General features: G+C 30.1%; 8 protein-coding genes and 1 long non-coding RNA gene across 16 annotated transcripts; 6 read left to right on the top strand and 3 right to left on the bottom strand.

Annotated features, from left to right (window-relative positions):
• Positions 1-14,156: 14,156 nt before the first annotated feature.
• Positions 14,157-15,041, bottom strand: LOC126552675 (zinc finger SWIM domain-containing protein 3-like). The gene is given in 3 exon segments (XM_050207385.1): positions 14,157-14,474; positions 14,554-14,692; positions 14,746-15,041. Coding segments are annotated over 3 exon segments (753 nt in total).
• A 154-nt stretch (positions 15,042-15,195) lies between these two features.
• Positions 15,196-16,284, bottom strand: LOC126552674 (uncharacterized). Its single transcript, XM_050207384.1, has one exon. The coding sequence runs from the start codon at positions 16,282-16,284 to the stop codon at positions 15,196-15,198; it is 1,089 nt and encodes a 362-aa protein (XP_050063341.1).
• An 8,662-nt stretch (positions 16,285-24,946) lies between these two features.
• On the top strand, positions 24,947-26,594 carry LOC126552673 (uncharacterized). Its single transcript, XM_050207383.1, has 4 exons — positions 24,947-25,198; positions 25,483-25,594; positions 25,660-25,980; positions 26,083-26,594. The coding sequence occupies exons 1-4, from the start codon at positions 24,947-24,949 to the stop codon at positions 26,592-26,594; spliced, it is 1,197 nt and encodes a 398-aa protein (XP_050063340.1).
• A 499-nt stretch (positions 26,595-27,093) lies between these two features.
• LOC126552672 (ATP-dependent DNA helicase PIF1-like) lies at positions 27,094-29,415 on the top strand. Its single transcript, XM_050207382.1, has one exon. The coding sequence runs from the start codon at positions 27,094-27,096 to the stop codon at positions 29,413-29,415; it is 2,322 nt and encodes a 773-aa protein (XP_050063339.1).
• Positions 29,416-34,955: 5,540 nt separating this feature from the next.
• On the top strand, positions 34,956-35,732 carry LOC126552671 (uncharacterized). The gene is made up of 4 exons (XM_050207381.1): positions 34,956-34,986; positions 35,197-35,225; positions 35,294-35,496; positions 35,599-35,732. The coding sequence occupies exons 1-4, from the start codon at positions 34,956-34,958 to the stop codon at positions 35,714-35,716; spliced, it is 381 nt and encodes a 126-aa protein (XP_050063338.1). The 3' UTR covers positions 35,717-35,732.
• A 248-nt stretch (positions 35,733-35,980) lies between these two features.
• LOC126551936 (death-associated inhibitor of apoptosis 1-like) lies at positions 35,981-38,399 on the bottom strand. Of its 8 annotated transcripts, none has more exons than XR_007605794.1 (4): positions 38,016-38,399; positions 37,616-37,909; positions 37,380-37,398; positions 35,981-36,264 (listed from the first exon to the last, which is right to left on the bottom strand). XR_007605794.1 is itself a non-coding variant. In XM_050206328.1 (3 exons), exons 1-3 carry the CDS (start codon positions 37,956-37,958, stop codon positions 36,216-36,218), a joined length of 411 nt encoding a protein of 136 aa, XP_050062285.1. In that variant the 5' UTR covers positions 37,959-38,399; the 3' UTR covers positions 35,981-36,215. The 8 variants fall into 8 exon arrangements, 5 of the variants coding, with proteins under 5 accessions (XP_050062285.1, XP_050062282.1, XP_050062283.1 ...); XR_007605795.1 differs by having other exon boundaries at positions 37,616-37,932; positions 38,021-38,399; XR_007605793.1 differs by having other exon boundaries at positions 38,021-38,398.
• Positions 38,400-40,364: 1,965 nt separating this feature from the next.
• Positions 40,365-42,705, top strand: LOC126552670 (uncharacterized). Its single transcript, XM_050207380.1, has 3 exons — positions 40,365-41,134; positions 41,266-41,767; positions 41,849-42,705. The coding sequence occupies exons 1-3, from the start codon at positions 40,655-40,657 to the stop codon at positions 42,703-42,705; spliced, it is 1,839 nt and encodes a 612-aa protein (XP_050063337.1). The 5' UTR covers positions 40,365-40,654.
• An 8,290-nt stretch (positions 42,706-50,995) lies between these two features.
• Positions 50,996-51,638, top strand: LOC126551945 (uncharacterized). Its single transcript, XR_007605798.1, has 3 exons — positions 50,996-51,090; positions 51,173-51,358; positions 51,619-51,638. It is a non-coding gene; the product is annotated as an uncharacterized LOC126551945 (long non-coding RNA).
• Positions 51,639-51,760: 122 nt separating this feature from the next.
• LOC126552669 (uncharacterized) lies at positions 51,761-52,759 on the top strand (the record flags this gene model as incomplete). Its single annotated transcript, XM_050207379.1, has 3 exons — positions 51,761-52,008; positions 52,089-52,540; positions 52,626-52,759. Coding segments are annotated over 3 exons (834 nt in total), but the record flags the coding sequence as incomplete, so codon positions are not given.
• Positions 52,760-72,089: the final 19,330 nt, after the last annotated feature.

Raw genomic sequence — 72,089 nt, 5'->3', positions numbered from 1 at the left:
AAACAAATTTGGGAACTATTAATAGGTATATTAATAATTATTGATCGCTGATAGCTATATTGCAATAAATACATTGATTGTTTAAATAATAAATTTCAAACGGCATAATTATACTATATAATATATACAATAATTATACCAGATTATATTATATAATACTGTTATAAAATATTTAAAGTATAAAATTTTAAAATTCATAAGTAAAGATATTTCTGACCACAATATTTTAACGCCCGGGCTGTTGTAACCCATGCCCCCCTCTAAATGCGGCCTGCTAATTATTCAATAATATAACAAACTCATCAACTCAAAATTAAACACATATATCCTTTTTTTTTTTAACTCGTTAGGCTTATAATTAATTTTTTAATACAATTATAGAAGTCAAATGATTAAAATTTCTGTTGAGTATTGAGATTTATAATCATAAGAAAATACTATTAATAAATAATAATTATTATTTATAAAAAAAAAATATATTAAAATTTATTTTTTATAATAATAATACATTATTATTATTATTACATAATAAATTATATTAAAATCAGTGTTGTCTATCTATAGATCCTACATAATTTGGTAAATTCCATAATCTGTAATACTGATTTTCTATACTCATCTATTTATCTTCAGTTGGTATTGGCATGTATTTGTAGTAAGCCCAATACATTTGTATTGGGTTATTTTATTATTTAGTGTAGAAAATACGTTAATTTAATTTACTTCTTTCTCATACATTTTAAGCAATAGGCCAAAGGGCAGAAAAACATGTTCTTTCCGCTGAATGATAGTTTTTTACTACACTCAGTGGAAACATCGTGTTATATTTACATAGGCCAAAAATATGCTATTTCCATGAATAAGGATTTTGACCACATTCAGCAGAAACAATATGTTATATTTTCATAAGTATGTAGATTATTATAATTAGATAACGCCACTCTAAATTAAGCCTAAATTATGATTATTAATAATACTAGTCCCCTGTGCGACGTTGAAAACTCATATAAATACGAGTAAAGGACCTAGTATTATTCAGAAGGTACTCTAATGTAAGACTATTGCTCGTCGTGGACTTCGTCACAGCCACATTGCCGTGAGTTTACGGTCAATCACCAGTACTCTAATTATACATAGAAGTAAGCAATTTTAATTTACTTATTTTTTTATTGTTTAACCTCATAAAAGTAACTGTTTATCTTTATTAAAACATTAAGTGTTTTAATTTACATCACCTACCTTTCTCATCAAATAACTCAAGTTCAACCAAGGAACCTGCTACGTCGTTTAAATAATAATTAGTACGTGGTCGCAGTGTCTTGCACAGCAATCACTACATATTCGTTAACTAAAAATTCCCATATTTTTTTGTAGTTTCCAAAATTATTTGACTTATTGTGTTAGCACCTCAAGCACAATAAATGCTTGGCTGGAAAAAGTTGCCAGGTACCTAATATAAAAAAATTGTTCATTAATTTTAGTTTGTACATTTCTTCTTTAGTATAAAGACTGGTCATGTATTAAAATACACTGCACTCTGGCGGACAGTCTCTGAAATTCTTCCGGGAGACAAAATACATTGTAGTATACAAAATAAAACATAATATTGTATAATATTATATGGTATTATTATATCTATAGTAAATGGTAAAAATGGAATATAATATAAAATTATCTGCAAAATAATATATTATCATTCCTAATTAAATATTACTATATAAATAGGATTGAATAATTAATTTAGCTACTCATACTATTTTGATCATATAACTAAATATCTTTAAAAAACTTAGTTAATAAATCTATAAAAATGACCTCTATACTCCTAATATTATAATTAATAATGGTTTTCACAGAAATATATCTTAATTTTAGTATTCCAAACAATAAAGGACAAAAACTATGTGAGAGTAAACATGTATTAACGCTGATGAAAATAAATCTATAGGCTATTCAACTTTGGAAAATAACACTTGATGTATGTTTTGTAGTCTTATTTTTAAACTTTCCTGTAAATATGTTACCTATTGTATTTTTATTTTTAGTTGAATGAAAATAGGATAGTTACCCATACTAGCTGTAATTGTCCTGCTAGTGCAGGAGGGATGTGTAAACACACTTGTGCTGTAGCTTATTTTATAAATAATGATGATGGTTTTTTCAAAAACAAATTTGCCTCAACAATGGGGTAAACCCTCTAAGTCTGGCCAAAAAAAATATAAAAAGGTAAAACAATAAATTGAATCCTTATTTTTCAACAAAAGGTTAAAATCTGAAAAACAAAACTGGATATTGCAGTGGATCATCAAATTCTTATTGAAGAATGCAACATATTAGACATTCATTGAAGTTTGAGTACTGTGTTGAAAGAAAAATATAAAAGACAGAGAATGTAGAAAATGCTTTTCATTTATAATAAACCAATTAGCATTTGATTTTAAAGTAGAGTTAAATCAAATTCATTCAATTTTGTATGCACGAAAATTAAACATGATCACTTTAAATCTGAACATATTTCCTTTAGATTGAAAAGTTCAATTTTATGTAGCACATTATTAAAGGAAAACAAGGTAAAATAAATGTAACTAATGGTCAACAAAATGAATCAATAGCTTTAGAAGCATTCAAGCAGATATACATTAAAGGTGTACTAAATTGTGGTTTAATAGTAGATGTTAAACTACCATGGCTATGTGTAAGTCCCGATGGACTTATTTTAAATGAAAGTGGTACCATAGCAAAGGTATTGGAAACAGGGATGTGTAGCTCGCGAGCTACTTGACTCAATGAGTCGACTCTTTGAAATTAATTGACTGAGTCGAATCAGTGTTTCAAAATTCGGCAACTCAGTGACTCAGTTCAACCAACATTTCAAATACAATTCACAAACGTCGAATCTTTGATAAAGTAATAATTGATGAATTGTATCACGGCTATAGATATTGTGGTATCTTAAGCTTAAACCATGAATCTCTTGTCTTCATGGCTTAAACAATAAACATCGACTCATTCAACCATAGACTTATAATATTACTTATAAGTCTATGCATTCAACTCACTTAATACCACGACTTTCCAATTAATAATAAACTATATTATAGTAAACAAACTATTTACTACGTTGTTGATAACATATTTTTAATTTTACTATGTGTTCATTCATTATTAATTTTTCATTAATATTGGTTATACTAAAGTGTGGTTATGATTTGATGTCCGCTCTTTAAAGGTAAGGTATTACAAACATTTTTTTTTATACAATTCAGTTTAAATACAAATAAAAACGTTTATATATTAATTTAGGAAGATAATTTTTGATGTACTTCATTATTAAAATCATTCCAAATTGAATCACTTGTTGGTGGTACCATTGATTATAAAATATACAGATAAGCCAAGCTATAGGAATATTTGGAAACCGTATTTTTAGATTTATTTTATTCCAATAGACATCGCTGTTGTATTGATTGTACATTGTTATTTATAAACAAGTTATTTTCTGGCTATTCTCGGAATTCCGGCAATATCGGCACCACGGACCAAGATAATATTATTTAGGTAACTAGGTCAGGGATCGGTAAGACGGATTGAATTCACGATAGGCACTGATTACGATTACGATTACGATTTATAGATTTTATATATTTATAACTATAAAAATATATTAAATAATAAAAATACACAGAGGCGTTTTTGAAAAAGTTAAGTCCCAAGACAACAGAATTTGGATGCCCGCACCTCAATCCAAAAAAAAAAATATTTATAATATAAGTACACGTAAACAATAAAGTCAATAAAAAAATTCAATAATTTTCTAAAATAACAAACGTAGGTAAACTTAAATTATTAATATTATGCGATGTATAAAAATAATATTAAAAAATAATAATATATACATGTAAACCAAATAGTCGATAATTTTCAAAAATAACACGCGTAAACAATTAGGTACTAATATTAAGCGATGTAAAAAAGTAAAAATTAATAATATAATATACGTAAATCAAATAGTCAATAATTTTCAAAAATAACACGCGTGAACAATTAGGTAATTATATTTGGGGATGTATAAAAAATAAAAAAATAATAATATAAGTACACGTAAACAATAAAGTCAATAAAAAATTCAATAATTTTCAAAAATAATAATATTTATAGATATTTTAAATGTGACTTAAAATTTTTAATTTTTCAATTTTTGCTAATTTTGATGTTGTTGCATAAAGTTTAGTTTTTTTAAATATTTTACAAATTAAAAGCTGTTCTATAATGTATAATTTATGTTCAACACAATCGGCATTAATTTCAACCCATGCTTTTATTTTTTCATTAGTTTGTAATTTGTTGATTAAATTATGTCTGATTTTTTTTTTATGTTTCACGTTGTCAAAATTTTTTTCAAAAATATTTAAAATAGTATCGATTATAGAATTGAGCATTTTCGTTGGTGCCTTAAGGCCTGTGTTAAATGAAGAATAATTTTTATTTATAATTAGCATTTGATTCTTATCATTTAAATCTTTCTCTATAATCAATTCACCCTTACAATATTCACAATTAAATTTTTTTATACATTTAAATGCTAGATAGCCGGCGAAATATGTCACTGAGCAATCTTCTAATGTAACTGATATTGTATTTAAATCATCTGGAACCGATATATCTGTATCATTTACACTGCATTCCGAATTTGTATCCGAAGATTGATCATTTTCATTATATTCAATATTATTTATCTGTTTTCCCTCCAATAAAATTGACACTTCTTAGGTTGTTTGGTAATCAGTATTTTCTATATCATTTTCACAATTTCCTCCTTTAGAAGTACATAATGAAAATATACAAGTACTTCTAAATGACGTTCTAATCGTTCTTGCTGTAGAATTCTTATTGTAGCCACCCTTTTGTCGCATAATACTAAATAAATTTTCTAGTGCGTCCTGATTTAACCGATTAGTTAATATAAAACTGACTTCGTTGTTAATTGATTTTGCTTCCTCGAAAAAACCCAGAATGCCGGTTATTGTTTGAATAATACCTTTGAAACAAGGAGGTTTAGTAATTTTGCCTTTTTTGTTTTTTTGTAGATTTATAAAATATGTTGCAGCATTATTTAAAAATGGTTTTACAGTACCGGAATCAGATAGTCCACAATATTGTATGGATTTGAACTATACAATGTTTTGCTGTTTAAGCAGTCAAACAATTTATTTATAAAATCTACAAAATCGGCTGTGTTTTTTGCTGTCTGACTTTTTAATTCGTCGGTTTCAATGCACGTACGAATAGTAGACGCCATAGTATGACTAAAAAATTGCACGGCTAATTTGACTCTCATTTTTTGAAACGAACTTGGATAGATATGAGCTTCAGTAATTTTTAGGAGAGATTTACTTTTTATATTATTTTTATCTATTTCGTACGTTTTTGTAATATCACTAAACGCTGCTACTGTCATATTATCCTTTTCAAAACTACAACCTATTAAATTATTTCTTAAACTTTTTATTAAGTGCGGGGAATCAAAAATTGAAAATATTTTATTATTTTCAACAAAAAAATAAGGTTTATTTTCATCTACGCCTAACGATTTTAATGCACTCTGATTATTTGTACCTTGGTCACACACTAATACTTTAGGATACAATCCGTTTTTAAATAATTTAGTTAAGACATCAATAATCAAATCTTTAAGTAATGTATGTTTTACTCCTGAATGAGCCAAAAAGTACGCGACTGGAAATTTCCATGGTAAAAACAATCCTCCAGCCATAAACACCATAACGCAATTAGCACTTTTATTTGTCCGGCCATAATGTCCAAAATCTTCAAAACCTTCAATAAAATCATAATTTTTTGAATACTCTAAAAATTCTTTAATGTACATTTCATCGAAACTTATACTGCACGTTTTTTCTTTATTTGTCTTGTGTTCGAATTTTTTTTTAATATGATTAAAAAAAACGCCACTTAAGCCGGGTAAAAATTTTGACTGTCCGATCCAACGGCGAATAGTCGATGGGGCTGGTAAGTTAATATTTTGTTGCCTTAAAAAATTGTAGGCTGTTGGAGATTTATAGAACAAAGTTAAAGCTAGATTTTTTTCTTCTAGTGTCCAAGGTATTTGCTTATATCTAAGTTGCATTGTTATGATTGCTCTAGCATTATTTGATTTAAATCGATGTGAATACAAAAGATTTCGTAAAGTGTTACGAGTCTTAAACCATACTACACGTTGTTTTAATTTATTAACTTGGATATTTTTATTGCGTAATTTAATTTTTTGTTGATCTATTTTCAATTTCAATTTTTTTTTCCTTGGTGTATCATCCTCATCTGCATAAATCAACCTTTTTGAATTTGGAGTGGGCATATCTATTAAGTCATTTATATTTTTTCTTTTCGGAGTATCTATAATAGACGATGGGCTTGAAAAAATAAGCTCAGTCATTTCATTTCTCGATCTTTCATATGTTTTAATCGGAGTTAATGGTTCGTCAATATTGTCTACATCTTTATCAACTATACCTATATATAAATAACGAAGACATATTTTATTTTACAGTCACATTCTTTCTTACCCCTAAATGAGACACCGTGAAGATAAAGAAATTTTTAAAATAAACATGCTTGAAAAATGACGATATTTTTTATCACAGTATCTCATTTTTTAAAAAGTAGGTACGGTTCAAGATTATAGCCTATAATATCGAAAAAAAAGCGAAACCAAAATAGCGAAAAAAAATATTATAATAATTAATAAGTATAATAATATATTAAAAAAATATTCACGAAATCATAGTATACCTATTACAAAATTTTTCTTATAAGTTGTTCTTATTGCAGTTAAAAAAAAAATAAAAAATCGTTAGTCAAATTTGTTTTGTATAAGCGTTTAAAGATCAAATTTTCACGAAATTTGTCATAATCGCGAAAATTTGCATGTAATTTTGTAGTTGAAATTCATAAAATTTTTAGTATTTATATATCTAAGGTTAAAAATTCAACACAAAGTCTGAATTGTATAGGCATTTTAAGTACCTTATATAGGTATACCTATTCGGATTTTTTAGTTTTTTTTTTTTAAATTATTTACTATAAAAATAAGAGTTTTCTCCTAAACATTCGATGAATTATTTTTCGCTTTATTTAAGTTTCGTTTTTTATTTGCGATTTTTTAATTCGCTCTTTTGACCGGTTACCACGGTTCAAAATTGTTTTCATGTATTTGAATAATATTTTTAAATTTATTAACAATAAAATAATAAAATGTAGTGCCTGAAGATGTAGATGGACATTCGTTAGAATTGTATTTATGAGGAATTGCATTCGATTTCAATTTGTTGTTTTTATAATTTAAAAAATAGTCTGGAGAAAAATGCTCCTGGCATATATAACGGTTATACAGCTGCTTTTCATTTAGTGACAATAAACTTAAATTTCCTGTAGAATATTATTTCAATATACTTCAAACACATTTGTCAACTAATTAAAATATAATTTATATTTTACCGGAATTAATTATCCAAGTTTCACGTCTTGTGTCTTTTGGGATTCGAAACATAGATAAATTAGGGAATTGTGCAGTTGTCTTGAAACAATTATAGTACTGACATTTAGTGCCCGGCATTTTTAAAAACTGCACAATTCTATTAAGATAAAATAGTAGTTCTTAAAAATTATAATCAAAATTTTTAAAAATACTTGAAATATATGGAAAAATAAACTGCACTTCACTGGACAAATAACACAGTCACACAGACGATATAATAACATTTTAACTCAGATATTAGTACAGATATGTCTTATTTTGTGTAGATTGTCGAGTATTGTAATAAATATAAATATGATAAGATTATATTTATATTATGAAACTTGAAACCTGAAAGTTTAAAATTGGTATCCAAAATAATGAAAATTATGGCATTCATGACGCATAGTTTATTATTGGTTATTTGGTCACACTACTCAGGGATGGTTCCAACCCACCTCCTCCCTCTTTACCAAGCTAAGACGGGGTTAACACCTCGGCTGCCAGCGGTCGCTGATAGCGCACCATAGCGGCTGCCAGCAATTAACTGTTGCCGATTTTTTTTCCTAGCGTGGCTTATCCGTATATTTTATAATCAATGGTGGTACTAAGGTTTGGGTATGATTTGATGTCCGCTGTATAAAAGTAAGGTATTACAAACATTTAAAAAAAATATTATATTTATTGAAGATGAATATTATGAAACACGTTAAATAAACACGCGCAATCATTGTAAAATCAATACATTCATCGCGATTCAATGAATCAAAAATATAAAGTATACAATCTGTTTTGATGAATATTGAAAAAGTCAAACATTAAAAAGGGCAACAATATAAAATAAATGATTAAATAATTAAATTGTCAAAATACAATAATATAAAATAAATAATTAAACAATTAAAGAGTCAAAAAGTGTAAATAAATAAATAATTTAACTGTCCAAAAATATAAAAATTAATTAAAATAATAAAAAGGTACAATATATATATCCATACAATTCAGTTATTAACAAATACAAATTACTACATATTAAAATTTAAAAAGATCATTTTTTCAAAATCATTGCATTTAACCTATTTCGTTTCTCAGTGATTGTTTGGCCAGCTTTTGAAAATATTCTGTCGCGTAGCACTGACGTAGCCATTATGCATAATCTTTTTTTCATAATTTAAAAAAGTCTGAGGTATATATTTTTATTTTCTTTCTACCACATTAACCTATCTGCCGTTAGTGGAATTAACGGTTCTAATAAATATTAGTCAATTTCTATTATAGCCGCCGACTTGGAATTGGTAGTTTGCACAAGACTCTGCACTTCGCTATCGAAATCATTCCATATAGAATCACTGCTTGTAGGTGGTGGTATTACAATTTGGGAATTCAAAATTATATTAGTGGCTTTATTAATTAATGTGTTTTTACCTTCTGTGTATGAATTAATATTAAAAAAACATTCTTTTTTAAATCGTGGGTCTAATATTACCGCCTCAGCATATATTACAGATTGATAAGTGATCTTATCCAATCTTAAAAAATAAAATAGATTATTTTGGTCCCTTTTATGGAAACAATTTGTTAGTTACCTATTATAATTCAAGGATTTTACAAAAATTCTCAATAACTTGTAATAATTCAAAAGATAATACCTTTTTATTACATACAAATGATGTTATTTCAGTAAAAAAAAATATTCGATATCCCAACTAAAGTATAATGTTGGAAGTTGTTAAATTGTATGAATGTTATTCTATGTTTAATTCACCAATTAAGTCAACTGGAGTACCTTTGTTTTTATGTAAATATTTTAAATGTATCATCTTCTTATTTAATACCATTTGATAGCATAAGTTTGAAATGTTTTTTTTTTCTATATCAAATAATAAACTATAATGTTTACTTTATTGCATTCACTGTAAAGTGTAAACTATATTTTATTTTATTTTATTTTTATACATGATAGGTATGTATAAAATATAAATTATTATTATATTGATTTTTAATGAACGATATTGTTATTTGTTATAAAAAATACTTAAAAATTTTTGTAACTTTATACTCATAATCTATATACACAAATGATATTATAATATATACATATGTATAAATAAACTTTAATTGGCAATAAAATCTGAAATAATATTAATTAACTTTTTCTAAAATATTTTATCCTTTTGTTCCTATTATTAATTTTAATTCAAAATATTTATGCGTTATTGACAATACAACCAAATTCCAAAGGATTTGAACTTAAAATTTCGCAAGAATAATAACTTTAAATGTTGAATAGTAGGTATGCAAAACATAATATGAAAAAGTTAAATGGAAATCCATATTGTGATGTATAATAGTAGTTACAAAATACTACAATATTAACTTCGCATTTTAAACTTAACATAGATCGAATTTGATAATATAAAATGCGAGTTACATTTGTAACAGCCTATGGTTGGGCGTAGGTAAATTGAGTCCCAAACTAAAATACTGTTTTTCAAAAGTGGTGAATTGAGTCCCTTGTAAAAAAATTAAAGTGGTGAATTGAGTCCCTTGTAAAAAATTTAAAGTGGTGAATTGAGTCTCTCCTATATTATTAGACTAATTTTCAAAATTACCTATACGTACAGTCGTGCATCATTATTTAGTTATTGCGAGTGTATAAGCACATCAATGTTACGTATTAATAAGATACTTATCTTATCGTATTTAGCCACGATTAGAGTAGATTAGTTTACAATATTCCCTATACGTACAGTCGTGCACCATCAGTTATTGCGAGCATATTAGCACATCTATATAAACATTATAATGGACGTAATGAAAAGTGAACGTAATAAAACAATTTTTATTTCTAATGGTTACAAATTTCGATTCCATAAAATGCTAAAAAATGAACGCTGTGGCTAGAGACCCGGACACGGGGATATAATGCACAAATATTATATACTCGGACATTTTATGCGCGTGCGCGGGGACTTAACAATATCTGCTTTCTGCGCGCGACGTCATCACTGTTATCAGTTATCAATTAATATAATCAAATACCGCTACTCCCCTATATATTATTACCACAGAATAAAACATTAAAATTATTACGTTATTATAATAATAATATAATAACGTATGAAATTATTGAAATTATGAATGCTTTGCCAATTGAACGGTGACAAAGTAACGGCGACGTGATATTTTACACATCCCTATTCCCTAGGCAAAAGAAGAAATAACAAGACTATAAGAATAATCCAAGTGAAGGTATGGTATATTATTCTATTTTGTTATAATGTTCGTCAGTAGTAATTACATGTCATGTTCGTCAAAGTATAATAATTCAATTTTATGTACATAATCTCATTGCCAGGGCTCGAGACTTCTAGCATTTGCATATATTTTTTATGCTCTATTATCTGCTAATAAACCATTAAATAAACTTTCAAACAACACATTTCGTAATTTTTTGGAAACTTATACGGGAAAAGAAATTCCAATGGAATCTACTCTAAGGCAAGGCTATGTCAATGATTTATATGATGAAATAGTTGAAAAAATAAAATCGGTCATCTTAAATAAAAAGTATGGGTTAGCATTGACGAGACAACAGACATTGAGGACGTTACATTGCGAATGTTGTAGTGGGCACTTTGGAATTAGATAACCAGGGAAACGGTTTTGAATAAACTGTAAAGAACTAGAAAAAACAAACTTCTCAACAATAAGTAAATTATTTGATGATTCTATACAGTTAATGGGTATTCAGCGCGATAACGTGTTACTATTTTTATCAGACGCAGCGCCGTGCATGGTAAAATCAGCTAAAATGCTTAAAGTCTTATACTCTAAAATGATCCATGTTACGTGTGCTGCTCATGGTCTACATCGAGTGGCAGAAGAAATAAGAGGTCAATTTAAATCAGTCGATAAGCTCATAGCTAGCGTCAAAAAAACTTTTAGAAAAGCTCCGAGTCACGTTCAAATTTTTAAATCCAAAGCCCCTGAAATAAGTCTACCTCTAGAGCCTGTAATTACCCGTTGGGGTACGTGGATCAATGCATCTAATTATTACTGTGATAATTTGAGCACAATTCGTTCTGTTTTTGAATTACTCGACAATGACGATGCAGTCAGCATCAAAACAGCAAAAAAATATATTAATAAAAACGGAATAGACGTAGATTTTATTTTCATAAAATCAAATTTTTTGTCTCTTACAACATCATTAAAAAAATTACAAACACAGGGTTGTTATTATCTGACTATATGAAATAGTTAACGATGTAGAAAAATCATTTGAAACTCTACGAGGCCCAATAGGATTGAAAATACAGTCAACATTAAAATGTGTTTTAGAAAAAAATAATGGTCTATTACTTTTGAAAAAATTTCCAGCATTTAATTGGGTATAAGAGACATCGGAGAATTAGATGAATTACCAGAGGATATTTCTAGTAGTGATATTCCATACTTAAAGTTCGCCACCATCACATCGGTCGACGTAGAACGTACATTTTCAACGTACAAAACATTTCTGACCAATAATAGGAGATCGTTCAAATTTGAAAATATTCACAAACACATAATTATACAATGCAATTTTCAAGGTATAAATTAAAATTCATAATTTATAATATTTACTTACTTACTGATTTATTAAATTTATCTAATTATTATGTTTACAGAATAAAGAAAAATCATACGTGTACTTCAATGGTCGATAAAAAGAAGAACACGCGATTTTTATTAGAATTAGATTATAAATATATATTTTTAGAATTAGAATTAAACAAAATAATTTTTTTAGTGCATATTAAATTTTTTTATTGAGCATATTATAGTTTTATCATTTTTTAAGTCATATTATAGCGCATATTTCATGATTTTTTAGTGCTAGAAGTCTCGAGCCCTGCTCATTGCATTACAGTTTACACATTTATACACATTTATCACAACATTGAGAACAAAACCAATTGGCCTTTTTAGGTTTAGGTTTAATACATATATCACACTTAACATGGAACCATGTTAAACAGCTATCACATAAAATAGATTTTTTCAAACTAATATCTTTTTGCACGTTGGACATAACCATACGACTTTCTTCCGCTTAATATCAATGATTTTTATTAATGATTTCCAGATGCCATTTGTGAAAAAATGTTTTACCATATTTATATCAACATCTTCCTCTAAAATTCCATTGTGTATTTCATCTTGCTGAGTCAATATGCTTACGTCATCAATGATATAGTTATTATAGAGTGCTTTGGTAACAATATTTTCATCAGTAACTATTCATTTTAATAATATTTCTTGTTTTTTTTCAGCACTTTGCGTTCTAAAAGCTATAGGTAATCCTTTCTTTTTTTCAGAAGTCCAATTGTTGTTTTTTTTTTTCCCTTGGGGCGTCCAGATATTTTAATTTTTGAAGGCAGTTTAATGGACTTCAACCGTGCTTTATAAGGATATAAACATGATATAAATTATATGTTACTGTTGCGTTCTACTTAAAATAATATTTACCTTCAGTACCAACAACTGTCGCTATAGTGTCTGAGTATGTTTGCTTATATGAATGATTTTCAACTTGAACGCTGCATGTATCATCAACTTCTATCTCTTCAATAAAATCTAATCCAAGTACATACAATATGTAATATATAAATTCACTAGTGACTATTAACTTACCTTCAGTATCGGAATGATTTTCAACTTGGACACTGCATGTATCATCAACGTTTATCGATAAATTTTTTCCTTCGTTCCAAGCATTATAAATATATTTAAGTTGACCAATTTTTTTTTCAAAGTTTTCATTAGATAAAGTTGATAAAAGATTTGCTATTTTGCTTCCTATTTTAGAAGTTTCTCGGAATTTTTGATGTGATGATAACTTCTTAGTTTTTTTAGTTATGACTGTCAAACTATTATTATCATCATATTCAGAAGTATTACACGTATAATGATTTTGTACATGCATTGTTGTAGGAATTTGAAATGCTCGTTGTTTCTCATAATAATATTTTCTAGTCCAACGAGTTGCGCATACATTTTCATCGTATAATGATGTATTTGTTTTTTGTCTAGCATTGAAAATGTGACGACAAGGTAATGTCATGGCTACATAGAATTTACACTGACACCCATTAATAGTTGTGAAAGATAGCGTTTTTGACTTGGCTTCAAATTGCTTTTCGACAAGCATAAAAGAGTAAGGTGTAAGTAGCGAAAAATATTTACTTAGATCTGGATGTCGAGTTTTTACCAATGGTAATTTTTGCACCATGTTTACAGAATTTCTATCACGTTCTAACCTCAAGCACTTCAGTAAAATAAACAATTTATCCACGAAGTCATCAATATTTGTAAAAACAGGTATCACGCTCTTTAATTTTCCACTAAAGGACTCTAATCGGTTGTTAGTATTGTTTAGCATATTTCCATTGTGAAATGTTAGTCCAGTAACCCATTCCTGTCTAATTTGGTGCCAATTCTTTAAAAAGTATTCAAACACAGATTTGGGCGCTTCAGATTCCAAATGTTGACATAATGAGTTATAGTCATCCTCAGATTGAGCACAACACATTTTTTCAAAAACTTGTTTCAATTGATCTCTTAATTCAGGCGATATGTTTTATTTTTCACAAGTAATTTCACGATTAAATGTCCTTAACACGTGAAAAGGACATATAGCTAAACTAACATTAGGAAAGATTTCTTTAATTACTTGTCTTTCGGTCATATCTTTATCGGTCATAAACATTTTTATATTTTCACTACTACTATTAAAATTTTTAAATGTCTCGAAAAACCAACGTAATGTGTCTTTCTCTTCATTTGTCATTAAACCTAAAGCCGCTACTTCACTTTCCCCATTTCCATCTTCAACCATTAAGACATACAATGGTATTCTCAAATTATTCAATTTGTATGTTGCATCAGCAAATACAACCTATAAGTAAAGGTATACTAATATTAAATAATTATAGAAATCAGGTATTTGAAACGTGAGTAAACTAAATCATTTTTACCTCTGGAAAAGCTTCAAATATGTTTTGCATCATTGAATCCTGAATAAACAAGCCAACTAAATTTTCTTCACTATCAACTGAAATTTCAACAGTACAGTTATGCTTATGTCTTAGTTTTTGAACATTTTTGTATACACTGCTGTCACTTATTTTTCCTGAATGATTTGTATAAAATATAATCAAATATTATACATTAAATTTTTTTTTGTTTTACCTGTACTATATATGTTTGAAAGATCCTTGAGGGTTATACTTTTACCAGTTTTTATTTGCATGGTATGTTGAATTAATTTTTTATTTGCTCTTAATTGCATCAATTCAAGTACTTCTGACTTACTTTGTGTATTCATTTTTCATTGGTTAGGTAAATGATTAAATAACACTTCAGATAATGCGTGGTTATGGATGTTGTTCATTCGACTAATTTCTAACGCATTTCCTTCACCGTTTATAATAAGATAAATAAAGGCTTCACAACCTTGGCGCATAGTTCTGAAATTTTTATTTAATTAATTATCTTTATTACATTTTTATTTAAGATTTTTCCAAGTCCAAATTATTAGCTACATCTTTTTCTATATTTAAAATAGTAATATTAGAAAGGCGATCCTGACAGTATTCTTAAATAGTTTTTGATTAATTTTAATTTTGAGAACAACCTTTCCGCCGTTGCTGTGCTGTCACTGGCAATGAAATATAAATTATACATGGTGTTATAACATCACAGTATGTTGTACAGAAATCATTTTTAACTATAAACAAAGCAAGGTCCTTAATTGTTTGAATTGTTGTGTTTAATAATCCTTTTAAACACAATAATTGTCTGGTAAAGTCTGGAAAAATGTCATCATTATATAAATAAAAAAAGTCCATCGAAGCTTTAGCGATTTCATTTTCATTCAATTTAATCAAAATTGTAGGAAATAAAAAATTAAAATTCTCTGTTACTTGTTGTAATCTTTGAAACCTTGAGTTTAATTGGAATAGTACTGTATCAATTACAGGTAAAAAAATTTTAATCCGGAAATTTTCATTGGTTACATTTAAACGACGATCACCATCAACTTCATCAAAGTATTTTGATGCAAACATATTTCTTTTCATATGAAAATTAAGAGAAATTCCCCATCTAGAGCATAAATCTTTACATTCCAGTAATATATTTCCATAATTATCTCTTAAATTTTCTATAACTGTTTTAGCTTCTTTTATGTTTTGACATGCATTTTGCAAATTTGTATTCGGATTTTGGAGTGATTTGGATACCCCATCTAGTGCTCTCAATACCTTTTCCCAAAAACATAAAATAAGGACAAATTCTATGGATTCTAGTTTTTTTTTTAAAGATGTACTAGATGCTTTTTCATCTTTTTTAGTACTGGTTAAAGATATATTAGTTAATGCTTTCAAGACATCTATAAACCTCAACTTCAATGCATTAATAGACTCATGTCGTGATTCCCATCGGGCTGGGCACACTTTTTTTAAAACTTTTAGTTTAACCTTTCTGTATTCATCATTACCAAATGCTAAACAAGCCCACCTTGGAGCACTGACCCTAAAGAAATTGAAAACCGCTTGAATGGTTTCAAAAAATGATACCACTTTTTGAGAAATTTTAGCTGCATCTGATATGACTAAATTCAAATTGTGGGCACAACAGTGAATGTAAGATGCAGTAGGTACTTTGTCTTTTATTCGTTTTTGGACTCCAGAGTATATGCCACTCATGACAGAAGCCCCATCATACCCCTGCCCTCTGCATTTATTGATATCTATATTTAACTTTAATAATATATCGGTGATTAATTCTTCATAATCTTGTGCTCCGTGTTTTTCAATGACGAAGAATCCCAAAAATGATTCTTTAACACTTATAAATAATTCATTATGATTTATTACCACATATCTTATAACCAGGGCTCAAGACTTCTAGCACTAAAAAATCATGAAATATGCGCTATAATATGACTTAAAAAATGATAAAACTATAATATGCTCAATAAAAAAATTTAATATGCACTAAAAAAATTATTTTGTTTAATTCTAATTCTAAAAATATATATTTATAATCTAATTCTAATAAAAATCGCGTGTTCTTCTTTTTATCGACCATTGAAGTACACGTATGATTTTTCTTTATTCTGTAAACATAATAATTAGATAAATTTAATAAATCAGTAAGTAAGTAAATATTATAAATTATGAATTTTATTTATACCTTGAAAATTGCATTGTATAATTATGTGTTTGTGAATATTTTCAAATTTGAACGATCTCCTATTATTGGTCAGAAATGTTTTGTACGTTGAAAATGTACGTTCTACGTCGACCGATGTGATGGTGGCGAACTTTAAGTATGGAATATCACTACTAGAAATATCCTCTGGTAATTCATCTAATTCTCCGATGTCTCTTATACCCAATTAAATGCTGGAAATTTTTTTCAAAAGTAATAGACCATTATTTTTTTCTAAAACACATTTTAATGTTGACTGTATTTTCAATCCTATTGGGCCTCGTAGAGTTTCAAATGATTTTTCTACATCGTTAACTATTTCAATATAGTCAGATAATAACAACCCTGTGTTTGTAATTTTTTTAATGATGTTGTAAGAGACAAAAAATTTGATTTTATGAAAATAAAATCTACGTCTATTCCGTTTTTATTAATATATTTTTTTGCTGTTTTGATGCTGACTGCATCGTCATTGTCGAGTAATTCAAAAACAGAACGAATTGTGCTCAAATTATCACAGTAATAATTAGCTGCATTGATCCACGTACCCCAACGGGTAACTACAGGCTCTAGAGGTAGACTTATTTCAGGGGCTTTGGATTTAAAAATTTGAACGTGACTCGGAGCTTTTCTAAAAGTTTTTTTGACGCTAGCTATGAGCTTATCGACTGATTTAAATTGACCTCTTATTTCTTCTGCCACTCGATGTAGACCATGAGCAGCACACGTAACATGGATCATTTTAGAGTATAAGACTTTAAGCATTTTAGCTGATTTTACCATGCACGGCGCTGCGTCTGATAAAAATAGTAACACGTTATCGCGCTGAATACCCATTAACTGTATAGAATCATCAAATAATTTACTTATTGTTGAGAAGTTTGTTTTTTCTAGTTCTTTACAGTTTATTCAAAACCGTTTCCCTGGTTTATCTAATTCCAAAGTGCCCACTACAACATTCGCAATGTAACGTCCCTCAATGTCTGTTGTCTCGTCAATGCTAACCCATACTTTTTTATTTAAGATGACCGATTTTATTTTTTCAACTATTTCATCATATAAATCATTGACATAGCCTTGCCTTAGAGTAGATTCCATTGGAATTTCTTTTCCCGTATAAGTTTCCAAAAAATTACGAAATGTGTTGTTTGAAAGTTTATTTAATGGTTTATTAGCAGATAATAGAGCATAAAAAATATATGCAAATGCTAGAAGTCTCGAGCCCTGGCAATGAGATTATGTACATAAAATTGAATTATTATACTTTGACGAACATGACATGTAATTACTACTGACGAACATTATAACAAAATAGAATAATATACCATACCTTCACTTGGATTATTCTTATTAGTCTTGTTATTTCTTCTTTTGCCTAGGGAATAGGGATGTGTAAAATATCACGTCGCCGTTACTTTGTCACCGTTCAATTGGCAAAGCATTCATAATTTCAATAATTTCATACGTTATTATATTATTATTATAATAACGTAATAATTTTAATTGTTTTATTCTGTGGTAATAATATATAGGGGAGTAGCGGTATTTGATTATATTAATTGATAACTGATAACAGTGATGACGTCGCGCAGAAAGCAGATATTGTTAAGTCCCCGCGCACGCGCATAAAATGTCCGAGTATATAATATTTGTGCATTATATCCCCGGTGTCCGGGTCTCTAGCCACAGCGTTCATTTTTTAGCATTTTATGGAATCGAAATTTGTAACCATTAGAAATAAAAATTGTTTTATTACGTTCACTTTTCATTACGTCCATTATAATGTTTATATAGATGTGCTAATATGCTCGCAATAACTGATGGTGCACGACTGTACGTATAGGGAATATTGTAAACTAATCTACTCTAATCGTGGCTAAATACGATAAGATAAGTATCTTATTAATACGTAACATTGATGTGCTTATACACTCGCAATAACTAAATAATGATGCACGACTGTACGTATAGGTAATTTTGAAAATTAGTCTAATAATATAGGAGAGACTCAATTCACCACTTTAAATTTTTTACAAGGGACTCAATTCACCACTTTAATTTTTTTACAAGGGACTCAATTCACCACTTTTGAAAAACAGTATTTTAGTTTGGGACTCAATTTACCTACGCCCGAAAAACTTCAATATATTGTTCTAAGTTCAATAAAAAAAAATAAAAATCCTTTACGGTCGACCCATAGACATATTAAGAAATGGACTGCGCATTGAGAGAGAAAACCAGTTTGATCATTGAGTAAGAGAGATAGACTACAACTTACCCCGAATGTGGAAGAAATAATAAAATATTTATTCTTCCAATGCTTGATAAGAATTATTCTCTCGAAACTGGTTAATGTTGTTAGGCCTTCCATTCTTATGGTTGAGAAATTGACTATTTGGTTATCTATACAGAACCCCTTAATATCAGTGATTATTTTATAATACGTTTGGGCGCTGAGTTCTTTATTATTACTGGGTACTTCAAAAAGTATGATTAATTGATCATCACATTTATTTATAATAAATTGTTTCGTAATGTCGAAAATTGGATTTGGAATGTTTTTGTTTATTAGAATTTCTCGTATTGCCTTATGTGTTATAATTCCGTTATTGGGTATTGGTAAGAACAGGTTCTCGCTTTGCGTAGCGTTTAAAATACTTCCATCGACCTCGGAAAAGTTTGAATTTATTTTAGCGTGTTTTTCTCGTGATTCGAAGTCTACGAAACTAGTTTCGCTATTTACCATGCGTATCCGCGATAAGCAGTCGGCATTCGAATGTAATGACCCTGATCGATAAATGATCTCGTAATCGTATTCGGATAATTGGAGGCGCCATCGCATTAATTGAGAGGAAGCGTCCTTCAACCCGAACAAGTAGGTAAGTGGTCGATGGTCAGTAATAATAGAAAAATTTCGACCATAGAGATACGGTCTGAAATGTTTTACGGCCCAAATAATGGCCAAAAGTTCTTTCTGTATAACGCTGTAATTAGTTTCTGCTTTATTCAATGTTCTACTAGCATATGCAATAGGTTTTTCGTGCGATGACTTGCCTTGGGATAGCACTGCACCTATAGCAAATTGACTTGCGTCGGTCATTAATTTAAATTTTCCTTTCTCCTAATCTGGATAAGTTAGCAATGGTGGATTTATGAGTTTATTTTTTAATTCTTCGTAAGCGTTATCGCATTTGTCCGTCCAGCAGAACGGTACGTATTTTTTAAGTAAATAGGTCAGTGGTTTGGCGATTTTTGCGAAATTATCTACGAACCGCCTATAATAATTTAGTAGACCTAGAAAAGATTTAATATCTTTAGCATTTTTCGGCTTCGGATAATTTTTGATACATTCGATCTTACTTGGATCGGGAGAAATCCCGGTCTCGTTGATTACATGTCCTAAATACAATACTTCTTTTCTTAGAAAAGAACATTTATTAGGTTGTAATTTTAATTTATGTAAACGTAATCGATTAAAAACTTGTTTTAATTTTTCTTGGTGGTCCCGCAGGCTGGATCCATGCACAACAATATCGTCTAGATATGCCGTACACATTTCCTCTAAACCTATTAGTACAGCGCGCATTGTGAACGTTGCGGGTGCTGAACTTAGGCCAAAAGGCATCCTAAGAAATTCATAATGTCCGGATTTACTAGAAAATGCGGTTTTATGTGTATCCTGCGGGTCAATATAGATCTGATGATAGCCACTTGCTAAATCGAGTGTTGAAAAATAGTTTGACGATCCTAAAGAGTCAAGGATTTCAACTAAATTGGATAAGCCATAAGCTTCGTTTTCGATTACTTCGTTAAGTTTCCTAAAATCCACACATATTCTTAATTTGGGTTTTCCATTTTTGTCTAATTTTTTTTTTTTTACTACTACTAACGGGAAATTAAATGATGATACCGAATTTTGTATAATTTTATTGTCTTTCATTTCGGTAATTTTTTTTTCAATTTCTTGTTGGTAACCGGTAAGGTCGAATATTAATTGGTTCAACACAGCGAGGTGTTTTAATCGAATGAGTTACTACATCGGTAGCGGTTAATTGGTCTTCTTCTAAGAAAAATATGTCAGAATATTCTATGCATAAATTTACTAATTGTTCACGTTCCTCTACGTTTAAATGGTCGGTATTAATAAGCTCCGTAAGCGTGCGAATGCGTTCTCGCCCACTAGTCCCCTGGTTATTGGTAATAGTTAATACTTGTTCTTGATATGGTTCCCATTTCAAATTACTAGTGTTTAATTCTTCGATTATAAAAGGTTCTTCGGAAATGTTGATTATATTGCTTATAATTTTGTTATCTAATACTGGGCTCAAGCTATTAGCGATTATAACGTTTTGATTTAATTCTTGGTTTTTAATAGTCACTAATTTATGGTCAATAAATTCGTCTTCGGAGATAGCTAACACACAATTACTACGCGGCGGTATAACTATGGATTGCGCTGTAGGCGGTTTACATTGCGGCATCATAAACATATCTCGACTAAAATCTAACACTATGCGGTTGTCCTTGATAAAGTCTCTGCCTATAATACCTGATTCGGGTACTCGGAAATCGGTAGCTACAACATCGAATTTGACGTAAAAATCCGCTCCTTCTATGTTAATAGTTGTTTTTAATGTCCCGAAGGTGGTTACTGGGTTTGCCGTAATACCACTAATTGTACGTTTTTCACTTTCGTTTATTACGATATTTTTTTTTAGTGCGGTTATTTTAATGAGGCTCATATCGGCTCCCGTATCTACGAATAATTTTATTGTGGTAGGTTCAAAACTGGTAGAAGTGCACTTAACGTGTTCTCTTTCCATATATGTAATAGTTCTGACATTATTTTCGATTTCGCCTACGGTACGATTTACATTGTTGTTTTTCCTAGTCGACGCTTCGCCCTGCTTTTTTTTCTTTTTTTCATTATATATTCTCTTACGACATTCACTAATGACGTGATTCTCTTTTTTACAGTAATGACAGACTTTAACTTGATTTACGGAATTTTTGAAATTTTTATTTTCGGTCTGGTTTTTAAGACTTGTTATTTTATGTTCACTAGTTCTACATTCGTTACTATAATGTCCGTATCTACTACAACGGTGACATTGAATTTTACTTTTATCGTTAGATTTCTTTACGTATTTATTTCGATTGTCCGTTTTATATTCAGGTTTTTCATTAAATTTTTCTTCCTCTACTGCCAAAAATACGGCTTCCTCAAAAGTAGGTACTTTTGTGGCTTTCAAAATTAGACGGATATTAGACTGAATACCCGCAATAAATATAGCTAAAGTTTGAGTTTGGATTATTTCTGAAATGACTTTGGCTTCCGCCGTGGTCTTATTTAATGTTAGTGCAGTGGTTAATTCGTGGGAAATTTTTTCTACTCTATCCACGTATTGTTGTATTGATTCTTTTTCATATTGCTTAATTTGGTTAAATTGTTTTTGTAAAAATTGTAAGGAATGGGTTTTACCAAAAAATAGTAGTGAGATGTGCCTTTAGTTCTTCCCATGACGTTATTTCCCGATATCTAACTGCGTCACTTGCTTTATCGGTTAACTGAGAAACTATTGCGTCGAGTATCATAGGTTTAATTTTTTCGTCTACATGCTCTAGTACAAATTCGCATCGATTAAAATAACTGGTGAGAAGACTTTCGGATCCCCTCCAAAACTAGGTATTGTTTTCAGAGCGTCCCCAAAAGTAAGTTTGTTTGCCATTTCGATTTCTTCTGGTAATTCAATAGAACGAATAGTTTGATTTAAATCAATTAAGTTGCTATCGTTTCCCCCTGTAAAAGTAGTATCGTCTATATTAGTAGTTTCCCTTGTATCGTTAGTTTCTACGGATGTACCTAAATTTGAATCTTCCGATTCGTATAATCCTCCATACTGCGTACCTTTCCTAGTAGTCATCTACTGGTCATTTATAAAAAGTTCCCTTAGGCTCTCAGATAGACGGTAATAATTTTTCAAATAACTTACAATTTTTCCATATTGTCTGAGATGTCGTTGGGCAGTTGTTCCTTGAAATGCTGGTTGAATGCTCTTAGAATGCTCTGAGAATGCTCCTTGAAGTCGATTCGGAACAGTGGTTCGTCCAAGGGTCTCAAACTACTGACTGGGATGTGTTTTCTGGTTGAAAACGGCCAAATATATTTCGTTTGATGTGAAGACCCCACACCTGACACCAAATTTGTAGTGAGCCGGTCCTGGTGAAGATGGCTCAACACGATTTAACGACGAAGTCCACTTTGTCGTCTATCTTCTTCAGAGAGCGTAAGAAATTTGTAGTAAATAAACAACTCGTTTTTATAAGTTTGAAAATCAAGTTATTTATTAACTGAGACAGAGTAAAATAATAACAATAATAACGACTAGCCCGATGTGTTGTTAAGTATAGAACAACGCCACCGGTCCATGCGTACTTGAGGCTTAACTATGTCTGAATCTTAATACTACCACAACCCTTTTTATATAAAACTAATCATGGACGTAGTCCCAGAATATACGTGTGTGTCATGGTAAACCGGAACACAAGTTTCGTGTTTACTAAGACACGATTATTGAATGCGTATTAGCTTTCTAAAAATTCATATAACTAGATCTATAAATAATATAAATAATATACGTATTTTAATTCTACGAATTCATATAACAAGAATATAATACTAGATCTATAAATTGGATATATGAAATTATTGCAAACAGTATCAGCTCAAAGGTAATAAAAATAAAGTAATAAAATAAAGTAATATGGTCGGATTACTACAAATACATAAATCATTACTCATATTTTGCATAACTGCACAACGAAAATGTTGGTTTAACTGTATTATCAAGTTAGAAATACATTTTCCATAGACCTGGACTTTAAAATGATGGTAAATTTTATAGTGACTCATAATAATATTAATAGAAATTAGAAATTCATGATGAGCCTGGTTCTTATGAAAAAATTATTGTAGAATATGAACTTATTTGTGCATCAAAAATGTATTATATGATTTATATGCAAATATATAATTTCACTAAAAAGTGTATCAAATACAGGAAATTATAAATGTATGATTGAAAAAACTGATCAAAATTTAAATAATTCTGTGTCTGCAAATTGTAGGTACCTTTTTTAAGAATGTAGAACATATTATATTAAATTTTACTAAAAGATTAAAAAAAAACATTAGCTAGAATTAATAAACTATGTATTAAAAAATGTTAATATAGATATTTAATTAAAAATATGACATGTATGAAAAATTTAAATTTTGAAAAAAGCTTGGCCCTTTTGATATTAAAATAAGTTGTTTTCTTAAGATATAATTGTGTTTAAAATAATTTTAACAAACCTTCTTCATTCAAAATGCATAAGTAGATAGTGGGTACGTTCAATACACTTTTGATTTTATCAAGTATTTTTCTTATTATCTTATATATAAAAATGAATCGCAAAATTTGGTAAGCGCATAACTCAACAACGCCTGGACCGATTTCGCTCATTCTTTTTTTGTTTGGGTCGTAATTGTCAGGAGAAGGTTCTTACGGACGAAAAATTTGAGAAAGTTATCGGGTTAGAGAAATATGACGAGGTGGTGATGAAATTACAGAGGCGCCATCTATCCAGCAAATAGTCAACTAAATTATTTTTGGTAGTCAATGGCAACCATTTAAATAAAATAAATCATTTATTTAAAATGTTTTTAAAAATGCATGCAAATAGACATACAAACAACGCAAATGTTCGCAAATGTTCGTTGAAGTCCAAGGATGGTTTTTACGGCTAGAAAAATTAGAATTATTGCTGGAAAAACCCTAAAAATAGCCCTTTTCTTTTTAAAAAAGCCCTTCCTATAATATTTATAATATAATACTGATCGTATCCATGGCAACCAACAATCGTGTTTTGTGCAGAGTGTTTAGTTAGTTAGTGTTTGTTTAGTTCGTGATTAGTGAAAAAATAATTTATATTTGATATGCCTCCTATAAGACGAAGCAATTTAGGTAGAAGAACCAGAAATGCTACAAACAAGCTAATTACCGATCTAATTCACAAACGCGTGAAGCGCGAGCAAGTTTGAATCGAGCTGCTTTTAGTTACGATGTGTCAATTGACTACAGTAACTACCAATGTGTTGTTATTGGTTCTATGAACTCGGTTTGCTCACACTGTAAGGCATTAAAATACAAAAACGAAGCCAATGGATTGTGTTGCGCAAATGGTAAAGTGAAATTGATACCATTGGATCCACCACCAGAACCATTGTACTCATTGGTTTCAGGAATAGGAACAGATTCTATACACTTTTTGACAAATATCCAACAATATAACAATTGCTTTCAAATGACTTCATTTGGGGCAACAAATGTAGTTCGGGAAAATTTTATGCCAACTTTCAAGGTATGTATTATAGCAGTTACTCATAATTATTTTAGCGAACAAAATTTTCTGTCACCAAAGTTAAGATGTGTCACTAATCTTCAATTTCTTAATCATTAAGAAATATATCACTTAGTCATCATATATATGGTGTTTCAGTTTCAGTGACACTTTTATTATATTTTATATTTGATAGATATTAGTTAAAACTAAATATATACTTTTTAAGATCAAATATTATTTAAGTTTGATCACCGACAATCCATTAATTTATACCACACCATAATAATTTTTTTTATTTACAGATACAAGGGCAAATATATCACAGAGCAGGTTCACTGTTACCAGTGTCAGATAGCGACAACAAATTCCTGCAAATTTATTTTATGGGCAATTCACCACAAGAAATTGATCTGCGTTGTGCACATAACAATTTAGTAAAGAGGTCTATTGTAGAACAATTACAAACTTTATTTCATCAGCACAATCAATTGATTATATTGTTTTTAAAACTGCCCTGGATCTGATGCCATCCGATAATCACAAAATTGTAATCAGAGCTGATAAAACACCTGCAGGTCAACATACAAGACGTTTTAATGCACCAACTATTGATGAAGTTGCTATCGTTGTAGTTGGAGAAAACTTGGAATCCCGTGATATTGTTTTACGTCGTCGGAATGATCAATTACAACGTATAAAGGAAACACACCGCTCATATGATGCACTGCAATATCCCATTATATTTTGGCAAGGTGAAGATGGCTACGATTTCTCAATAAAAATGATAAATCCCATTGCAGGTAACTAAAATATTAGTTTAGCTATGGCGATAATATCTCAGTCATTATATTATGTATTTTAATTTTATATTTGAATGTTATTAAAACAAAATCTATTTACAGGTTCTGAAACCAACAAAAATGTCAGTTCAATGAACTATTATTCATACCGCCTAATGATTCGGGAAAATGAAGATAATCACATATTGAAATGTCGGCGATTATATCACAAATATGTTGTTGACATGTATGTTAAAATTGAAACGGAAAGATTAACATTCATCAGGTTGAATCAAACCAAACTCCGATCTGAAGAGTATATTCACCTTCGAGATGCGATTAATACTGATGGAAATGCACAGAATGTCGGTCGGATGACTATTCTTCCAGCAACATACATCGGAAGCCCTCGGCATATGCACGAATATGCTCAAGATGCCATGTCGTATGTTCGTCATTATGGTACAGCAGATTTGTTCATCACATTTACATGCAATCCGCAATGGATAGAAATCAATCAGGAGTTATTCTCTGGGCAATCACCCATTGATCGTCATGATATTACAGCCAGCGTCTTTAGACAAAAGTTGAAATCTTTAATGGATTTCATCGTAAAACATAATGTGTTTGTGTGAGACACGCTGCTGGATGTATTCTGTGGAGTGGCAGAAACGAGGATTGCCACATGCACACATTTTGATTTGGTTGGTTGAAAATATAAGGCCAAATGAAGTTGATGCAGTGATATCAGCTGAAATCCCTAATGTACAAGTAGATCCTGGATTGCATGAGGTAGTTATCAAAAACATGATACATGGTCCCTGTGGAACTCTTAATCAAAATTCACCGTGTATGATGGATGGTAAATGTTCAAAACGATATCCACGGACATTAATATCGGAAACAATTACTGGTAATGACGGTTATCCATTGTATCGTCGCAGATCGACAGCAGACAATGGAAAATCAACAATTGTCAAACTAAATCAACAAGATATTGAAATAGATAATCGTTGGATTGTTCCATATTCACCCATTTTATCAAAGACATTCAAAGCACACATCAACGTTGAATCTTGAAATTCAGTGAAATCTATTAAATACATTTGCAAATATGTAGCCAAAGGGAGTGATATGGCTGTGATTGGAATTGGTGCAGAGAATTCCAATGATGAAGTTACCCAATACCAAATGGGCCGCTATGTCAGTAGTAATGAAGCAGTTTGGCGAATATTTTCTTTTCCTATTCATGAGAGACACCCTTCTGTTGTTCACTTAGCTGTGCATTTAGAAAATGGACAAAGAGTGTATTTTACAGCACAGAACGCAGTACAAAGAGCTGCTCAGCCACCATCTACTACATTAACCAGTTTTTTTGAGACATGCCAAAACGATGATTTCGCACAAACATTGCTATATTCTGAAATGCCAAAATATTATACCTGGAATCAATCCTCAAGGAGATTTATACGACGGAAACAAGGAAAACCAGTTCCAGGATATACAGATGTATATTCCACCGATGCGATTGGCCGGATTTATTCAGTACATCCAAGCAATGATGAATGTTTTTACTTACGACTGCTATTAGTCAATGTACGTGGCCCAACATCATTCCAACAGTTACGAACTGTTGATGGTGAATTGTGTGTATCCTACAGAGAAGCCTGTCAACGTTTGCAATTGCTTGAAAATGACGCTCATTGGGATCAAACTCTCAATGATGCTGTAATATCATCACACGCTCATCAAATACGAACATTGTTTTCTATAATCATATCTACATGCTTCCCATCAAGCCCAATTGATTTGTGGATCAAGTACAAAGATTATATGTGTGATGATATTTTGTATCAAATACAGAATAGAATGGGAAATCCAAGTATACAAATCAGTAAAGAAATTTACAATGAAGCATTGATTTCAATTGAGGACATGTGCTTGATAATGTCAAACAAACTATTAATTCAATTAGGCCTGACCGCGCCCAATCGTCCAATGCATGACGCTTTTAACCAAGAGTTGCATCGAGAAAGACTGTATGATCTCAACGATTTGAAAGAATTAATTCAAACAAATCTTCCACTGTTAAATGAACAACAGAAGTATGTATTTGAAACTCTTATGAAAGTAACAAATGATGAAACTGGAGGGATTTACTTCTTAGATGCACCTGGTGGTACAGGAAAAACTTTTTTGATTTCATTAATATTAGCAACAATTCGCTCACAAAATAAAATTGCACTTGCACTCGCTTCGTCGGGAATCGCAGCAACTTTGCTTGAAGGTGGTCGAACAGCCCATTCAGCACTAAAATTGCCATTAAATATGCATAGCAATGAAACTCCAACCTGCAACGTTTCGAAGAACTCTGCAATGGCAAAGGTTTTGCAGCAATGTAAATTGATTGTTTGGGATGAATGCACGATGGCACATAAAAAATCTTTGGAGGCTTTGGACAGAACCTTAAAAGATCTACGGAGCAATAATAACCGATTTGGTGGTGCAATGATTTTATTAGCAGGAGATTTTCGTCAAACATTGCCGGTGATTCCACGATCAACGCCAGCTGATGAACTCAATGCATGTCTAAAGTCCTTCAGTTTGTGGAAACATGTCAAAGTACTTCATTTAAGCAAGAATATGCGTGTCGAGTTGCAAAATGACCAATCTGGAAACATATTCTCTAAACAACTCATTGACATTGGTAATGGCAAATTTCCTATAGACATGTTGACTGGCTGCATTAACTTTCCTCTAAGTTTTTGTCAGTTAACTCGATCAAAAGATGAACTTATTCAGAAGGTGTTTCCAGATGTTTCTCAAAATTACAGAAACCATGATTGGTTGAGCGAACGAGCTATACTGGCTGCAAAAAACATAGATGTAAATGAATTAAATTTCAAAATTCAAGAACAAATTACAGGCGAATTGATGATATATAAATCAGTTGATTCGGCTACTAATCAAGATGATGTAGTCAACTATCCACCGGAATTTTTAAACTCGCTGGATTTGCCAGGATTGCCACCTCACAATCTTCAATTAAAGGTTGGATCGGTGGTTATAATGTTGCGAAATATCAACCAACCGCGTCTTTGCAACGGTACACGGTTAGCGATAAAAAAATTACTAAACAATGTGATAGAAGCAACTATACTCAAAGGAAAGTATAAAGGAGAAGATGTTCTCATACCGCGCATCCCAATGATTCCGACTGATGTGCCATTTGAGTTTAAACGACTACAGTTTCCAGTGCGTCTTGCTTTTGCTATGACTATAAACAAGTCACAGGGGCAATCATTAAGTGTTTGTGGTATTAATCTAGAAAACCCATATTTCTCACATGGTCAATTGTATGTTGCCTGTTCCCGTGTTGGAAAACCATCAGATTTGATTATCTATGCGCCAGGTAATCAAACAAGAAACATCGTATACCACAAAGTACTACAATGATAATAATAATAATTATGATTCACATGATTAACAATAAAGAATCACGATTACTTACTTTTAAATCATGACAGAACCGTCACCCTGGTGATAGGGCGTTGTGAATAAAAAATAATTAAATAAAACTATAACAGTTAAAACTATAACTACTTACTTTTAAATCATTATATATGTTTTATTTAATTATTTTTTATTCACAACGCCCTATCACCAGGGTGACGGTTCTGTTCAGGAGAATTTTTTAAAATACGTAGGCACAAAAACTGCCACATTACAAATCTTTCGTCGTGAATTCGACGTAATATTAGCACTATCAATAAGATTAAATTAAAAATTAACACACGGCATACGAAAATGCAAAAAAAGAAAGTAACACACGGGCAACGCCGTGTCGGGTCATCATTATATATGTTTTATTTAATTATTTTTTATTCACAACGCCCTATCACCAGGGTGACGGTTCTGTTCAGGAGAATTTTTTAAAATACGTAGGCACAAAAACTGCCACATCAAAATGTGTGCATGTGGCAATCCTCGTTTCTGCCACTCCACAGAATACATCCAGCAGCGTGTCTCACCAAACACATTATGTTTTACGATGAAATCCATTAAAGATTTCAACTTTTGTCTAAAGACGCTGGCTGTAATATCATGACGATCAATGGGTGATTGCCCAGAGAATAACTCCTGATTGATTTCTATCCATTGCGGATTGCATGTAAATGTGATGAACAAATCTGCTGTACCATAATGACGAACATACGACATGGCATTTTGAGCATATTCGTGCATATGCCGAGGGCTTCCGATGTATGTTGCTGGAAGAATAGTCATCCGACCGACATTCTGTGCATTTCCGTCAGTATTAATCGCATTTCGAAGGTGAATATACTCTTCAGATCGGAGTTTGGTTTGATTCAACCTGATGAATGTTAATCTCTCCGTTTCAATTTTAACATACATGTCAACAACATATTTGTGATATAATCGCCGACATTTCAATATGTGATTATCTTCATTTTCCCGAATCATTAGGCGGTATGAATAATAGTTCATTGAACTGACTTTTGTTGGTTTCAGAACCTGTAAATAGATTTTGTTTTAATAACATTCAAATATAAAATTAAAATACATAATATAATGACTGAGATATTATCGCCATAGCTAAACTAATATTTTAGTTACCTGCAATGGGATTTATCATTTTTATTGAGAAATCGTAGCCATCTTCACCTTGCCAAAATATAATGGGATATTGCAGTGCATCATATGAGCGGTGTTTCCTTTATACGTTGTAATTGATCATTCCGACGACGTAAAACAATATCACGGGATTCCAAGTTTTTTCCAACTACAACGATAGCAACTTCATCAATAGGTGGTGCATTAAAACGTCTTGTATGTTGACCTGCAGGTGTTTTATCAGCTCTGATTACAATTTTGTGATTATCGGATGGCATCAGATCCAGGGCAGTTTTAAACAATATTATCAATTGATTGTGTTGATGAAATAAAGTTTGTAATTGTTCTACAATAGACCTCTTTACTAAATTGTTATGTGCACAACGCAGATCAATTTCTTGTGGTGAATTGCCCATAAAATAAATTTGCATTAATTTGTTGTCGCTATCTGACACTGGTAACAGTGAACCTGCTCTGTGATATATTTGCCCTTGTATCTGTAAATAAAAAAAAAATATTATGGTGTGGTATAAATTAATGGATTGTCGGTGATCAAACTTAAATAATATTTGATCTTAAAAAGTATATATTTAGTTTTAACTAATATCTATCAAATATAAAATATAATAAAAGTGTCACTGAAACTGAAACACCATATAATATGATGACTAAGTGATACATTTCGTAATGATTAAGAAATTGAAGATTAGTGACACATCTTAACTTTGGTGACAGAAAATTGTATTCGCTAATAATTATGAGTAACTGCTATAATACATACCTTGAAAGTTGGCATAAAATTTTCCCGAACTACATTTGTTGCCCCAAATGAAGTCATTTGAAAGCAATTGTTATATTGTTGGATATTTGTCAAAAAGTGTATAGAATCTGTTCCTATTCCTGAAACCAATGAGTACAATGGTTCTGGTGGTGGATCCAATGGTATCAATTTCACTTTACCATTTGGCGCAACACAATCCATTGGCTTCGTTTTTGTATTTTAATGCCTTACAGTGTGAGTTCATAGAACCAATAACAACACACTGGTAGTTACTGTAGTCAATTGACACATCGTAACTGAAAGCAGCTCGATTCAAACTTGCTCGATTATTAGTTGAATTTCGCGTTCGCGCTTCACGCGTTTGTGATATCCGAATTCTTTCACGTTCATTTCGGTCGTCACGTTCTTGAGGACTTTGGTTAGATCGGTAATTAGCTTGGTTGGTAGGATTTCGGGTTATTCTACCTAGATTGCTCCGTCGTATAGGAGGCATATCAAATATAAATTATTATGTTTTTAAGGTCTTCCCAGGAATTTTTTATTATATTTTATTCAAACAATTAAATTGAATAAATATTGTCTATTATTTCCATGGCAAACAAAAAAATTATAGTTTTAATTTATTTTTTATATTTTGACGGTATCGGGTTCAAATCAAAACCTTGCTATAACATTTTAAATAAATTATTGATTTTATTTAAATGGTTGCCATTGACTACCAAAAATAATTTAGTTTACTATTTGCTGGACAGAAGGCGCTGTATGTGAAAAACGATTTCCCCACTTTTCTGTTGAATTTTTCCTGAATTTTCCAGATTCGTTGCCCGTTAAAAATGCAAATTCTATATAATATGATTCGAATTTTGATTAATTTGTTATTTACTATTCGGTTTAACGGTGTTCAAAACTTAGACATTTTCATTGACTGTTTTGATTCTCAAAAATCTTGTGAAAACACCACTTTAATATGCGAATTTTGTAAATGCTTTCTTATTACACACTAAATTTGTGATACGATTTTACGAAGAATGTGTACGTGTAAATTGTAAGCATCGATCTATCATTGTTCAGGCTCTACGTTTATCAGTCAGTGAGTTACTCAAGTCATAATATTATAGTCATTCTGCTTACCGTTGCCGTGAGACTCTCTTATGATATGCGAGCAGTATATTATCATGTAGGCAATCCACACGTGGTGGATTGCGGACCCCGCGAGATGTGTACGTAAGCTTATAATTTCTAACACTTAAGTTTCAAAGTTATATCATTTTTTTATTTTACTACAGTGGGTTAAAATACAATAATGTGCCATCTCGTGGTTTTTATATTGTTGCCTGTTGGTAAAACAATAAAACTTGGTATAACTTATTATGTTAGTTTATTGCTGTGAATTTGAAATTTACTGTAGACATTGGCTTATTTTGCGAATTCTTATTTTGGTTGTTATGGTTTTAACAAAATATAACAACAGGTCTATAATTATTATATTCAATTATAATCAATAGTGACCTTAATATAGTTTATTTTCTTGCTGGACTGCAGTGACAGTTGTTGTTGTTTTTTTACATCTAAAATTGTACTACATAAGCACTTCTCTTACGACCAATAGGAGCGAATCATCAGTGAAAAATGTTACAAAAATGGGGAAAATAAATAATAATAACAAAAAAATTGTTACCATGATTACCGAAAATAAAATAGTAATAATAATAGTAATAGTAGTCATCGGTATTTTTATTTTTCATTGTATTTTTTTTTAATTTTCCGTGCAATTTTCTTAACTTTTTCTTACATAAGAACCTTCTCCTGGAAATTACGACCAAAAAAAAAAAAATAAGAATGAGCGAAATCGATCCAGCCGTTCTCAATTGATGAAATGTTATACATTTTTGTCTCTATTTTTATATATATAGAAGATAGAAGATATATAGATTATTGTGAACTAAAAAAAAATTCTCTTAACAAATTTCAAATTTTCAAACTAAAATAACTATAGAAACCATAGATTATATTGATTGTACATCGAGCTGATGTTTAGATGTCTACGTCTACCATAGAGTAAATAAAGACAATGGTATCGAGTTCAAATCCCAGACATCAATGAATAGATTTTGCACTTTTTCTACTTATTCGGTTGACTTATTTAAAATTTTCTTTCGTACAAACCTTCTCCAGACAATAACAAATACTACTAAAAAATAATTAGCGAAATCGGTTCAGCTGTTCTCAATCGATGAATTTTTATACATTTTTGTCTCCATTTTTATATATAAAGATTTTTATTTCTTTTTTACTATGACAACGATTTAAGTTTGTATGTCTATTTGCATACATTTTTAAAAACATTTTAAATAAATGATTTATTTTATTTAAATGGTTGCCATCGACTACAAAAATAATTTAGTTGACTATTTGCTGGATAGATGGCGCTTCTGTAATTTCATCACCACCTCGTCATATTTCTCTAACCCGATAACTTTCTCAAATTTTTCGTCCCTAAGAACCTTCTCCTGGCAATTACGACCCTAACAAAAAAAGAATGAGCGAAATCGGTCCAGGCGTTGTTGAGTTATAGCGTCAGGGAGGAAAACCGGACTTATTTTTATATAATAGATATATATATAAACGATTATTAAAACTATGTTCGTAATCCAATTATTTAATATATTAATATTTATTATTCTAAATCTAACCAACTAATATCAGCTCAGGGCAACAGGAATGAAGTAATGTAATATGTCGGATTTCTACATAGTGTTTTTACTGAACTAGCTGTATGTCTAATTCTTAATACTACCACAACCCATTTTATATTAAACTATTTGGGTGTAGCCCCCAAAATATACGTACGTGTCATGATAAACAGGAAATTCGACTATACGTTTCTATTTCATATTTTACTATAACCAATTATTTAAATACATATTTTTTAATCTTTAAAATATATGTGTGTATATATATAAACGATTATTTAAACTATGTTCGTAATCCAATTATTTAATATATTAATATTCATTATTCTAAATCTAACCAACTAATATCAGCTTAGGGCAACAGGAATGAAGTAATGTAATATGCAGGATTTCTACATACGGACTAGCTGTATGTCTAATTCTTAATACTACCACAACCGCTTTTATATTAAACTATTTGGGCGGCGTAGTCTCCAAAATATACGTACGTTTCTATTTCATGTTTACTATCACCAATTATTTAATTTTAATCTTACCTTGCTAAATTTACGTACCTTGCTAAATTGTATATAACCTTTCAAATCTGACATTGAAATGTAGAAGTCAATTACATTCTTTTAGATACAAATTGCACTTGTTATTACATTCTATTTTTCGAATTGAAAAGACGTACCTTTCAAATTTTATTCTAGTTAGTGTTTTAGCTGAACTGATTATTTTAAACTTAGAGAGGAGAGAGAGTAGAAGTGGTTATATATAATATATATATAAGAGACTCATCGATACAGTATATTCAGTTTACTTCAACAGATTTACAATCTAGACTTTTTTTTTTTAATAAAATTAATTTAATTTTGAAAAAATGTCCTGCTACTCATTTAAAAGCGATGACGAGGAGTCGGTTGTTGTATTTCCGAAGTAAGTAAAAAAAAACATTTATTTTTATTTTTTTTTTTTTTTTTATTAATATAATTATAAATTATTTTAATTAAAAGACATTAAATATTTTATGAAAAATTTATTTTGTAAACCGTCATCAGCTTATCGTCCATTTTAATTATAGGATAATATTGCAACAACATCTCAAAAAAAAGGTACATCGAAAAGGTTAGCTGTAAAACCGGAAAGAAAAACCAGTATCGAAAAAGACGAAAAAGGTGAGTTATATAAATTTATAACATATTACGAAAAAGTAAAAAAATATAATTTAATTATTATTTTATAGAGCACTGCTATTTGTTATACAGACAAAATATTAGATTTAATAACAGATCCAACTATACCAACCGATGCAGAGAACACCTTGAATATAAAAAAGGATGATTGTTCATTAACGGTTAAGACACCTGTAGACAATACGGCTGTAGATTACTGGACTATAGCACATTATAAATGTGCTAAAATTGATAAAGTTGCTCTGCAAGATAGGTAATAATAATAATAATATAATAATAATAATAATATATATATTTAACTAAAGTGAAATATTTATAATAAAAATTTAATTTAACCTAACCTAACTTTTTTTAGATGGAAGCATGCTGAATGCTCACTCAAAATATCTTTAACAGGACAGCATCCGGATGATTTAACTACAGCCAAAGAAATGGTGACGCTCATTCAATCTGTTTTCGACAAAATGATGTGACATCCCGCCAAGAAGCTAATCAGACACAAACCAAAAAAAATAAACTTATAAAATGTATGTAATAGGATATGGTGTTGGATTAATTTTATTTAATAAAAAAAATTTTTTATATTTATATTTATTTTTTATTATTTAGAGAAAAAAAAAATAATAATAATTCATTTATAGGTTAAAATAAAAATAAAAAAAAAAACAAAAAAAAAAAAAATAAAAATATTGAAAGTTAGTATACAAGTGGTATTAATTTCACATTTTTTTTTTTTTTTTTTTTACAAGAACGATAAATTAAAATAAATTAAGAAACTTTTTTTATATTACATCACTAAATCTTGTAATATCATGTTCGACAATGAATTAAAATGAAATTGTAATAACTCGTACATAAATGAACAATCTTCACTTTGTATATTGCTGTAGCTGAAATCATAATTTTGAATATATTGATTTGTAAATTCGTTTCGTTGACAAGATGATGGTAACCCATTTACGTCAGACTTAATTAACGTATAAGCTGTATCAAACGTTTTTTGGTATGATTCCAATTTTTTCTGTTTTTCAACAATATACAAGTCAATACAATGTTGTAATTGTTTCAAACGATGAAGATCAATATGAGATAATGTTATATAATTATCATAGAATATAAAACTATAGTTGATTGGTTTACATTAACAGAGTAGAAAAAATTATCAGCTATCTTAACACGTTTACAACGAGTATGCAAATTTTCGATAATTGTATTAAAATTGTTTTCACACATTAACTTACACCACTGATCAAGATCTAACGTTACAACTTTTTTAGTTAATTTACATTCTAATAATATAATAATTGAAATTTGCTTATTAACTAGAAGTCCAACGGTTACACTTTTCTTACCTACTAAAAGGACGAATATCGAACACAGATTTTGATACAACGATTGATGGATTCATATTGATAAAATAAAAAAAAAACAGTAAACAGTATTTTTTTTCTAGAAATATGAATATGATCACTAGACAGTGTTGTATTATATGTATGAATATTTTATAAGAGATGTTAGTACGTAAGAAATAAGTTAAGAAAAACTATAGATAATAAGTAAAACAGTAAAATTCAATAAGTTAAGCAATAGTTAATTATTCACAGAAATAGGTTAAAATAACAATTGTGCAATTCGGTGCCAGTAAACTTTATATTACAGTTAGCATAGTAAGCAAGATATAATAATAAGAAATGTAAATAAATTTGTTTAATAATTTACTAATCGGGTTAAAATAACAATTACACAATAATCATAGTATCTATAATTGTAAATTTAACGTAGTAATAGAAAAATGTAGAACAATCGATAGTAATTCGATTGTAAGTGTAATATATAAGTGAGATGGCTAAGACAGCAAAGGTAGTCAGTGGTGGTGATCGTGTGACTCGATCACCACCGGACGTCGTGTTCAAACTTCAAATAAAGTATTTTGCGTTATTTTGTGTTTAACTTTATTTTGGTATACGTCCGAGTAATTGGCGTATACGACAACAGCTTAGCTCAAACTAACAAGTTTTGTTTATCCATACATGTTATATACTAAACAAATGTAAGGTTACAAAAGAAAAAAAAAGAAAAAAAAATGTGAACGTATAGTGTCTAGTTGGATAAACAGTAAAGAGTTATTATACTTACCTACCTAATTCGATAGAACCTGAAACATTTTTTAAAAATCATTAACATATTAAATTTAAATTAGACGCGTTATCCCACTAGGCTATACGTTCACGAGGTATTAAATAAGTTATTAACACATTTAAGTTTATTAAATTCAGATTTTTTTTATTGAAATATAGAAAGTTAAATGAACTAAACAACAGTATCATATGACCTTGATCCACAATCACAATCACAAATATCGATAATCTTACCATATTTTTTTACTACATTTTCAACAAACTGATTTCCTTTTGATAATAATACAAAAACACATTTCGGATTCCATCTTGAATGTTCAATCCATGGATTATCTTCTTTTTCCCAACGATGCAATATAATACCGCAGCAAAAACATTCAACAATATCTTTTTTCCCTGAATATATAAAACCGCTTTCAGCTAATGAGTATTTATCTTGAGATGAAGTCAACGGAAATAAATTGAATGTTTTCAATCTTGATATAAATGTAGTGAATTCTGGATATGTAGGATATGCATTGTTTCGTACTAACGAAACAAGTGAACAAAAACTGTTGTTAATTTGTTGAAAATTCATTTTTTATAAAAAAAAAAATAAAAAAACTTAAATGAATTAAACTTGATTAAAACTAACAGAACCTGATTGAACGATGGTTGAATATTAACTGAACTGTCTGAACTGAAATGAATTCAATAAAACGACTTTTATCTATAATTTATTAAAAAAAAAAAAATGAAATTATTGTGTAACCTGAATGTTTAACTTACAAGGGAAATAAATAGTGTTGAAGTGTGTATACACTGTTTAAACTTTATGTGTAACAGGGGAAAAAATAATTGGTTAAAGGCGGAAACTATATCTTAAATTTTAAAAATCTCCGCAGTCAAAAGTGCGCAGAACATACATTATGGTTTTTGAGAATCAGTGTTTTTTACTAGTACAGCGGAGAAAAAAAAAGTTTGAGGGGGAAAATCCCCCTTAAAATTTTACAATCTCCGCAGTCAAAAGTGCGCAGAACATACATTATGGTTTTTGAAAATCAGTGTTTTTTTACTGGTACAGCGGAGAAAAAAAAGTTTGAGGGGGAAAATCCACCTAAAAATTTTAAAATCACCGCAGTCTGGTAGAGCGGAGAAAAAAAAAGTTTGAGGGGAAAAATCCCCCTTAAAAATTTGCAATCTCCGCAGTCAAAAGTGCGCAGAACATACAAATGTATACTACTTGCTTTGATATGTAGGGTACGAATAATCTGTTGATGGTGTATCAAATCTTTCTGCAGTTGATGAGGCATTTGAATGAGAAGAGAAGGAGTTTATATTACGTAATTTTTTGATGTACATACCTTCGATTTCATACATAAATACCTCTCGTTCATTTTCTGGCAATTTCCTTATTTTTTTCGCTAACATTTTACCAAACAGATCATATTCATCGTCATCTTCTTTGTCACTAGCTCTTTTGGTAATTGCATTCTTTAACATATCAAATGCTTCTTTCATTTGGTTCCCTGCCTCTTGGAGCTCAGGTGGAGCACCACGACGTCGAATTGTAGGGTTTGGCCGTGAAGTCGTTGGGTTTGGTTGTTCAGGAATTATTGTATTTGTATTAGTCGTATTCTCTGTTATTATATTTTCTATTATATTCGCTCTATCCTCAGTTCCCACACTTTGATTTTCTTCATCATCTTCAGAGCCGATTTGCACGCTTTGACTCTGTTCGTTAGTTACATAAGACTAAACAAATCAAAAACAATTATATTATATTCTTAATGTAGCGATAAATTTATTGATTTTATAATGAAGTGTTTATTTTATGTGTCTATCTACACGGTTTAGGGCAATACAAATGCTTTGATTTTTCATTTACAAATGACTGTACAGCCTAGCGATATTCAATTGTCACCCTGTTTATATTATATTTTACAGATGCTGTCTACAAAAGAAGAATGGCTAAACGGGGAAAAAGGATTCCGTGGAAACTTTCCACATGCCATTGGAGCCATGGACGGAAAGCACATTGCAATACAATGCCCTGTTCATACAGGATCGGATTATTTCAATTATAAAAGATCATTCAGCATTGTACTTTTAGCTGTAGTAGACAGTAATCATCAGTTTATTTTCGCTGACATCGGGAGCCAAGGAAGGATTAGTGATGGAGGCGTATTACGGAATAGTGTATTATGGCAAAGAATTTCGAAAAATACTTTGAATATACCAACACCGTGCCCTTTGCTTGGGTCAGACGAGCCCTTGCCTTATGTTTTTTTATGTGACGGTGCTTTTGCTAAGTACGCACATCATGAAGCCTTATCCGGGAAATCATGAATTTGGATCTGATAAACGATTATTTAATGAAAAATTATCTAGTTCACGTGTGTTAATTGAAAACACTTTTGGGATATTGGCATCAAGATTTCGAGTATTTAGAAAACCTATTGGCTTAGCCCCAGAAAAAGTGTCACTTTTGACTATGACATGCATATTACTACACAACTTTATCAAAAAAAGTAATTCTAACCATATTTATGCACCACCAGGGACATTCGATACGTACGATGACAACGGTGATTCAAGAGGGATCATGGCGACAGGACGTACAGGCTTCTTGCGCAATTAGGCCTTTAGAAGTAGTACCTCGTCGACCAACAACAAATGCTATTAAGATTCGAGAAGCATTTACTGCATATTTTTACAATAATATGTAATATAAAATACCTAATTTGTATATTATAATATAAATAAATATATGGACTATTGAGTTATAAAATAGTGGTTGTGGCGTTCGTACACTTTTTTACTATCTTTTGTAAAGATGTTTCACGTCAATTATAAATTATATATAATATAATATAATAATAATAATATATAAAATAATAATAATATAATAATATATATAATATATTATTATTTATATTATCTATTATATAAAAATAAGTCCGGTTTTCCTCCCTGACGCTATAACTCCAGAACGCATGAACCGATTTCCACGGTTTTGCATTCGTTGGAAAGGTCTTGGGCTCCGTGAGGTTTATAGCAAAGAAAATTCTGGAAAATTCAGGAAAAATTCAACAGAAAAGTGGGGAAATCGTTTTTCACATACAGCGCCATCTATTATACATAGCATGTACTTCAAACCAATAGCAACGGTGCGTGATAAAGTGTGTGACAGATAGTCATTATTCTCTGCTCAGTTAATTTCATTTAAGCTCAGTGTAAATTATGTGGATCGTGCATTTGAAGTTAAATTCAACACTCTGTCCATAGTCCAAAATGCCTAGAGAACGACGTGCGAACATCGGCCGCCGCACAAGACATGCAAGCCAGCAACAAGTCTATTCAAGGAACTTAAGAGAAGAAAGACAAAATATAATAAGAGAAAATGACCGATTGAGACATCGCGTGAGCACACGAAGATCATTGGCATCATACAATCGCTTGGCATTCCAATATGATCCCACTGCGAACTACAGTGATGATGAAAATTTGGATATTGGACGAATGACGACTATATGCCGATATTGCAATGCGGTAAAGTTCAAAAGAGAAACGGTTGGATTGTGCTGCGCAAGTGGAAAAGTCAAACTGGATCCATTACTTACACCACCACAGCCACTGAAAACATTGTTTGATGGAAGTGATCCCGATTCCAGCCATTTTCTTCAACACATCCTTGAATACAATAACTGCTTTCGCATGACTTCCTTTGGAGCTAATATCATTCGAGAAGGCGGCTTCATGCCGACTTGCAAGGTAAAAGATACAACACACATAACCAACACATAATTGCAACACATAACAACTTCATATACACCACACACTACACCATCACACGATTTACAATGTATTCATGAACAAATTTTAATGATTATTTGCAATTACAGATACAAGGTCAAATATATCATTTGCATGGTTCAATGGTGCCAACACCAGATGAACCGCATCAATTTCTGCAAATATATTTCATTTCGTCGATGGTGGATCAGCTGAACGTGCGGTGCAATATACAGGGAGCACAACAGTTAAAGAGACGAATTATTGAACAGTTGCAAGCATTTTTTCACGCTAATAATGCTGTGGTTAATATGTTCAAAACAGCATTGGAACGAATGCCATCGGATACGCACAAATTTGTCATAAGAGCGGATTGTACTCCAACAGGTGAACATGTGCGAAGATTCAATGCACCCACCGTTAATGATGTTGCTGCAATTATTGTTGGCGATCCAACTAAATCACGAGACATTGTCGTTCAGCGAAGAAGCAATATCATGCATCGTGTAAACGAGACACATCGTTTGTACGATGCGTTACAATATCCAATCATTTATTGGCAAGGGCAAGACGGATACGACATCACGTTGAAGATGGTCGATCCAATTACAGGTACAATATTCACACACTAATTATTTCCATTATTACTTTTATTGGTTTCCATTAACAATTCATTTAATTTTGCATTTTCAGGAGTATCAACGAATAATAAAAATCTAAGCGCAATGAATTACTATGCGTATCGTATGATGATTCGTACACATGAGGAGAATGTTATTCTGAAGTGCGGTCGGCTATTCCAGCAATTCGCTGTCGACATGTATGTCAAAGTCGAGACCGAACGTTTAGCGTTCATCAGATTCAATCAGCCAAAGCTACGATCTGAGGACTATATACACTTGCGTGATGCTATTCATTCAGATGGTGATGTTCAGAATATTGGACGACTGACGATTCTCCCATCAACTTATATCGGAAGCCCACGCCACATGCACGAATACGCTCAAGACGCTATGACGTACGTGCGAAATTATGGAACTCCGGATTTATTTATTACGGTCACATGCAATCCGAAGTGGACGGAAATTGAACGCGAGTTGGAACCGGGTCAAAAACCGCAAGATCGCCATGACATAATCGCCAGAGTATTTCAGCAAAAACTCAAGGTTATGATGGATGTGCTTACTAAGTATCGAGTTTTTGGTGACACACGTTGTTATATGTACTCGGTGGAATGGCAGAAGCGTGGACTACCGCATGCTCATATCCTAATTTGGTTGCTGAACAAATTACATTCAAATGAAGTGGATGACATCATATCAGCTGAAATTCCTGATCCAGTCACTGATCCCCGTCTACACGACATTGTGACGACACAGATGGTGCATGGACCGTGCGGTGCATTAAATCCATTATCGCCTTGCATGGCTGATGGAAAGTGCACAAAACGATATCCGCGACCGTTAGTTGCTGAAACAGTCACAGGGAACGATGGATATCCAGTTTATCGTCGGCGTTCAAGTCTCCGTTTCGCCACCAGATATTTTTAATATAATATATTTAACAAGTTGACTAAAAAAATATAAATAAAACAAAGGTAAATATAAAAAAAATTATTCAACTCTTATTTAGCTCTATAAAAACACCGTGGCAGTCAACTTGTTAACGATAAATGTATTTGAATTTAAAAATAAAATATTAAAATAAAATAAAATATTTTTATTTATTGTAGGTACTTACATCATCTTGAGTATTTATAGTTGTCTGGCATTCATAAATTTGTGCTAGAAAAGACTCCATATACTCATAAGCAAGCCATATAGGTTTGTAAATATCATTTGCTCCAGCACCTGATTTAATAGAAGCTTTTTTTTTCGTAAATGACCTCTAAATGTAGCCATAAGTGAGTCTTTCTTTTTCTTTAGTTCTGTGATTGAACACTCTAATTCTCTGCTTATTCGAGACCACGCATCATTGATTTTTTTTTTGTCTTTGTGATGATTAAGCTTAGGGTTCCATATAACAGGTTCATTTTGGTACAACTCCAAAAACTTAAACGTTAATTCGTATGTCCAATCACACATGATTTTTACCAATTTTTACCAAGATTTTTACCAGATTAACAACAAAAAAATTAGTAGATAGAAAGATAAGCAGTAATAACTCAATTACGCACGAAGAAATTAATAGGCTAGAATATTCTAGAATGTACGAGTGTGTACTAGGTGCTCCCTGGCTCGCGTCTCGGCTGGCCTCGTGTCCTTTGACTCGGGCACAAAAAACCGCCTTCCGACCGAGCGCCGTCGAGGCGAGGCGAGGTGAAGTGACACGAGCGCGTCTAGTTCACACTCGCGCTCGGCTGCTCTCGTAAAGTCTCGGCGAATGTGTACTGCCGGCTTATGCACACAATGCAGCTGCAGCTGTTATTTCAACCACGTCCATTTTGAACAACCGCTAAAAACAACTGAGTGAGTCACGAGACTACACGAGAGTGTAGACTATGCATTCGTGTGCTGCCTCGCCTCGCGTTAACTCGACTAGACTCTCGACGAGGCGACCTCGCGAGAGTGTGGAGCTAGCATAAGGAATTATAAATTATCATAGATAATAGATATTATCTATGTGAATTATGATAACTACATGCAATGTTTTTGGAAAAATTGATTAACCATGCCAATGCAAATGCGTCCTAATTGAAAAATAAAATATTTGTTTCAAAATAAAATATATGACAATATTTAAATATAATATATCCTAGACTGACAAATCATCTCCGTTCAGAATCGTTTTTCGTATACAATGATACCTATCATTGCATTCAAATGTAACCTACCCTAGTCCGAGGTCCACCCCACCTCCTAATGTACAGCAGAGCGGTAGGTACCCACTTGCCGACTTTTTTACAGTTAAATTAAATTCATATTTTATCAATCTTTCTTACATATACAACTTAAAGGGGGCTGGAGCATGATTCATTTTTGGTCGAAAACATAGCTCACGACTTCCATCATTACTTCCAACATAATGTTCCGATATTAATTTTAAATACAGATTTGGATTTGTCACTAAATTATCTATGCTTTCACAATTTTATTTTATTTTTTTTATTTTTTTTTTTACTTAGAAATATACTGACAAAAAGAGTAAAATTAGATCATATTCATAATTCGTATTAAAATTAATTGATATAGAATATGAAAAAAGTAAGACAGTCAAATCATAGTAAATTTAGTGGAAAATTCAAATCTGTTTTCAAAATTGAAATCGAAAAATCCTACTGAGCGTAGTGATGGAAGTCACTGACAGTATTTTTTGAAGAAAACAATGTTTGTAATTTTATAAGGAAATAAGTATTTGACATGTGCATGCGCGTAGGTAAAACGACAGACGTATACGACGTACGTACTACGTAGGTATCTGCTCACTATTATGCCCCTATACAATGCGATCGGTATTATTCGGGGAATCAAATAAAACTGATTAGTGATTATTATTGTAATATAAAATATGTATAAATATATAGGTAATAGGTTTTATTAAATGTTTGTCTAGAGTGTCTAGACATTTGAAATATTAATATTTTTCTAATATAATTTAGAATTATTTACAAATATTAAAATATGAGTTATGACATTCATTGTTCGATCTTTCCATAGTTTCGAATTTGCCGCTGCTCGGCGGCAAGTGGTGACCACGCTCGGTCATTTATTATATTGGTCAGCCTGATGCTCTCGTCACCCGGGCTCGGGTAACGACGCTTAGGCCGCCGCCGTAACCGTCGCTTTTACGGTCGGTGTGTGTGTGTGTGCGTGCTCCCGCAACTACATTCGTCTGCTCCGTCGCCATTGTTTGTCTACACATGCGTTTTTTGTTGCTCTTGCACGTGCTTTTGCTATATATTGCTCACTGGTGCTCTTACCATTTTTATAAACGTGTAAAATCATTGATTAGTGATCGCGTTAATATTTTTATACTCTTCGGCTCCAATTTGGAACGTGCAGCTCGGCAGTTCGACTTCAGTGCGCTCAGTTTTGGTCATCGACTCAAGCCGTCGTTGGTTGTTGCAGCTCCGCGTTCAGGCTAACGGTGTTCCCCGTCTCCCAAGGATCGGCACAAATAGATTATAATATATAACTATATTTCATTTGTGAAACGATAGTGTTTTATTTTACTTCCTTTGCTCACAAGAGTTCTGAGGACCGAGCGTTCGACGACATCCCTAATAAGGATTCGTCAGCGTACATTCATTGATTCATTACTTTACTGCACGTCAAGCCGTAAACATTGTCTCTACAGCCGCGACTGTACTACTAAATATATTTAGTTATTATTTACGTGTTTTTTATTATTAATTTATTGTGAATCAAATATTAAAAATGGCAAAAACTAGAAAATACCCGAGCAAAATTAAAAAAAGAAAAGGGAATCCATCATTATTAGAATCGCGTAAATCTGCAGTAAGTTTATTTATTATTTATTTTAACCAAAAATATATTTATTCATAATGTAAATTTAATTTAATTTTATAATTTTTAATTTTATTTAGAAAAATATTCCTACACAAATACGTAATAATGAAATTTCAACTGACAATGACATACATCGTATTACTGAATTACCAAGTACTTCAAATATCGAATCTTCATATTTAGAAAATTGTAATCAAACTCGATCAATTTTTACTTCTACTCCGATAAACTCTTGCAAGTTAATTCCAAAGCAATTATTTAAGTCAAGTGTATCAATAGAGGATGATAATACTATAGAAATAAATAATTCATTGGAGGATATAGTGGGAAGGAGATTTGTCAATATTAAACATATTTTTGACTCTATTCAATCAATAAAGCATGAAGGATTTGACTGTACATTCAGTGACCTAAAGTTTGTAAATGAGATTAGGAAAGGATTTTTTAGTACTTTTGTATTTACTTGCAAGGTGTGCCGTAAAAAGGAAAATATTTATAGTGAAGATCCTTCGGATAGTATTATAGATATTAATATGGCTGTCGTTTCTGCTATCGTCAATACTGGTCAAGGATACACACAGCTTGAGGAATTTGCAGCAACTTTAAACATGCCGATGATGTCGAATAGAAAATATCAAGAAGTACACACAAATGTATATAATTACACACATCAAATTGCATTGGATGGAATGATAGAAGCAGGTAAAGAAGAAAGAAAACTAGCTATTGAAAGGGGAGATGTAGATCAAAGTGGCCGTCCTCAAATCGCCGTTATAGCCGATGGTGCTTGGAGTAAGAGATCATACAAAACCAATTATAATGCGTTATCTGGCGTTGTACGTAATATTTATTGTTACATGTATACTTAAATAATATTATAAAATTGTTATATTTTTAATAAAATAATGTATGTATTATTATTTTAAATAGGCTTGTATTATTGGAGCAGTGACAAAAAAAATATTATTTTTTGGAGTAAGAAATAAATTTTGTTGTGTGTGTTATTCGGCAAAAAAACGTGAAAAAGAACCAGCACCTCATCATTGCTTTCAAAATTGGAACGGACCTTCTACGGCTATGGAAACTGACATAATTGTCGATGGATTCAAACATAGCTTAAAAATGCATGGTGTCATATACTCGAAGTTAATTGGTAAAAAAATATGCATAATACTATAAATATATTTAGGGAAAAAATTGAATTATTTACGTAAAATTATAGTTTTCGACAAAATCAATTTATATATTTTAGATTCTGAACGAAGTGATGAATGTATTGATTTTACAATGATGTGTGTTTTTTTTTTTTTTTTTTTTGTGTCTGTCACCACGTTTTGGAGAAGTAAAAGTGCTCCGATTTTAAAAAGTGGACCCTGTTTCGGATAGGAAAGTGAATGTAGTTTGTACTTTGGGGGGTCAAAAGTAAAAAATGTCCAATAGTTTTCAAAAGCGCCGGGAAAAACCAAAAAAAAATGACGGAAAAACGGCAATTTTTACGCAAAACCAGTTTTCGACCAAATCGATTTTTTTTATGGTTGTAATTCAAAAACTAATTACTGAAAATACTTGAAATTTTCACCAAATATTAATGTCAGTGGTATCCGTATATAGTTAAATTTTCAAAAAATTTTGACTTTTTTTGAGTTATTTATAGACCACTGAAATTTTCGATTTTTTTGAGAAATTTTTTTTAAAGTGTCAATAAAAAATTTTTGGATGACCAAAAAGTTTTGAAAATTTAATACAAGGTTCCTTATGAATTGTTTTTAATGTAAATAAAAAAAATTAAAAATCGTTAGTCACAATTTTTTTTTATAAGCGTTTTTAGTTCAAATCTTAACGAAATCTGTCGAAAACGCGAAAATTTGCAAGTAATTTTGAAGTTGAAAAATCATAAAATTTTTTTCTTTTATAACTAAGTTTTGAAAATTTGGTTCAAGGTTCTCCATACATTTTTCTTCAAATATCTGTAAAAAAAACTCTACCGGATTCAGACAAAAAATTTTTATGAGTGTTTGAAATTTAAATTTTTACAAAAACCGCGTTAAATAACAGTTTAGCCTCAAACGATTTTTGATATTTGTTATTATTCAAAAAGTATAAGTCGTAGATACTTGAAAATTTTACCAGTTATTAAGATTCGGGTTTTCTTTACGTGATTTAAATTTCAAAATATTTTGACTTTTTTTGAGCTATTTATAGACAACTGAAATTTTCAATTTTTCTGAAAAAATATTTTTGAAGTGTCGATAAAATTTTTTTGGCCCTATCAAAATACTTGAAAATTTAATACAAAGTTCCTCATATGTTATTCTTATAGTGATTAAAAAATTATAAGAATACATAGGCACAATTTTTTTTATTAGCATTTGAAGTTCAAATTTTGACGAAAATTCGTCAAAATTATGAATATTTGCGAAATATTTGAAGTTGAAAAATCATAAAATTTTTTGTGTTTATAACTAAGGATTAAAAATACAACACTAAATTTTCCATAAGTTTACCTTCAAGTATCTATAGAGAAAACTCGAAGCATCATTATAGGAAAAATTTTAAGTGCGTTTGAATTTTAAATTTTTACGAAATAGCGTAACGATAACGATTTATCCTCAAACGATTTTAAATATTTGTTATTATTCAAAAAGTATAAGTCGTAGATACTTGAAAATTTTACCAGTTATTAAGATTCGCGTTTTCTTTAAGTGATTTAATTTTCAAAATATTTTGACTTTTTTTGAGCTATTTATAGACAACTGAAATTTTCAATTTTTCTGAAAATTGTTTTTTTATGTGTCGATAAAATCTTTTTGGCCCTATCAAAATACTTGAAAATTTAATGCAAAGTTCCTCATAAGTTATTATTATAGTGATTAAAAAATAAAATACATAGGCACAATTTTTTTCTATTAGCATTTGAAGTTCAAATATTGACAAAAATTCGTGAAAACCATGAATATTTGCAAATTATTTTGTAGGTATAATTCATAAAAATGTTTGTATAGGTAGGTTCATAAGTTTAGCTTACAATAATTATAAAAGAACTTAAATTTTGGTGTATTCAGGCCATTAAAACTGTCGTATACGCCGATTACTCGGACGTATACCAAAATAAAGTTAAACACAAAATAACGCAAAATACTTTACTTACGCTTTACTCTTACGTACTAACATCTCTTATAAAATATTCATACATATAATACAACAGTCCCCGAAATTACAAAAAATATGACCTCATATTTTACACCTGTGCCCCGTATATGGAAAAGTTTAAATTGAATAGCCGCATTTATGTCTGTTGGTCACGCTGTTTAATTATTGATGACTACTGACTACTGACTATGGAATTATGTAGTTGTGTTGTCTGAAATATGTTGACGTAGAAAATGCTTGTTCTTTGTTTATTGTTTTTGTATTTGCTGATGTGTTTTTGATGGTTTAGTAGCTGTTTTGCGATCTTCCAAATCGCCCGGAAATTATAACTGTGGCGATATAATACGAGTTTTATGGTATGTTGTGTTTGTTTTGTTGTTTTTCTTCTTCTTATTTTTGTTTTTCTTTATTATGTATATTTATTAGTTGGCACTGTACAATTGAGTATTGCCATGCATGGAGTGGCCGACTGGTTTTGAGCGACCGCCGTACCATGTGGTTATTTCTGCCCTGGAGGCGAACAGGAAGAGCAGTGAACATAGTTTTCGAGTAATATGTTTTTGGTAGGTGTATATTTTGATTTCGAGGAACATGCCGGCAATGGTTGTTGGTTGTGTTATTGTGGACAAAAATATTATACAAGTGTAAAAAAAAAAGGTCTTTTTGGTCAGAGGGGGAATTACAAGTTTTTCTTATATTATAGCTTTAAAATTTAAACAAGGCTGGATACTTTTACACACCTATAAGTTTTGTATTTCTTTAGGTAAATATATGTTAATCACGATAAAATTTAATTTTAATTTAATTTCTGTTCATATCCCAAATTTTTTTTTTTTTTAAATAGTAGTAATAATTAAAAAAAAATAAATACATAAATAACTATACTAATAATAAAATAATAATAATAAAAACATAATAAAAAAAAAAAGGTATATATTCATATATGACGTATATAATTACTAATCTTGCTGCGCTGTCTGAAAACACACACTGTAGAATCTAGACGAAATCGCGTATGATCAACACACACACAAATGCTGGGTTGAAAAATCCGCTTCGTGTATATCGCATACACACAACTGGAGAAATCCAACAATAATTTGCGTGTAATCCGCACACTCACACATAACTGGAGAAATCCAAAAATAAAATTCGCGTGTACTCAACACACACATACACATTTTTGTTATCTCGAAAAAACGTGTATAACACACACACACACACTGTGGTCTCTCGAAAAAATAGTGTATAATCAATACATACACAAATTCTGAGTTGAAAAATCCGCTTCGTGTATATCGCATACACACAACTGGAGAAATCCAGCAATAATTTGCGTGTAATCTGCACACACACACATAACTGGAGAAATCCAAAAATAAAATTCGCGTGTACTCAAGACGCACATACACATTCTCTGTTCTCTCAAAAAATCGTGTATAACACACACACACACACAAATACACACTTACTGTGGTACCTCGAAAAAATCGTGTATAATCAACACACACACAACTGAAAAAAATTCGCGTGTACTCAACGCACACAACTGTAGAAATCCAAAAAAAATTTCGCGTGTACTTAATACTCAACACACACACTGATCTCTCGAAAAATCGTGTATAATCAAAACACACACACACACACACACACACACACATACACACAAAAGAAAGTCGTAGATTAACGAGCCACGAGTTGGACGCCACTTTGTCGTATACGCCGATTACTCGGACGTATACCAAAATAAAGTTAAACACAAAATAACGCAAAATACTTTATTTGAAGTTTGAACACGACGTCCGGTGGTGATCGAGTCACACGATCACCACCACTGACTGCCTTTGCTGTCTTAGCCATCTCACTTATATATTACACTTACAATCGAATTACTTATCGATTGTTCTACATTTTTCTATTACTACGTTAAATTTACAATTATAGATACTATGATTATTGTGTAATTGTTATTTTAACCCGATTAGTAAATTATTAAACAAATTTATTTACATTTCTTATTATTATATCTTGCTTACTATGCTAACTGTAATATAAAGTTTACTGGCACCGAATTGCACAATTGTTATTTTAACCTATTTCTGTGAATAATTAACTATTGCTTAACTTATTGAATTTTACTGTTTTACTTATTATCTATAGTTTTTCTTAACTTATTTCTTACGTACTAACATCTCTTATAAAATATTCATACATATAATACAACAATCCTCAGAGCTGATATAGTAAACGGCCCAAACCATGTTTTCGGCGATCATGCAAATTGTAGACGGTATTTCTGCCAGGGAGTAAAGGAAGGTATATAATCACACAAAATATATGATCGATGAACCAATAAACCAGGTAATTAGGTATATACAATTAATTTTAATATTTTCAGGTGAAGATAATTTAGTTGGTGAACTAAAAAAATTTGAAATGTGGGATGATATTGTATATGCCAGAAACTTACTTACATATCATACAGAAAGTTTAATGTACAATTTCAATAATAATAGAGCAGAACTTTATAATTCAATCTTGGCAAAATTTGTTGGAGGAAAGCGAATTAATTTTTCCCAAAAAGGTATGTTAAATAATCGTAGTGTTATTGATTGTAAAATATTTTAAATTTGTATTCAATGATAAATCATAAAAAAAAAAATGGTGAATAGTTGATTAGGTGAGTGGCGACGGCTGCTAAGTTTCCGCCCAACCATAATTTTAACAAAAATCTTAAAACATGCTCATATAATTTACTAAATGTAATTAATATTATTATTCAGTTGCCATATTTTTAAAAAATTGGATTTTTTTTAACTATTATTGCTGTTTATTAATTTTAAGGTTCTTATGAACTTCGATGTGACATCATACAACCTAGGAGCAAATCGTCTATCTGTATTCAACAAACGTGTTACTGAAAAAAGTCCAGGAAAATTTACTAAAAATTACATTAAAAGAAAGCTAGGAACAATTGACAAAAAAAAATAAACGTAGTAGTTTTTATAAAACATCTAAACGATCTGTAGTGCCTCAGATAAACCTTGGACCAGATGAAAATTATGGAAATGTGTCCTATGATCCACTTTTAGAATTGACTGAATGTGAAATTGAAAATTATAAGCGTACATACTTAGAAAAATTATCACTGTCTGAGTACCAAGTAAAAACATTAGAAATTAGAACTAAGAGGCAAAATCAATGCGAAGAATGGTACATTGAAAGAAAAAAACGGTAGGTATTCACAAAAATAAAATTAACTGATTCAAATATTCAATATTATCATTGTCATTTGATTATATTATTATTTACAGACTTACTGCATCTATTTTTGGGAAAATTTGTAAATTGCGTGAAAAAACATCTCGTGTGAAAACAGTAAATGATATTTTATTTGGAACTTTTACCGGAAACGCCGCAACTAGATATGGAATTGCTAATGAAGTAGTAGCAAAAGAACAATTGGAAGAGCGATTAAAAAAAAAAATTCTGCCTTCTGGTTTAATTGTCGATATAAAATTACCATTTTTAGCAGCTTCCCCAGATGGTATAATAGAAGATGATTCTTTGGTAGAAATTAAGTGTCCAGCTAGTGCTAAAGAGTTTTCACCAGAAGAAGCGATAACTATTGGTAAAATTAAAAACTGTTTGGTAAATAATGGACAACTACAACTAAAACGTAATGATAATTATTATTACCAAGTTCAGGGGCAGTTACATATCAGTCGAAGAATGTATTGCTATTTTTGTGTATGGACCCCAAAAGGTAATCAAAGTTTTTGAATTAAATTAAATTAAATTTATAATAAGTACCTATCTATAAATAATATAAATAATATTGTTTTTTTCAGGTCTGTTGTACGAAAAAATTCAACGTGATGATGAATTCTGGGAAAATAATATGAAACTTAAACTGGAACTTTTTTATTTGAATTATCTTTTACCGAGTTTGATAAAAGAAGAATTAATAATGACAAATAAATAATAATAAATAGATGGGTTACGATTTATTTATTATAAATTACGATAATATCTTTGTAAAATCGTTATAAACCAAAATTTATATTCATAAATATAATAATAGACTATTCATTTTGTGTCAATGACCCATATTTATATCGTTGATTATAATATTGGATCAATTAGATATAAAATAATAATATTATTATGTTTTCGTAATAATCGTTATTGTAGATTCGAGGAATTGCAGCATGTCTAATAACAATGGTTATAGTATTAAAACCGTTTTTGCATGATAGTATAGTTCGGAGAGTACACAATACGATTTACACATACTAATATCATTTACTTCCAACACATTGACATGACCCGGATATACATGCCACATAAAATTCCTAGTTTTTACTCCTGTCGTATACGCCGATTACTCGAACGTATACCAAAATAAAGTTAACACAAAATAACGCAAATGAAGAACTTTATTTAAACACGACGTCCGGTGGTGCTCGAGTCACACGATCACCACCACTGACCGCCTTTCCTGTCTTAGCCATCTCACTTATATATTACACTTACAATCGAATTACTTATCGATTGTTCTACATTTTTCTATTACTACGTTAAATTTACAATTATAGATACTATGATTATTGTGTAATTGTTATTTTAACCCGATTAGTAAATTATTAAACAAATTTATTTACATTCCTTATTATTATATCTTGCTTACTATGCTAACTGTAATATAAAGTTTACTGGCACCGAATTGCACAATTGTTATTTTAACCTATTTCTGTGAATAATTAACTATCGCTTAACTTATTGAATTTTACTATTTTACTTATTATCTATAGTTTTTCTTAACTTATTCCTTACGTACTAACATCTCTTATAAAATATTCATACATATAATACAACAGTCCCCGAAATTACAAAAAATATGACCTCATATTTTACACCTGTGCCCCGTATATGGAAAAATTTAAGTTGAATAGCCGCATTTATGTCTGTTGGTCACGCTGTTTAGTTATTGATGACTACTGACTACTGACTATGGAATTATGTAGTTGTGTTGTCTGAAATATGTTGACGTAGAAAATGCTTGTTCTTTGTTTATTGTTTTTGTGTTTGCTGATGTGTTTTTTTTTTGATGGTTTAGTAGCTGTTTTGACTTCTTTCAAGTCATTCCATAACCCCGTCTAGTGTGTCTCTGATCCCCATTGTTTCTACCTCCCGCATCATGCCAGCAATTGGAGAAAGTACGAGCATTAATTATGTGTGGTTTGGTATGTTGTATTTTATTGTTTTTCTTCTTTTTTTCTTCTTTTTTTTTTATTCTGTATATTTTATTAGCTGACCTTTTTCCTATAACGGTCACCATAGAATGGCCGATCGGTGCCGAGCCGCCGCCGTATGACGTGGTCGTGGCTGCCCTGGAGGCGGATGAGGAAGAGGAGTAGTGAAACCAGTGAAAAAAAATTTTTGCTTGTTTTTTTTTTTTTTTTTTCAAATAAAATTTTCCTTTTTCTTTAAAAATGACTTGTTTAGTAATTTAGTAACATATTCTTTGGTAACCTATGGGTCTGGGGTCTTCTGTTGTTTTGAGTATGAATCCTGATCTGTTCCATACATGTGTAAATAACTCTTTCTATAGATCTAAATTCAATAATAAAATTTCCACATTAGGTACGTCAGCTCCATTTTCCGTCTTTTTATTCCGGCGAACATGTCGGTGCTGATTGTTGGCGAGAATATCATACAAGTGTAAATTATGGTTTTTGCTTTTGGTTTTTTTTTTTTTTTTTTTAAATATTGTTAAAAGGGATAATTACAAGTTTTACTTACATTATATTATTTATTATACAAGTGTTAAAAATGTTGTGTCGAAAAGGGGAATTACAAGTTTTACTTATATTATGGTTTTAAGGTTTAAACAAAGTTTGATACTCTTACATCTCTATCCGTATCATTGGTATTACAATTTTAGCTTAACTTATTACCGAACTATGGTACAAGGTACGTTGTTTAAACAAGGAAAAAAATATATATATATACTGTGTCGTTTTTTTTTTTATTTAGGTCGAGAATTATGGACTTGCGTATCTGTGCTGTTCGTCTTTGTTTCGCAGATCACTTTTCGTCTACTTACTTATGGATATCCTGTGGAACGTCTTCATATGCAGCGAAAATTAATTAATTAAGTTATTTTTAGTTTATTTTAAGTGTTAGATTTATTGTTTTGGAGGTATAGGTGGGGGTAATGTATGTGCTGTCATAAGCAATTGTACTGTTATGACCACTGGGTATATCTTATAGCAAATAAAAATTATGCTTATAGTTAGAATGGTTAGCCAAGTTATATAAATAATGTCTCCTAAAAAGTCATCTATTAATCTGTTCGGCATCCCGTCTAATGTAATGTCTTTGAAATATTGGTCATAATTTTTAATTTGTTTGTTAATGTGGAAATTTGGTATATCTTTTGTCCAGTCTGTGTTTAATATTTCTGTTAGGTTAGTAAAATAAATGTTTTCTTTTTGTTCTTCATGTATTATTTTTAGTGATTTGATGTTTGTCCATGATATGGGTAGCACTCTCTGTATAGTTAATTTATTATTGTTGCTTAGTTCACAAGGGTACATTTTGGGAATAAGTATCTGTTCATTTCTAAATAATTCGTGATTGCATGGCAATTTTATTTTAATGAGTCCGGGGTGTTCATAGTTTATGTAAATTTGTTGTGACGTTGTGGTGTTCCCTACTTCTTTCCTAATAAATAATGTTGGTTGTGGGTTAGTTATTGCGTATGTGTTAACCCCGATTTGTTTAATAACTGTTTCTTCATTGTTTATTTGCGTTACGCATTGAAAGTAACAATATTTGTTTATTTCTTCCAGAGGCAAATTTTTGAAAATTGATTCTACCGCATCTCGGTGTTAGTGTTAAGTCTGAGGGGAACCTGGTGTGTAACATAGGTCTGTTAAAGGAGGGTCACAATGTTGAAGTCCTATTCCAGCTATTATCCTATGTTCGTTATTGATTGTATTTACTGCCATGTATGTTTTTTCAGAGTGTATTATGCATGTTGCATTTTTATATTTGAAATGGGCTGGCACATATTGAAATAATTTCCAGTCTGACTTATATTCACGAATTGGAATTTTTAATTTTATTAAAACTTGTGTTTTTGAGAACTGACATTCAGTTATTGGTATATTGTAGTATAATGAGAGGTTATCTATTTTTATTGCTAGTTCAAATCCATCTTTCCTTAATATTTCCGAAAGTTTCTGTAAATCGGCGTGTAGGGTGTCTATAGTGATTAGTCCTGGTGGTATTTTCCCAATTTTACAATGTATTTGTGTACTTGTGTCTCTTTCATAATTTATAATTTTCATAACTATTGCTAGTGTATTAAAGATTATTTCCTGCATCCCTTTTATCTCTTTATCAGTTTTAGTATTTTCCATTAATTCATTTTTTTTTTCTTCGGTAAGGTATGTTTTAAAGATATTTTTTAAATTTTCTAGTTTGTTACTAGTTGCAGCTGTGTAGTTATTTAATTGTGATGTGATCTGGTTTAGATCTTTGTGATCTGATACGAATACGTCCCTTAGTTGTCAGCTTGTTGTTTTAGTTTGTCTTCGTTTGTATAAAAATTTTTTATTTGTTTTTCGGTTGCTATATCACAGCAAAAATTGTAAAAATCTCCTATGAATTGTATGCCTCTTTTCTTGTTTTTTTTTTTACTATCTCCTACTATTTCTGCTAATTTCTCCAGATTCTTGTTTTCATTAATATTTATGTTAAGGGTTTTTAATAAGATTAGGGATTGTTGTACAATGTAGCAGTAGCTATTTTTCTTTTTTTCGCAGTAATTTTCTACTTCTAATAAGTTATCTACGTTATTTTCCTCTTCTATTATTGTTTTTTGTGTATATATAAGAGGTATACTTTTTTCATATACTATTACTTCTGGTACTTCATTGAAGAAAGCTCCTGAGGATATTGTTATGCTTATTTCCTCCTCTGCGATGGCGCTTGCTATTATTAATATCATGAACTGAAACATATTTCTAAAACAAACATGTAATTATATCATTTGATTATTATTAGTTTTTATAGTTTTACTTTTTAATATATATTAACATGTGTTTTTTTTTCTGTCTGTAAAAGGTTTTATTCTTTGTACGTGTATGACGTCCGTGGTTGTTTTTCCATTTAATATTAGTTCTATCTCATAATTTACGTCAGATATCTTTTTAATTATTTTAAAAGGTCCTCTATACCTATATGCTAATTTTTTTGATTTGTTTGCTTCCTGAAATTGGAATTTTATCAATACTTTCTGACCGGGTAGGTAGCTAACAGTTTTATGCGTTTTATCGTAATTTAATTTTTGTGTTTGTTGTTCTTTTTGTATTATATTTGGTATTTCTTTCCTAATTTCTTGCAATGTTTCTAATGATTTTGCTAGATTAAAATTGTCAATGTCGGGTATAATCTTATTATCTAACGGTTGGTTGGCCTCAATGCCATGCAATAGAAAGAAAGGGCTTACTTTTAGCCTTGAGCTCGGGCATGTATTGTATGCAAAAACCACTAATTTATAATACAACACCCAGTCTTTTTGATTTTTATTAACATAGTGAGTTAAACTATTGCATATTATTTTGTTCATTAGTTCTGTCATTCCGTTCGTCTGTGGGTGATATGCACTAGAAAATATTTGAACAATACCTAAACTTTTACATGCTTCCTCTACTTCTTTATTTTTAAAGTGTGTGCCTCTGTCGCTACAAAAATATTTTGGGACCCCGTATGATGTTATTAAATCCATAAGAAAATTTATTGTTTCTGCTCCCGTTGCATTTGCTACTGCCTTTGCAAAAGCCATTTTTGTTGCATTGCATGTTGCCACAATTAAGTATTTCTTTCCGTGGGATGGTGGTAGTGGTCCTAAATAATCGAACGTTAATCTTTGTAACGGTTTTCCTGAATCTATAGGTATTGGTTGTAGCAATCCTGATGTTTTACCGACCGGTGTTTTTAATAGTTGACAAGAAATACAAGACTTAATAAAATCTGTGGTGTCTTTTATCATTGTATTCCAATGATATTTTTGTTTTAATTTTGCAATTGTCTTGGTTATTCCGAAATGCCCACTAAAAATTGATTCATGATATGATTTTAGTACAATGTTGACTAATTTTCTTGGAATTACTAGTAGGTTTAGCTGTATATTTTTATTCCATTGTTTGTAATAGTATATATTTTTTTTTTCACAGTATCTTCGTGATTTCCTTTTAAATTTTTCTTCTCCTTCCCCTTTTAGTGTTTTTAACATATTTGAGCAAAATTCATCTTCTGCTTGTGCTAGTTCAATATCCTCCATACTGATTTCTACATTCGTATTTAGTTTTTCTATCTCTGTTAAATTTATAGGAAACCTGGAGAGGCTGTCTGCTGCTAAATTTGCTGATCCTGCTTTATGTTTAATTGTGAAGTCATATTCGATTAATTTAAAAATGCTTTTCGTTATTCTTGATGAAGGATTTTTCATTGTTTTGAAATATTGTAAACTAGAATGATCACTGTATACAATGAACTCTCTTCCTAATAGGTATTCCCGAAAATAGTTAATTACAAAAACAACTGCTGCCATTTCTAACTCTGTAGTGGAAAAAATTTTCCCCCCCTTTTAATTTTCTAGAAGTGTAACCTATGGGGTGTTTTTTCCCTTGTTCGTCCTCTTGTTCCAGTATTCCTCCTAGTCCTTCCAATGATGCGTCGGTTGTTATATAAATTGGTCTTCCTTCTTTAAAATGTGCCAATACTGGGGCTGATATTATTGCATGTTTTAGTACCTCAAAGGCGTTTTTTTGTTCTTTTTCCCATTTGAACCCAATATCTTTTTTTGTTATGTCTATTAAAGGATTTGCTATTTTTGAAAAATTTTTGATATATTTTCGATAGTATAAACATAATCCAATAAATGCCCTAACATCCTTGATTTTAGTTGGTTTGGGAAATTTTTTTACTGCTTCAATGTTTCTTTCTAATGGTTTCAATCCGTGCTTAGAAATTTTGTGCCCTAATAACTCAATTTCAGATTGAAAAAAAAAAGCATTTATTCGTTTTAAGTTTTAGTCCTGTCTCGTCTAACCTGATGAACATTTTCTCTAAATTATATAATGCTTTTTCGAATTCGTCTGCGAAACAACAAATATCGTCCAGATAAGCTACTATTGATCTGTATAGGTATTCGCTAAAAATTTGATTAATTGTTCTTTGAAAAATTGGTGCTGAATTTTTCCAACCCTGTGGTATTCGTTTAAATTGAAATAATCCAAAATCCGTTGTAAATGCTAATTTTTCTCTATCTTCTTGTCTTACTGGGATCTGAAAATAACCTTGTGCCATGTCAACTGTTGAAAAATATTTTGCCCCTTCTAGAGCTCTGAATATATCTTGTGCTCGTGGATAGGGTGCCTGTCATTTATTGTTTGTTCATTGAGTTTCCTAAAATCTACTAGGAACCGGTATTCCCCTTTTTGTTTTTTGGTATGAGAAAAACGGGTGCTGCGTAGCTACTTTTGCTTGGTTCAATAATATCTGCATTAATCATTTCATTTATTATTTTTTTTAACTTTTCTCTTTGCTTTGGAGATACTCTGTATGGCGCTTGAAAAACCGGATCTTTCGAGCTTAATTTAACTTCACATTCCTCTACTTTGGCACAGTTTAGATCCAGTTGTTCCGAAGTAAATAAATGTTGGAATTTCCTTATTAGGACCTTTGCTTTTTCGGTCTGTTCATTTGTTAGGTCTTTAGAAATTTTAATAATTGTACCTTGGTTATCACATACATCGTTATTTGTTTTATTAATTGTGAGTAAATTGTCTTTTTTTGTATAATATTCTGTTGTTCCTATTACGGTACCTTTGTATACCTTTGTATATAAATTTGAAAAATTGTATAGTTGAATTTCTGTGGTTTTTTTCCCTAGTTTATTCGTTTCCAGTTTTAGGTAGTGTTTCTGACTTAAACGGTCCACCGGGTGAATAACTGACTGTTCATCAAGTGCACCTATATTTGTTTCAATTTTTATGTTTGTTAATATTTTGGGTGGCATTAAGGTGTCTTCCGTTACTATTATTTTCTGTAAAATATGTTCATTTGTCATTTTATCTACGTTCTCTGTTTTATACAGTATCGTAGGTGGTCCATTGTGTTCGGCCCAAATCTTGTCCATTTTTATATTATTTATATTATCTCCTGTATAAAAACTTATTTCTTTTTTTTTGAAATGTATTACTAGACCATATTTTAGACAAAAATTATTTCCTAATAACAACCTGCATGTTAAGCCTTTAAGTACGTATGCCTTTATTTCATATTCAGTACCTTGAATATTTATTTTTAATAATATCGTTCCCATGTTTTTCAACTCAGAATCGTTTGCACTAGTGATAATTGTTTGCTTCTCTGGAACAATTTCTTCTTTGTTTTTTATTAAGGAATATTCTATACATGAAATGTTTGAACCTGTGTCTAGTATTGCATGTTCTATTTTATTTTCAAATTGTGCTTTTATTGATAAAACTCTATTTTTCCTAATTGTTTCTTCTTGTTTATTTGACTCAAATTTTATAGCTTTATTTTCGTACCAATTTTTTACGAAGTGTAGATATGTATTATTTTCTTTATTAATTGTTTTTTTTTCTTCCCGAGTTAATTTTCCGAAATCTTCATCCAACCCGGTAGTTTTTAGTTTTTTGTATTTGTGCACTTATCTGCATAGTGACCTTTTTCGTCACATCTATAACATATAATTCTTTCAGCTTCCTTACTATAGCGATCTCCCCTGTATCGTTCTGGTGTTTTTTCTCGACTATGTTCTCTGCTGTATTGATGTCTGTTGCTGTAATTGTACTCTCTAGAATTGTCTCGATCTCTGGAATGTGATCTGTTCTGTAACCTCTACCGTTGTTTGTATTTATATTAGGATCTCTATCACGTGAATTATCTCTGTGTTCATAATTTTTTTGAACGTATCTATAACTTGGTTTCCTTTCATAATCTTGATTTGTGTTAGTCTCATTTTGTATATTATTATAGTAGTGTCTCTCTCTAGAAAGTGATCTGTCTCTACCATATTGTCTATTTCTGCTGGATTCTCTACTTCTGTAGTTAACTCTTTCTGGGTATGGACTCTTATCTCTGTATTCACGTCGTTGTCCCCGATAGTTTGTTTGTGTCTCTATAACTTCTTCCCCTGTCTTCATTATAATTATAATTGTTATTATTATATCGATTATTTATTTCTTCATCGTCGAAATTTACCGATTTATTTTTCCTTCCTGTAATGTTGATTTGTTGAATATTTTCCCTTAGCTGGTTTATCTCTCTCTTGTATTCTCTATCTCTCTCTATTAACTGTCTTTTTAGTTCATCAATTTCTTTTCCCTTTTCTCTTGTTTTTTGATTTAGTTGAGATACATGTTCATTAAGAATTTCAGTATAATCACTTAATTCTGTTCCTCGATTATTGATTCGAAATTGCATCAGTTCAAATTTCTTTAGATTTTTTTTTAATGCTTTTAAATTACTATTGTCATGTAATGAAATCGCATGTAAGACTGTTTCTTTTAATCCTTTTAAAATATATGTGCAAATTTCGTCTTCATTCATATTTTTATTTATTGTCTACATATATTTTCTATTTCGGTTACAAAACTCATTATAGACTCTGTATCTCCTTGTCGTCTAGTTTCTAATCTAGCTTTTAAAATTGTATCGTACCCAATTGGTTGAAATTCGTCGAGAAACTCCTGTTTCAAATTATTCCATGTCCAATTATTATGTTTGTCCTCCAAATTCTCCAAAAATGTACTAGCTGTACCTTTTACGAAGGCTGATAAAAATCTTACTTTATCCTCGTCCTTCCAACCATTTACATCTGCTGCTTTTTCATATTGCTTAAAATATTTTCTCACATCCTCATTACCTGAGAAATGGTCTGGTCTGATCATTAGGATTTTATCGTTCATTTTTTGTGTTGTTGTATTCAATGAAATAGAATGAATATCGGAATTTAAGTTATTGTTTGTTTGTTTATTTGTTATTATTATTGTACTCTTGTCATCGAATATTGTTGTTTCATTAGAATTAAAATTGTTTGTAGATTTATTTAAATTTATTAGCTGTCCCTCCTTATTTTCACTATTTTCTGTTTGATTGAAAATTAATTTTTCATATATATTATTAGAAGTATTATCAGTGTTAAGATCTTTAAATATATTTTGATAAGTCTCAGGTTTTTCTTTTTGTAAATTTTGATAAGTTGTATTTGCGTTTTCTAATATACTTTCAGTTTTATTTAAAAATGAACTTGTACTGGTATTTAGGTTATCATATAACCTTAAGTTATCTTTTGTTATATCCGAAAAACTGCCTGGAATTGATTTATTGTCTTTACTTATTATGTCAGGGCTTGAATCGCTAGATTCGGATATTTCTGCTGCTCTTTCTAATTGCTTAAAATCGATTTTATTAGCCCCTGCCTCAATTAAAATTAAATTACGTTCCTCTTCACTTAAGGTATTATCTATGTCGTTCAATGTTATAGTGCCTTTCAAATATCTACTAAGCCTAGCTCTCAATTCATTAGTGTTACCAGTTGACTTTAATTTTTTATTGATACAATATTGTATTAGAAATGGTTTCTTTTTTGTATATATTTCTGTTGCTATATTAATTGTAATTGAAAGATCGGATTTGGTGTTTTTTAAATCATTCATCTAAAGGTATGAAAATAATTATATATATATAATATGTACTAACCTTGCTGCGTTGTCTGAAAACATGTACTGTAGATCCAGACGAAATTGTGTATAATCACTCCACACACAAATGCTGGATTGAGAGAAAGAAAAGGAAATCGGTTTCGTATATTATATCGCATACGCACAATTGGAGAAATCCCCCAAAAAAAAAAATTCGCGTGTACTTACTACACACATACACACACTCTCGGTCTCTCGAAAAATTGTGTATCTATAACACACACACACACACACAACTGAAAAAAATTCGCGTGTACTCAACGCACATAACTGTAGAAATCTAAAAAAATTTCGCGTGTACTTAATACTCAACACACACACTGATCTCTCGAAAAATCGTGTATAATCAAAACACACACACACACACACACACACACACACACACACACACACACACACACAAAAGAAAGCCGTAGATTAACGAGCCACGAGTTGGGCGCCACTTTGTCGTATACGCCGATTACTCGAACGTATACCAAAATAAAGTTAAACACAAAATAACGCAAATGAAGAACTTTATTCAAACACGACGTCCGGTATTGCTCGAGTTACACGATCACCACCACTGACCGCCTTTCCTGTCTTAGCCATCTCACTTATATATTACACTTACAATCGAATTACTTATCGATTGTTCTACATTTTTCTATTACTACGTTAAATTTACAATTATAGATACTATGATTATTGTGTAATTGTTATTTTAACCCGATTAGTAAATTATTAAACAAATTTATTTACATTCCTTATTATTATATCTTGCTTACTATGCTAACTGTAATATAAAGTTTACTGGCACCGAATTGCACAATTGTTATTTTAACCTATTTCTGTGAATAATTAACTATTGCTTAACTTATTGAATTTTACTATTTTACTTATTATCTATAGTTTTTCTTAACTTATTCCTTACGTACTAACATCTCTTATAAAATATTCATACATATAATACAACACTCCTTACAATGGATTAAGCTCCAGCCCCCTTAAAATTGATCTTTATCACTTTTATCTAATCATCTCATAAATTCAAATAAATTTAATTATTTTTAATCATTTAGAAAAGGTACGTTATATAATTTATACCATGCAATACTTATCTATCATGTAGTTACATAGTATTTTTTATATTATATACATATATATTTTTTAAATACAATAAGTATTCTAATACTTGTAGCAAACTTTATAATATATAAATTACATTAAAACATTAATTATGTAAATTACGCATATTTTAATATCACATATTGAATGTGAGTAAGTACTTAATTAATATTGTATACATATATATAGAAATATAGAAATATATTGCCAGGTATACAAATGTATATAGGTACCATATATTATTTAGATATAATAATAGAATACCTATACGTAATATATTTATCTATTCTGTATTATTTTTTAAATCAAAAATTAATTGATTTAAATTGCGGTGGGATTTATCAAATTTAGTTTTAATATTATACAAATATTTTTGTATAAATTGCCATACAGCACATGATTCTATTGGTACTCTAAATTAAATAAATGTTTAATCTTAAAACACACATCTATTGCTTTTAGTATAGTGAAAACTTTATATTTCATGTATCAAAATATACGATTATCTCTTTTGGTTGAAGTGGAGTACTTACAACCAAAATAAAGGGCTGAATTGGCATTTTTAGGCTATATCGGTTAGTTATGAATTCTTCAGCCAGGGTAACTGTATTACAAAATACCAAAAAAGTATTTTATGAAACTTTAATAGAGAATTTCACAATATTTTTCTTCCCTTCATCATTCATAGTAACTTTTTTGGAAGTTGGCACAAATAACGAATAGATTAAATAAAATGTAACCACTTGTTTAGCATCTGAAAATACACGATGTGATTAGTTAGGTACCTACCAACTAATATTCTACAAAATTACAAGAAATATCCTTATAAGGATATTTATAGATATAATTTTAAATTAATAATTATTATAAATTACTTTCACATGAGTTTTCCATCTCAATAAGACTTTCTAATAATTTACGGGAGTTCATATCTTTAATTTTTGTTGTTAAAACATTGAATATTTTTAAAAATTTTATTTCATAGTTGCCTTGTACATTGAAACAGGTTGGGTGAAGAGCATTAAAATCAATATCAATCTAAAAAGTAAATTAGTGAATTGGGAGTTAGATAATAAATACTTTACATAGCTATATAAATATAGGTATCAGATGCAAGGCAAGAATAGTCCTCACGTAGATTTATTAATAATATGACATGTGTTTGATTGGTATATGCATAATAAGATTTGTATGTATTAAAAAAGTACTTTTTTTATGCAATATGTACTCATTATGCAATAAATTTTATGTATAGTGGCAATTCACTAAACATGCTCACAAATGGTTCAAAAACAAATTCAAGAATATGGTCTTAGTATATTTAAAAATTCCAAAAATTAAAATTTCAATAAATTTATTATTAAATGAAAAAATTGCTATGTGGGCATGCTTGAAGAAGAATCACCCCATATATTATTTTCATTTATTATTTTGTTTTATCAGGTTGTATTATAGTTTTAATCGCACAAATAAAATATACCCTGTCTGGCTTTATATGGTATACTTAGTAACTTTATATGCGAATAGGCAATACATATTTACCTATATAAGTAAAGAGTAAGGCTCGTATGATACATGTATATAAAGCTCAGACAAAAATTCATAAAAATTGAGTCAGGGATCTTTTAAAATATTCAAAATGAAGTTACAAATTATAATAAAAGTGCATAAAAACAGCTTATTGTTATTATAAACGTGGATGATTTCTGCAAAAAAACAAGATTTTTCGTATCGCTATATAAATCGTAATCGCTTTTAGTGTACAATATAAATTTCCCACGTTTAACTTGAACATATACTACGTCTTTGAGTAAAATACGATTTATTGATTTGGTAAATTTTTGCTGACCTTTATAATCCTTTCATAAAAAAATGTCCGAGTGTTCCGTTTTTTTTAACAACAACTTTAGATTTATTTGCGTTGCCAATAGCAATGGCAAAATCATCAAATTCATACGTTTTCTTTTGGTGTTTCAGTGACATCTCGACCTGATGGTGAAAGTGATCCGCTGACATAAAAGTATGGCCCGGCTCAAAATAATTTAAATTTATTTCATTAGCATTAGGAGTTTACAATGTAAATAAAAAAACTAAATAAGCACCAATTTTTATTTTGGCTGCTACAATTGTCAAGCCAAATCGTCACTTTATTTACATCTCGATTACGCATAAAATGTGCTTATCAAACCTTCTTTATTGCGACCATTGATATCTTCGTGCCAAATACAAGCGAATGGAAATAATTTAGATTTTTTCCCCAAAGGTACGAAACTTTCATGATACGCAACAATTCGTTTTGTGAATACAACCTTTTTAAAAGAATCGACACGAGGTAACATAATTACCTTCTGTAAGTCAACGGACAAATAAATATTTGTTTTGTCGATCCCATGTCTGCTTGTTTTTTGTATAAATCTCTAGCTTTTTTAGATTAAAAAAAAAAGGCTTACAAACTTGCATTCGCACATCAAATTCATCAGATAAAAATAATTTCAAACTATTTAGTCTTTTACAATTTTCATTATTTTTATGTGATTTTACGTCAAAACGTTCGCAAGTATTTAAAATATAAGATTTTCTTTCCGATTAATTAATTTCCCAATACTGTTTATTTATTTCTATTCTGCGATTTTCCGTTATTTTTTGTGTACATTTGTTTCTACATTTATCATGTTCACATCCAGGTAAAATAGTATGTTTATATTTCATAAGTTCTATTTTTTTTTCTTTACGAGTTTTTTGAGATGTGTTATATTTCTTAAGTTTTCTTATTTAGCCACGTTTGGTATAGGACTCATTTTCGGAATTGTTCGAAGTTGATGTATCGTCGTGAGCTGAATCGACCTTTTCAATTACGAATCCGTCATCAAAGTGCATGGGCAACGCTGCAATATCAATTATTTCATCAAGGTCATCTAATGTTTAAGTTGAATCTGTAATTGTATTAAGGAAGATGATATATTTCTGAAAGTTTGTTTTGAAATATTAAAAAACATAATTATAACCGATGCTTACTTGGTGAGGCAGGCACAACCAGAATATTTGGATCGTAAAAAAAAGGTTCATCGTTTTCATTATTCATTTTAAAAATTTAAAAATTATTACATTTGAACGTGGCAACGATACAATGTAAACTAAATTCCACCGCAGAAACATAATTAAATATCGAATAAGTTTATTATAAATAAAATGTTCTTGCTTTGCGATAAGTAAACCAGTCCATGTTACTAAGCCAAAATGCCACCAATTAAAATTTGTACTATGGAGTTAAGATAAAATGCCGTATCTTCAATATTACTTACTGCGTTAATCTTAGTATAGTGATTTTACGGCGTTATTACCTAGTACCCAAGAATTTTTCTACGGTTTACGGCGTTAAAGTTATTTGATTATTGATTGTATTATATGTTTGGAGTAATATTTCATACGTACGGCATATTCATCTACACAAGCCGAATTTCACAATAATTTTTTTTTTATAACCTCATTTTTTATTTTTTTGGGACTTACGGCGTTTTTGCTTATAACGGCAGTATAGCCTACAATAGTATGTAAATCAAGGTTTATAAATTATTATTGTAAAATTATATGTATAATAATAATTATACATGGTAATATCAAACTATTCAAATTTGTGTAAATATGCATGTTAGGTAGGGGAGACTGAGTACGATTGTAACACGGGACAATTGTAACACTGGCTATAACTTGTTCCACAACTAATACAAAAATGTCAAATAAATACGCCAAAAGTCCCACTGTATAATAATCAATATTTCCTAATCAATTAGTTGATATTGTGGCGAACCGCCGCCACATAATTCCCCTCCGGCATCGGTAACATTGTTAGGCGGTTGGTCACAATGTTTTCTTGACGTAGGACGGCGACCACCTTCCGACTTTTTCCTTCTTTTTTTTTAGTCTTCCGCTCGGAAGAGACTTCTCGAAATGCGCGTTCTCCCGCCGTCTTCTCGTCCGGAATCACCTACTTCCATAAAAACATCCCGCTTGCCCGTTAAAAAGAGAAACCACATGACCGACCGTCAAGTTCTTTTTGTCACGCTCTCGAGTAAGAAACCTTTTTAATTTAGTTAATAAAAAACTTCTCTACATTTGGCAATTGAGACAAGTTGATTTTTTGTCTAAACACCCTCGTCCTAATCCAGCGGTATCTTTGGAGGAGCTCCAGTGATAACCTGGGTACGTCCACAATAGCATTATTATAATGGAAAATAAAAATAAAAATGTGTTTTTGATAACTGATAGTAAATAATAATTAATATTATCAGTTAATTTTTATTTTTTTGTGATTGTTAAATTATATTTTTCGTTATGTTCTTTACGTTAACTTAGTCAGAAACTTGTGTAGTTTCACTGGATATTATTCAAAATACCAGGTCAATAAGTATTTTTCATAATATTTAAGTTACTAAAAAAATATTGAATGGGTACAAATGTAACAGTTCATTGAAGGACAATTGTAACATTAATTTAACATATAAAATAATATAAATATATTAAATAATTTTTTTTTTTACAAAGTTGTATTATTTTTAATTTAAATGTGTTGTTTAATTATAATTATATAAAAATTCAATATATTCTTATCTCTATTAGTTAGGTACCTACTGTTCTTTTTTTATATTATCAACATTTTGTATTGTCTATTTAAAGTTATAATATGTAACTATTTTAATAATTTAAAACTTTAAAAGTCAAACAAAACCCAATTTAAAAAGTTAATTAATTTTTATTCATAGATCTTTAGTTAAAATGGTTAAAAAGATTAAATTATACTATTTAAAAATTATAAAAAGAAATGTGTTACTTTTTTACTAGGCCCATATTATTATTTTTTTTTTTACCTTCATTAATTTACAAAATTGTGAAAATTAACGTTCAATACTCACTTAATTATAAAAGAATTAAGTTATTTTAATGATTAAAAGTGTAACTAAAGAAAAATAGCTTAAATTTTGGAAAAAATAAATGATTTTGTGAAAAATGTTACAATCGTACCCAGTCTACCCTATTCTAAAACAACTAACAAAATATTTTATAAACCTAATCCATCCATATTATATATTATAAATTGTAAAATTAACTTCTTGGTTATTACCAACTTATATTGCCCTATAATGATTTACCTATGTTTCACAATATTATTTACTTATGATATTGACCATGGTTAACAAAACTTAATATTCGCATGTAATGTGATTAGCATCTGATTGTTTCATAGTTAAAACTAACTCATGGTTGATACAAATTTAATTTAAAAAACAAATTTTACATATTAATTTATAGCCCATTGGTATTTTATAGCTCTTCCATTCTTTTATTATTTTCTGAGTTGTTGTGGCCTTTTGAATATCATTTAACCTGTGATTTACAGTTGAACTCCAATGTTGCTCGAATTCTGGAAGACTACAGTTATCATGCTTAATTTGGTTTAAAATTAACTGTATATCTTCTTCAGGTTCTATCATAAATTATTAAAATAATATATTATCCATTATAATATTTATTATTTTTTAAATATATTTACCATAGTTATTAGTAGTCCATCTACTAAATATACTATTTTTAGTTTTTTTAATTAATTCATTTTTTTCTGTATGTTTTAAGATTAACCCGCTTGTTTTTAGTGTTCTCATAGTATTGTAATATTTACAGTATATCTTTCCTCTTAGCTGTCTTGAATGATATTTTATGAAATAATTTTCTTATAAAAAAAGTATAATTAATTAAATTATTGATTATATAATATGCATTATTGTGATTTCATATAATTATCAAACCTTCAATTCAGATGAAAAAAGTTGTTGTATTTGGTTTGCAATATTTTCTGCCAATGCCACGGACATTAATATTTTTTTTGTTGTTAATTCTTGAATTATTATTTCAAATAATAAAGTTTTTATATGATCATTCAAACAATTATGACTTTTGTAATAATCAACTATCAAAGCACCTTGAGTAGAGTTCAATATGTTACATAGTTCAAAATTTACAATTTTTGAAGGTATGCTTTGAGGTTGGACCATATTTTGATTATTGACCGATGGTGTGAATTTCCTACGCATACGAGCATGAAGGAAATGGAAGAATGGGAGATCTTATGTTCTTATTTGGTTCATTTAGTTGACCATAACTTTTTTGCCAAATTTCAACATTGTGCCTAAAATTTATCTGAATGCCCAGAGGAAACTGTTTGGTCAACGTAGAAATTTCAGATAAATTTATCTTTGATAAAGTAACTATGTCCACTAGTTCAGCTAAATATATGTAAAATAAAATATACAAATTAAACATTTTAGAACTATTTATAAATAATGTTAAAATTACTTAAGCATGTTTTGTATAAACAATTAAATCCCCATTGACTTAATAAATCATTTAACTCTTGTTGGTTTCCACTGGGTAGTTATAACCAACCACTGTTGGAATATCTATATACTCAGCAGATGGATCCTATATTAAAAATGTATTAGTTACTAATTAAGTTTTTAATATTTTATATGATAATACGGACTTGATTAAAATCAGTGTTATTTTTTTCAGTAAATTCTTCATCCGAACTGTTTTTGATTAATTCAGTGTATGAATCATTCAGATTTTCAAAAAGTTTTGGTTATTCATTCTTTTTTTAAATTACAGTTGATTTTAATTATTATATTATACTATATTATGATGTGTATATATAATTACAAATCTTAAAAACTATTTATTAAATTATAAGCATATTAAAAAAATTAATAAAAATGAAAAAATAAGACAAATTGTTGAAATGGAATACCCAATAGGCAATATGTATAATATGAATATAACATAAAATACTCTTTTGTTCTAAACATTTTTTTGCCTGTTGAAGTATTAATTACATTTATTGGTGGTCCATTAAAGTAATTTATTTCATTAAAAACTGGGGTTAAAACAATATGTTCATCAAAATCCACTTCATAAGTTTCAAAATAAGAATGAAAACCATTTAATTTTATTTGTTTTGTTAAGATAATTATTTTAATATTATTAGTTACTATTATTTCTATTATTTCAAATAGACACATTTCAAAAATCAATCTGGTTAAATAATATCCTTCTTTATAATTAGTACCCATGTATTCGATTTTATTATAACATTCATACTGCTTAAATGTTATTTTATATGTATTGTTCATTAATTTACTGTATTGACTGTCTTTGATTATGTGTTTAGGATTCAACACCAAATTATGTTTTTTCGGCTGCATTAGTAAATAGGCAAATTTAATTTGAATATTTTTGGCTAGTGTAAGTATTATATTTTTTCTCAATGTTATTGAACGTGCATATGTTTTTATTTCCTAATGTTTACCCTCAAAACGAAAACACCGGAAATGTCGAGGTGGTCCTGATTCATGGATTATATTAGGATAGTGTATCAAAAAATGATGTTTGGGCTTAAGAGTATCATTAAAAAGTAGGCTGTATAAAGAATTATGGTCTTTTATTCATTGTTCCAAATATTTTATTGAGTTATCTGTAAATTTGTAAGACATTAACAACTCAACAATTTTTAATAAAATAATTACAAAATTCCATACATCATCATTTTCAGGAATTAGGTCCCCTATCATGAGAGGAAAGAAATGTAAAAATGTCATTACCTCTCGAGCAGACATTTTTAAATGATATTTTTGTAAATGTAATAATGTAATTGTGGGTGAAATATTACCAACTTCTATTGTACCATTTTTAAAAGTGGTCTTACGATTATTTAATTTTTCTAGGGAAAATAATTTTGCAGTTTGCGTATAATACAAAATTACATGACACATATCGTAATGGCATATTCCTTCAAACATGTCATGCATAATATCCACGCAATAATTAGTCACAACGTGAAAACTGTAAATTTGATTTAAAACAGACTCTTCATAAATCCCAGTACTTATAATATATTAGTATTTACATCCTCTGAATAATTATTTATTGTACTCATTATTTCTCTATTCTCAACAAATAGCTCTAAAGCTTCAGACTTACTAGCTTTGCAAAAACGACAGTAGTAATTGGCTGAGAAGGATTTGCTAAAATCAAGCATAGTGTTCAATCTTAAATTGTCTCCCAATATTAGTCCTAGAATAAAATGTACATGGAATTCTCCATCTTGTGTTGTAACTATCAAACCTTCTTTCTCAAGGATATTAATTTCACGAATTAAATGTATTAAACATGGCTCATTCCCAATTTTTTTTGTAATCAGTGGTTTTTATTAAAGCAGCTAAAAAAATATTTGATAGTTGGGAACTGTTTTCCGCAAGGGAAAAACTGTAGTAAATGGCAGAGATTGATTGGGACATTGAATGGGATCCTAATGGATTATTTATTTCTACATCATCCATGTACAAAAAAAAA

This window comes from Aphis gossypii, chromosome X (assembly GCF_020184175.1).
Source record: "Aphis gossypii isolate Hap1 chromosome X, ASM2018417v2, whole genome shotgun sequence".
NCBI classification, from domain to species: Eukaryota; Metazoa; Arthropoda; class Insecta; order Hemiptera; family Aphididae; genus Aphis; species Aphis gossypii.
Note: the sequence above shows the minus strand (reverse complement) of the source record. Positions and strands in the feature narration are given on the sequence as shown.

Excerpts from the sequence above, each read along its gene's own strand:
- LOC126551936 (XM_050206325.1), bottom strand. The coding sequence starts at position 37,958 with ATGAATTTTCAACAAATTAACAACAGTTTTTGTTCACTTGTTTCGTTA.
- LOC126552674 (XM_050207384.1), bottom strand. The coding sequence starts at position 16,284 with ATGAGTGGCATATACTCTGGAGTCCAAAAACGAATAAAAGACAAAGTA.
- LOC126552671 (XM_050207381.1), top strand. The coding sequence starts at position 34,956 with ATGACGAGGAGTCGGTTGTTGTATTTCCGAA. Across the intron at positions 35,226-35,293 it reads TATCGAAAAAGACGAAAAAG|AGCACTGCTATTTGTTATAC; the intron begins GTGAGTTATATA and ends ATTATTTTATAG. Across the intron at positions 35,497-35,598 it reads AAAGTTGCTCTGCAAGATAG|ATGGAAGCATGCTGAATGCT; the intron begins GTAATAATAATA and ends AACTTTTTTTAG.
- LOC126552672 (XM_050207382.1), top strand. The coding sequence starts at position 27,094 with ATGGCTGTGATTGGAATTGGTGCAGAGAATTCCAATGATGAAGTTACC.
- LOC126552670 (XM_050207380.1), top strand. The coding sequence starts at position 40,655 with ATGCCTAGAGAACGACGTGCGAACATCGGCCGCCGCACAAGACATGCA. Across the intron at positions 41,135-41,265 it reads GCTTCATGCCGACTTGCAAG|ATACAAGGTCAAATATATCA; the intron begins GTAAAAGATACA and ends TTGCAATTACAG. Across the intron at positions 41,768-41,848 it reads GATGGTCGATCCAATTACAG|GAGTATCAACGAATAATAAA; the intron begins GTACAATATTCA and ends TTGCATTTTCAG.
- LOC126552673 (XM_050207383.1), top strand. The coding sequence starts at position 24,947 with ATGAACTCGGTTTGCTCACACTGTAAGGCATTAAAATACAAAAACGAA. Across the intron at positions 25,199-25,482 it reads ATTTTATGCCAACTTTCAAG|ATACAAGGGCAAATATATCA; the intron begins GTATGTATTATA and ends TTTTATTTACAG. Across the intron at positions 25,981-26,082 it reads AATGATAAATCCCATTGCAG|GTTCTGAAACCAACAAAAAT; the intron begins GTAACTAAAATA and ends ATCTATTTACAG.